The 72,089-nt window shown below is 43.0% G+C and overlaps 1 pseudogene; it reads right to left on the bottom strand.

Annotated features, from left to right (window-relative positions):
• Positions 1-774: 774 nt before the first annotated feature.
• On the bottom strand, positions 775-35,401 carry LOC123581388 (annotated as a pseudogene).
• Between the last annotated feature and the right edge of the window lie 36,688 nt (positions 35,402-72,089).

Below are 72,089 nucleotides of genomic sequence, written 5' to 3' on the forward strand. Positions count from 1 at the left end.
GAACAGGAGCTGTAAATGAGGTCTTGGCTGCCAAGCCTTCGGGGAAATATCTTCAATCCCCAAAGTTTGTGACTCCCAGATTCCAGGCAGTGTGATCCAAGCACAACAGTGAGAGCGGGTGGTTACGCAGTGTCCTCTGGTGCCAAGTTTTCGGAGCAGGAGTCGTGGAGGTCACACTTACTCAATCAGCCTTTAGACCTGAAGGAAAGGTGACCTCTTTAGTATGTGGTTTGTATTCCTTTATGCATGTCTTAGCTTGAAAAGCACTTGCAAGTGACCATGTATTCATAATCCTCGGCAATTAAACCTTGGTTTTGCTCCTGGGAAACATCACTATTTCCTCCCCAACTAGCTTTGACTTGGGGGAGGGGGCAGGGCAGAATGATGAAGCAAATTGTCTGGAATCCCCTTGCTTTGTGGCTTTGCTCACATGTCTTTGCCATGTCACTCTCCCTCCCTGTCCCTACTTCTGGCCATCCAGTACCTTGAAGCCCCCCTTCCTCCCAGTTGTCTGTCTGCTCCAGTTCCCGGAGCTCATCTTTGAAAACATAGCACTTTTTTGTTCAACTCACTAGGCCATGCATCGCTTCTGCCTAATGGCAGCTCTAGTCTTGTAATTTATTTTTTCAGGTATTTATTTTTTTTCTGCCTTATCTGTGTCTCCCTCACTCCCTGCAGATTACGAGCTCCATGAATTTGCTTGCTTGCTTGCTTTATTTATTTATTTATTTATTTATTTATTTGCTTATTTTTGATTTAATAAAGTTTTGTCTTTCAAAGTGTACAGTTGGGGGGACGTGTGTATGCATCTTCACCAGCAGCTGGTGCATCTCTGTCCTTGGTATTTCTGGTGTAAATGACATGAGCTCTGTGCTTTGAAACCCGTTTGGTAAGTCCTTTACTAAGGAGCTCCTGAAGGGCTGTCCTGGCCCAGGGAACCCTGAATCTCCAGTCTCTCCAAGACAACAGCTGGGGTTATAAGCTTATAGTTGGGAACTTCCTTAAGGAGTTGGTCATATGTCGTTTTGTCAGACAAGACCAGGTCATTGAGCTTGTCCCGAACTTTGCCTCTGGACCACTTCTTCCTTTTGGCCTTGCCCCCAGATTTGTTCACTGGGTCTTTGTCTTTCTTGGGCGACTTTCCAGCCTCTTTCTTCGTGTTGTCCCTGTAGCATAGTGAAGCTCGGAGAACAGCTGCCCTCACTGCAGGCTCACTAAGATGTCGGACAAAAAAGCCCCTTGAATTTGCTTTGCATTTCTCTGTAACCTGCGCAGGGCCTCATCCAGTGCCTTGGACAGAGAGGAATCAATAAATGCTCCTTGAGTCAGTAAGTGAATAGAAAAAAGACTCATGGAAATTTGGAGAAGGACACTCTGATGTCCTCTATCTCCACTCGAGAAATTAGCTGGTCCTGAGCCCTTTGGACCAATGCTTGCAGGGATTGCCTGCTAGCATCTTTGTTTCTTCCACAGACATTTATCATTAATGGTGTAGGCGCCAAAAAGAGACCTCCTTAATTCAAATCCTAGCTCCTTCCTCTAGGCTGTGTGACCTTGGACAAGTGACTCAAGCTCCCTGAGCTTCATTTTCCTGATTTGTAAAATGGGATAATGTTAGTGCTGGACTCTAAGGGTTGTTGTGCAGTTGAGATGAAGTAATGCATATTAAACCTTTGGCAGGGACCAAATGGTGAGTGCTCAGAAGAATAACATTTGGTGCCTGTCTGTAGGGAGCTCATTACCCAAGAGAGAAATAAATGCATGCTAATGCCACTGTGTATCTTGAGTTGAGTGCCCAGAAGCCAACCTGGAGACACGAATTTGAGTGCAAGTAGTTTGTTTGGAAGAGATGCCACGAAGCCCAGGGAAGGGCCTGGAGAGGGGAGATAGAGATAATCTACGGTACTTTAATGAACAGGTTGCCACTGCGGGCAACTGGGGCTCAGCTCTGCTGAGACCTCTGGGAGACAGACAACTCAGAGTTGCCCCTCCTCCTCCCAAGGGCAGGAAAGTTGGGGCGTTTTTCACCATCTCCTGTTACTCATTGCTTGAGGGTTGTTCCCAAAGGCCGACCTCTCCTGCACTTTCATCCTGCTCTCCACTAGCAGTCAAAACCCTCAGGCCAAGAATGAAAGGTGCCTACAGAAGACAGGCTGGAGACAGGGTCAGAGTCTCCACTGGACACAGTGTGGGGACTGTAGGTGGGGTATGGACCATGAACACACTTGCTGTGAGTTACTCCTGTCATCTGTGAGAGCTGGTGGAGGCACATAATAATTACCCTTAAAGTTGTCTAAGGAGAGGATTGAGCTTTGGGGCAAATGCCTCTGAAGAGAACCCTGTGGCCTCTACAAGGGATGTGCTGTGATGGATGGCTCTCAAATCCCAGCCGTGCCCTATCCTGGCTGCGCTGAAGGTCGGCTCCGGAAATGCAGGGATTGCTTGCTGCCCGAGGTCTTGGCGAGAAAGGCTCGGCCTAATTGTCTCACCAGGAGTCTGCGGCCCTGCTGTCTTAGCAGTAAGCAGCCAGGGCAGGAGAGAGCTAGCTCAGGGATTCAAAGAGGCTAGTGCTGCTTCAGTCCCCTCCTCCTACTTCTTAAACCTGAGAAGAAAAGGGAACAAATGTACAAAAAGCACAGTAAATTTGGGAAAGATTTGCAGTTTTGCCTTTCTATCTACGTTCTTCATTACAGTCTGTCTTCTCCCTGCCACAACTGTCTCCAGAACCTATGGTCAGAAAAAAATGGGCTTGGGGGCACCTGGGTGGCTCACTCAGGTAAGCTTCCGACTTCAGCTCAGGTCATGATCTCGCAGTTTGTGAGTTCCAGCCCTGCGTCGGGCTCTGTGCTGACAGCTGAGAGCCTGGAGCCTGCTTCGGATTGTATGCCTCCCTCTCTCTCTGCCCCTCCCCTGCTTGCACTCTGTCTCTCTCTCTCTCAAAAATAAATGAACATTAAAAGAAACAAAAAAGAGGAAAAAAAACCAGGCTTTTGAACAGAGCTGGAGAGAATTCAAGAAGTATTCCTTATTCCACAGGTATTTTGAGAGGGTCCCTTGGAGACTTGCTGCAAGTCTGGCTCATAGGCATAGCCAGACGAGGAGGTACAAGACAGGGTGACTTGGGGGTGCAGGACACCCCATACCCCCATATTTTAGCCCTCTTGGTCCATTTAAAGCTGTAATCATAATTCTATGCCTGCAATTTTGATTTTTTAAAATATTCATTGTTGTCTCTATCAGAGCATGAACTGGGGGGAGGGCATGAGTAGAGTTCCCCCCAGAACCTGAGAATGTGACCATATTTGGAACTCGGTCTCTGCAGATGTAATTGGTCAAGATGAGGTCATGCGGAATGAGGGTAGGCCTTAAATCCAGTATGACTGGTGTCCCGTAAGAAGAAGGCCATTTGGACACAGAGGCACAGATATGCAGGGAAGGGGGCCACGGGTGGGTAGAGGCAGAGATTGCAGGGTGCGGCTGCAAGCCAAGGAATACCGAAGATGACTGACAACTGTCTGACACGGGAGTAGGCAAGGAATGTATCTCTTCTAGCACCTTCGGAGGGAGCACAACACTGCTGTCACCTTGATTTCTGACTGGTGGCCTCCAGAACCGTGAGACAATCCCTTCCTGTTGTTTCGAGCCCCCCAGTCTGTGTCACTTGTTATGGCAGTGTTTAGTTCAAAGCATGTTGGTTGACTCAAGATGTTAAAGGGAGCTTCTTGAAGAGTATACATTACCAGAAGGTGTGGCCTTTCCAGCCTGGCTGCTATCACAGCTGTAGAAATTAGGGTATCAGATGCTGAGAGCAGGACCCAGGGGTTTGGGGTGCTGGGCAGTTGCCTCTTGGGAGGACTGGACAGTACTAGGGAAAGGAAACACTTAAGAGGGAGCTGAAAGGGAGCCAAGACTTCTTTCATCTGCTTCCCAGTTTGGGCTAGCGCTGGCCTGGTTTCAGGGCCCTCACATCTAATTATATGAGTTCAGAAAGGCTCAGACACTCTTTCTGGGTGTGGGGCAAATCCTCAAGAATCTAAGGTCCTGACCGTGGATTCCTCCAGCTGGACTCCAGAGGACAGGGTATCACCAGGGGTGGAGAAAAGGGGATGGTGGTTTGGAGTTGAAGTCAACTTTTGCAAATAGCCCATTGTTCTCTTTCATCCTTCTGTGAAAGAGGATCAGAAGTTCACTGCGTGGCTCTAAGGAAGTTCCTGGCAGCTCTGTTTATAATAGCAAGATTTTGGAAATGACCCAAGTGTCTGACAATGGATGATTGGTTACATAAAGCATGGTTTAGCCAGACGCTGGAATTCTATTCAGCCATTAAAAATGATGTCATGGATGACTGTTTATTGACATGATAAAAGGATATCATGTATGGAGAACATATATGCACATATGTAATATTTTATCCAAATGATATATGTATGACATATGTTTGCAGCATAGAAAAAGATCCACAGGAAATAAGACCAAGGTTTTAACAGGGGCTTTCGCTTGCTGGTAAGATTGTGGGTGATTTTCTCCCTGACAATAGACACGTATCTATTTGTAATATAAAACTAAAGTTGTTTTAGTTTTAAAAAATGTTTCTCCAGTGTTGCGTAGATTGACCGTGAGCTTACTCTCCCCTTCTCCTCTATCAGAATTTACTTTTCTGTGTTTTTTGTTTTTTTGGTTTTTTTTGGCACAGGTTTGGGTTCTCTCTCTCACTGAGTCAACAGAGGGCCATGACAGCAGCACAGAGAAAACCTCATTGCCAGGGCAGATGGACAGTCTTGCCGCAGACTCTGGCATCCCCTTGGGACTCGCCTCTTTGGTACTGAGATCAGCTGAGATCACCTGTGATGGTCCTTCCTCTTTGTTCCAGAGAGCGTGGACTTCCTGACCTCAACTCCTGCAGACCATTCAATGTTGCGTCAGCCTTTCATTCTCTCTGCTCAATCTTGTCTTGCTTGAAGTCCCAAATTTCACAGTATGTCTCTAAATATTGCTTTGAAAAAGGTTTAATGTTCTACTCTAGTTCAACTCAGCCAGCACTTATTTTACTGATGACTTTGTGCCAGGCTTGATCACTAAGACAAGGGTCTACCCTTGAGAAGGGACTGTGGCTGATGGCGGCTCCTATGAGGTGCCCGACACTTCGCTGAGGACTTTATATGCATTCTCTCAATTTAGTTGGTTAGCAACCCTTTGAGTAAGTACTAGTATTTTTGTGGCACAGATGAAAAATTAAGGTTTGGCAAGCGCTCAGTAATTGTTTAATAGCAAGACATGAATTTAAATCCAGTTCTATCTGACTCTACTACTACCACTACCATCACAACTCCTCCTCCTCCTCCTCCTCCTCCTCTAAATACCTTCAAGTCCAAAGCAGTTTCCATCAGACAGTGCCCAGCTAACCATATGTCATAGTTTACTTACCTATTCCTTATCTTGAACAAGCAGGTACTTTGAAGTATTTCCACGATTATAACAAGACACTGTTATTGTATATACATAGCTTGTGCTGACCTTTAAAAAAGCTCTTGCATATACATATACATACACATTATGTGTGTGTAAGAAAAAAAGACTGGAAGAAAATACACTAAACGTTTGACAATTACACATAGGGAGTGGGACAGGGCATGGCAAGCTGAGTGACTTTTTTTTTTTAGCCATTTTTTTTTCAACGTTTATTTATTTTTGGGACAGAGAGAGACAGAGCATGAACGGGGGAGGGGCAGAGAGAGAGGGAGACACAGAATGGGAAACAGGCTCCAGGCTCTGAGCCATCAGCCCAGAGCCCGACGCGGGGCTCGAACTCACGGACCGCGAGATCGTGACCTGGCTGAAGTCGGACGCTTAACCGACTGCGCCACCCAGGCGCCCAGCAAGCTGAGTGACTTTTAAAAACAGACTGATTTTTAGAGCACTCTTAGTTTAAGAGCAAAACTGCAGGGAAGGTGCAGGGATTCCCCATACAACCCCTGCCTCACCCCTCCGCAGCCTCTTCTGCTACCAGCATCCTCCCCCAGAGTGGTACATTTGTTACAGTCGATGAACCCACGTTGGAAGGGTATCGTGGTTGCTTCCAAGTTTTGGCAAGGACGTCTTGGTTTGCTTCCAAGTTTTGAATTAAGCTGCTATAAACATCCGTGTGCAGGTTTTTGTGTGGACATGTTTTCAACTCATTTGGGTAAATACCAAAGGGCACAATTGCTGGGTTGTATGGTAAGAGTATAGTATAGTTTTGTAGGAAGCGGCCAAATTGTCTTCCAAAGTGGCTGTGCCATTTGCATTCCCACCAGCAACAAATGAGTTCCCATTGCTCCAGATCCCTGCCAGCATTTAGTGCAGTTAGCATTTTGGATCTGACCATTTTAATAGGTGTATAGTAAGTGGTATCTCATTATTGTTTTAATTTGCAATCCCCTAATGACATATGTTGTTGAACATCTTTTTATATGCTTATTTTCTACCTGTATATTGTCTTTGGTGACATATCTGTTCAGGTCTTTTGCCCATTTTTAAATCAGGTCGTTCATTTCTTATTGTTGAGTTGTAAGAGTTCTTTGTGTATTTTGGACAACAGTCCTTTGTTAGATATGACTTTTGCAAAAATTGTCTCCTAGTATGTGGCTTGTATTTTCATTTCCTTGAGCATTTTCACTTTTTACTTTACCTACTTCATTTTGCTTGATTTTTTTTCCCCAAAGGGTGTGCAGTGTTTTTTATGATACACAATTTTTTAAACATTGCTTTCCAATGCATTCAGAAGCATACAGATAAGCTAGGATTGATCAGTAATACAACTGTTTTTAGAAGGATTCCTAGGGAAAATAAAACATTTCCCCTAACTGGGGAGCTAACGTTCTGTCCTGGCCCTGTGAGGAGAGAGTCAGAGCATGGGGAGTATCTCACACTGAAGGTAATGAGCTTTTTAATAGCTTGTGTGCGGTTATGACTGTGTCATGTATTTCAGGGTTTAATGACTATATTATGCATTTATATGTCGGATAGGGACTTGGATAAACAGGAGAGTATCTGCCTCCCTGAAAAGAAATCCTAACAAATTGGATTCCCTTTAGCTAAAGGAAGAATCTGGAACCAGCAGTATCAGCTAGAGAGAGCAGAGAAAGGTTTAGAAAGACAGTACCCTGGAGGCCAGAAAAAGACATTCAGCAGAGGATAGACTTTTCTAGCTTATGGGCTTCTGTGGCCCTTATGGGAGGAGGCTCTGTATTTATGGTCAAAGGCCATGGGTCCCAGACCAACCCTACTGTAAACTGACTGTGGGACTCAATCAAGCTACTAAGCTTTTTGAGCCACACTTGCCTTATTTTGGAAAGTCCAGATGATAACAATAGTAACTATCTTACTGGGTTGTTATGGGGATTAAATGGTGCTTCACTTTCAAAGTGCTTTGTAAAGAACAAGGTGCTTGTTCTAACATGTGGTCCAAGCATTCCTTGGGTATTTAGACAGACTGTGTTTGAATGTCTATTGTGTGCCAAGCCCTGGGCACGCAAGAGGCATTAATGCCTGGCGCTTACAATCAAGAACCTGTCAGGCAATATGAAAAGTCAGGTATGTGAAAGAACCATTCCAATACTATTGCACTGGAATTTACACCATGTAACTTGCTCCTCAAAAATACAGGGTCACCTGTGTTGTTCATTATGACGACAATGTTCTCTTCATCTTCCAGTGTAGATGGCAGAGGGTGGGACCATGGTTTCTTTTACCTCCACAGCAACTTATATATTATATATATATATATATATATAGAGAGAGAGAGAGAGAGCGCGTGCGCAAAAAATATCCATGTATGGAGGGCTCTCCCTGGACTAGGCTCTATTTTAAGAACTCTGAGGTATATATTTAGATATATCTTATGTATCTTTATTTTTTTATTTTTTTTTTAAAGTTTTTTTTTTTCAACGTTTATTTATTTTTGGGATAGAGAGAGACAGAGAATGAACGTGGGAGGGGCAGAGAGAGAGGGAGACACAGAATCGGAAACAGGCTCCAGGCTTTGAGCCATCAGCCCAGAGCCCGACGCGGGGCTCGAACTCACGGACCGCGAGATCGTGACCTGGCTGAAGTCGGACGCTTAACCGACTGCACCACCCAGGTGCCCCTATCTTATGTATCTTTAAAACAACCCTAAGAGGTAAGTGATATTATCATTTCAATTTTACAGTGAGGTAACAGAGGCACTAGCAGTTAAATAAGGTGGCTCAGCCGTTGAGTGGTAGACTCAGACTTTGAACCTTAATATATTGGATTTCACAGTCCATAGTCTTACCTACTTTGCTAGGAGCTCTGCAAAGCTCTACTTTGCTGACTGGTTTCCAAACTCATCTCAGAGCCTAGCATAGAGAACTTTGCATTGAGTTTAAAAGGAAACATGAAGTGAGGTGTGTGGTGTGTAAGGGAGCTCAGAGGACTGAGAGGGGGCCTTTGGGCTCTTGTCAGTCCCTGGGGGAATGTTCCTGTCATTGGGAGCCACATGCATATTCCTGGTCCTGTTCTGTGAGAACTGAGAATGTTTTCTGGCTCCCATTAAGCAGCAGCCAGTTAAAGATCTTGTGGGTTCCCTGCACAAGGACAGATCAGTCAGGAAGAAGACCCAGTGTGCTCAAAGCGTAGCACACACAGTAGAATCCAGGAGCCAGGTAGATCAGGGTGGGGGTCATCTGGGATGCTGCTTGCACAGGGACCAAGTGACAGAGAGGAGATGAAAGTAGAAGCTGGGAAGGAGCGATGCTGGGAGGAATGATGAGGCAAATTAGTGGACAAATGTAGCCATGCATCAAAAGTTTGGGTCTTCATGGTTCTTGCTCTTTTAAATGAATGTAGTTAGCTAAATCAGTTAGGGTACAGAAAACATCACCTACAGAGGGATTGTCAACAGCAGGGAGAGATGCTACCACCCTTGGGCCTGAAGCAGCAAGGGGTAATAGCAGATATTGGAACCCCCTGGGAGCTTTAGCCGTGGGGCATCCCCTGGAGGAGCTGTGGCCTTGGTAGAGGAACACAGCCCCTGCTGACCTGCAGTGTGGCAGGAAACGAACCAGGGGAATAACACTCCAACTTCTCTCTCTTACATTCTCTGATTTCCTGCTACTCACAGACATTTCACCCAACCAGATGCCAGAGAGCAAGAGGGCCAGTTCATGCTGTTTATAGTGATCAGCAATCTGAACACAGAGCAGAGAAAGATGGATCTGGAGGGACGACTGGAGACTATCCAGTGCATTCATCCATGGAAGTGCTTAGAAGATACTTTAAAAACAACCAAGAGGCTATCAATAGGGAAGTATCTAAATAAACTGTGATATGTTTACACTAGGGAACACCATGCAGCAGTTGCAAAAATAGAATAGATCAATAAATATTGACATGGATGGATCACTGAGACATATCGTTGAATGGTGAAGCAAATTGCAGAAAGATGCCTGAAGGAGGATAGCAAGTTTATTACACACACACACACACACACACACACACACACAGGTCTATGAAATACCCCGAGCCTATTGTCTAATGTGTGTTGTGTGTATATATATGTATATTCACGTAAAGTCTGGAATGCTAATAGTGGTTTGCACTGGGGGGAGGGTGGGAGGAGGTTCAAATTGAGGGAGACAGTCAAAGGGGACTTCGGTAGTGGTAGACACTGTTTGTTGCCTAATAGTAGCCATCTCCCATCCCCCACCTCCCAACTCTTCCGTGCTAACAATTCAGGTTATGTTCAGGTATCAAAGGGCAGCATTTGCTTAGGGAAGGTAGGTCCGGGCATCGAATCATGATCTAAACCAAGTATAGTCATGTCACTCCTCTTGCCTGTGATTGGCCTACAGGTAGGCATGTGACTTAGTCGTCTGGTGACTTATAGGAAATATTTGTTTGCTCTAATACCAGAGAGTGTAGTGGACAGAGTTCTGCCTCTCCCCTTCCTGTCTGTCTTGGGGTGATATTGTTTGAAAATGTGATGCTTGGAGCTGTGACAACCATCTTATGACCACGAGAGAAAAGCCAGGAGAACTGTGGAGACATCAGTCCAGCATCCTGACATCTTCTTGCTGTTCCAAGGCAGATTACTATTTTACTTCAAACTTCTGGTTACTTGAGATATTAAAATGTCTTTATTGCTTACACCTGTGTTAGGGCATTCTGTTACAATTCAATACATCCTAACTAATTCAGTAGCTTCATCTGAAATAGTTTCAGTATTTTCTCAGGAGAATTTATTCCTTTGCCACTTGTGTACTTAAACCTTCTTTTATAAAGCTACCTCAGACCTTTTCACTTCATCTCCAGAAGTGGCCTGGTTCACCTCCTGCTGCAGGCTACCTAAGGCTCTCTCTACCCTTCAGGATCCTTGTTTCCCTCTGCCTCAGCACTATGTGCTGAGCTGCTTTGATTGATGACTCAGGTGGACAAGGCTTTGGGAATATATCTCCCCATCCCTCCTGGGGCTGCTGTGTTTCCTCCCCACCTCAGGCTGGGGGATCGACTATCTGGGGCTGTCCTTTTCCAGGCATTCTCTGCAGGGCGGCTGCCCTTGCATACCAAAGAGGTCTGGGGAGACTGGAGAGATGCAGAGTTGGACAGGCCAGAGGTCCAGGCCTAAAGCAAACAGCACCAGCATCTGGGTGGGATTCCTGTGTCCTGCCCCTAGGCATGGCCTCTGAATATTGTAAAGAAGCTCTGAATATTGTAGGTTCATCCAAGGGAGTCATGCAGCTCCTGAGATTTGTGAGGATGCTTTTAAATCATTAGTACTCATTGCTTCTACTGGAGGTCCTGTACACTGGATTTTATCTCCACAGCAAGAAGGGCTTGTGAAAATATCTTAAAGAGGAGGCTCAGTGGGTGGGGCAGGTTTGCTTTCCGGAAGGCCACCCTGGAGGCCAAAGACTGTGGGGAGGCCCTTGTGACAGGCTGAAGGAGAGAAGCTGAGGTTTTAGTTGGGGCCCAGGATGGAGTACAGGGGAGGGGAACTGGTGTGAGTTCCCCCCTTCCCTTCACCATGGACCATGCTCTACAAATGGTGACAAGGAAAGTTTTCTGCATTCTTCAAAGCAAGGCCAGAGAGATCTTTGGGATGCTGTTTCCAAGGGTATTTCAGGGAGGTCTCTCTAATAAGGGTTTCCTTTGTGGCATTGCGCCATTAGTCCCATGTGAATCATTTCATTGCAGCAGGGCCGGGCGAGGAAGGTTGGCCGGGATGGGAGGCCGGGACTTCCTTTGTTCCTTTGCCCCTCTGAGCTCCTCCGCCCCTCTCCACCTGCCCTCTTCCTGTTTGCTCTACCTCTCCAAACCTACAGAGGGCTTCACTCAGGTTTGCGGGGGCAGGGAGGCTAGACCTGTGGTTAAAGACTTGGAGAGGCAGAGGGAGAGGATAAGGAAAAGCAAACTTCTGCCTTAGATGCCGGCTGCTTTCTTATGCATGCTTCCCTCTTTCTCACTGTTTTCTGGAAAGGCTGAAAATAAACACTTTTGTAATACAGACTTGTAATTCACACTTCCCTGACAAGTTACTCAAACTGCAGCCACAGCTGCTTAAAGAGAGGGGGTTTGACGCAAGCCTTGTTAAGGAGGCGCTTTCTAACTTAGAAGGTTCCAACCTTTCAACGCAGTTCATCTGGCTCCTTCTAAGCTAGTCAGGGGACCCAGGAGGGACTCTGGGAATCCGAGGCCAGAGCTCATCACCAGCGTCTTCACCACGCATTCAGACTTTTGAAATTGCTGAGTCCTCGGGGCTGTTACTCAATTCACTTTTGCAAGTCCTGGAGTCATTGACAGCCTCACCTGGAAGAGATCGTAGAAATCTGTTAACCCACGAACTTCATCCTACAAACCAGAAAAGTGACTTCCCTGCTTAAAACGACCAGATTGGTTAGCGGAGCAGCTGGGAACAAAACCCCGAACTCTGGACTCCCAGTCCCAGTGCTTCCCAGTAAGCCATACTTTATTCATTTCTTGGGTTTTAGTCCTTCCATTTAAGTTTTTATTATGGAAAATTTCAAACATACACAAAGTAGAGAGCAAGTAGACTAGCGCCCCCACCCAGCTGTGGTTTGGCTTTGGCAGCTTCAGTTATCCACGGTCAACTGCAGTGGGAAGCCGACGCTCCTCCCAATGAATCGTCAGAAGGTCAATAGTAGTAGCCTAAGCTACCTCACCTGCCTCACTATGCCAATTTTATTAATTAAACTTTATCATAGGTATGTATGACTAGGGCTCAGTACTATCCACGGTTTTTGGCATCCACTGGGGGATGTGAAACATCTTCCCTGTGGATAAGGGGGGATGACTGTACCTGAATACCCACATACCCACTGCTCAGTTTCAATAATTGTCCTTGTTCTGATGTGCTTGCTTTATCTATCCCCCACCTTCTTCCTTTGCAACCAGACTTCACACCACTTTATTAATACAGCAATACGTATCTTTAACAGAAAGCTTTAAAAAGTAATGTAAACACAGAACTGTCATCACACTCACAAAACTAACAATATTTCTTGGTGTCATAATACCTAACTCGTCCATAATTCTCTACAGTTGTGTCAAAAATATCCTTTTTGCAATTTATATCAGGATCCAAACAAATCCACATGTTGCATTTGTTGATTTTTTAAAAAGGGCTTTGAAACTGTAATAGTCCTTCTTCTCATACATCCCTTGTACCTTGTGTTTATTGAAAAAGCTGGGTCATCTGTCCTTTAGAATTTCCCACATTCTCAATTTGGCTGGTTGTGTCCTGCTGGTACCCTTTAACATATTACTTTATCCCATGTCCTGTAAATTGGTACTTAGATGTAGAGCAGTGGTTCTCAATGAGGGGGGAGATCCCCAACTCCGTTCACCTCAAGGACGTTTGGCAATAGGTGGAAAATGTTTTGGTTGTCACAGCAGGGTGGTGCTATTATCATCTAGAGGGGAGAGGCCAGGGATGTTGCTAAACATCCTATACACACGAGAAAGAAGCATGTGTTCCAAGATGTGCGTTTTGAGAAACCCAGGTGAGACACTTGATGAGATTTAAGTTCTTTTTTGTTCTTGTTTTTTTTGGCAAGGATATTTCATAGGTGGTACTGTGTATTTCCTTTTGGATCACAGGAGGAAGATACCATGTCTCATGCTAAGGTGATGTTAAGGTTGATCAGTGGGTTCAGGAGGCATCAGCCTGACACAAAGTTAGCCAAACGGAGACATTTGGTGAGTGAACAAGCACTATGGATAGATGAAAACCGGGAATATCTCTGGCAAACAGGGACATGTGTCATCCTATTCATTGACTTTTCAAGAGCTTTATTCATCTCCAATTGATTGGCTTTCACTCCCCACTTCCCACAATTTTTACAAAAGTTACATAGGCACATAAATTCAAGAGTCACATAATTCTCGTTGCTACAGCTATTCCCTCGTCCCTCCCAACTTTTCCTTCCCAAGAGGCAACTACTTTTAATATTTATCTTTGCATATCCTAATAATGGGCTTAAATTGTTACTTCTTGAGCAATTTAAGTTTTTGGCATTTTCTAGTGACTTCTCTCTAAAGAATACGATAATTTCTCTATTTTCTTTTCTCTTATTAAAATTTTTTCTTAATGTTTATTTATTATTGAGACACAGAGAGAGACAGAGCATGAGCAGGGGAGGGGCCGAGAGAGAGAGAGACACACACAGAATCTGAAGCAGGTTCCAGCCTCTGACATGGCGGCACAGAGCCCGAAGCAGGGCTCAAACTCACGAACCGCAAGGTCATGACCTGAGCCGAAGTCGGACGCTTAACCGACTGAGCCACCCAGGTGCCCCTAATTTCTCTATTTTCTGATAATGCTTCCTAGTGGCCTGTTCAAACACCTTGTCTAACCCTTCATGTTTGCAGAACAAATTCTAATTTTAGTTGTCTGCTTATGTGTGAAGGTGGGATGTTAAAATGCCAACCAGAAGCTCTGATGTCACAGGTGGGGCTTGTTACGAGCTTCACTATAGGTTATCTGGCTATGCTGTTTTTTAGGGAACGCCTAGTATCAGAATGTTTGTCTTTCTTGAGCCTGCCCAGAAAAGAGTTTTCCAGTCTTCCGCCTGGAAGAGATAAGCCTGGTTGCCAGTGTTCCAGGAGCCAAGTGGGGCTAGAGCGGGGAAAGTCTCAGCCTTTAGTATGTAGATTTTCCTGTTTGTTTGTTTTTAAAATTCCCTTGCCATCTTTTGTGCCTGCTGTCCTCTAGTCCCCAGACTGTTAACTTCCTCCAGAGAATAAACCTAAGTCTAATGACAAGGTTATGGAGAACCAGTTACCTAGCTGCATAGACTTGGGGAGGGAACCTAAGGATCAGATTGTTTTATTAAGATATGATTGTCATGAAATAAATAGCACTTATTTACAGTGTACAATTTTATAAGTATGTATACACCCATGAACTCATCATAGCCAAGATAATGGACATGTTAACTACCCCTACTCTTTCCTCTTCATCCCCAGACAACTACTGATTTGCTCTCTGTTACTATAGATCACTTTGCATTTTCTATTCAAATTTTGTATACATTCAATCCAACATGTGCTCTGTGTGTTGGGGGAGGGGGGAGATTCTGACTTTTTTCACTCAGTATAATTATTTTGAGATTCATCCATGTTGTTGAGTGTGTCAAAAGCCCATTTCTTTTTATTGCTAAGTATCTCACTGTATTGATAGGCCACAATTTGTTTATTCATTCATTTGTTGATGAGCATTTGGATTGTGTCCAGTTTGGGTTTATTACAAATAAGGCTGCTATGCATGTTCATATGCAAGTTGTTGGTGGGGACATAGTTTTTCATTTTTCTTGGGTGGGCCACATGGTAGGTATATATATAATTTTTAATGAAACTGCTATGCTATTTTCCAAAGTGGCTGCACCATTTTACATTCCCAACAGCAATGAATGAGAACATTCTAATTGTTTAACATCCTTGCTCACACATGATTTGGTCAGTCATTTAAATTTCAGACATTCTAGGGGTGCCTGGGTGGCTCAGTCTGTTGAGCGTCTGACTTCAGTTCAGGTCATGATCTCATGGCTTGTGAGTTCAAGCCCCACATTGGGCCCCATGCTGAAAGCTCAGAGCCTGGAGCCTGCTTTGGATTTTGTCTCCCTCTCTCTCTGCCCCTCCCCCACTCACACTGTCTCTCTCTCTCTCAAAAATAAACATTAGAAAATTAAAAAAAAAATAAATTTTAGACGTTCTAGTAAGTGTGTAGTGGTATGTTATTGTGGTTTAATTTACATTTTCTAATGGCTAATGATGTTGAGTATCTTTGAATGTGCTCATTTGCCATCTGTATATCCTCTTTGGCGAATTGTCTATTCAAGTCTCTTGCCCGTCTAAAATATTTGATTACCTTTTTTTCTTACTGAGTTTTAAGATTTCTTCACATATTTTAGATACAAATCCTTTTTGAAATGTGTGATTTGCATATATTTACTCCCAGTCTATTTAGCAATGTCTTTCAAAGAGCAGATGTTCTTAATTTTGATGAAGTCCAATTTATCAATTTTTTTTCTTTTATTATTTTGCTTTTGGTGTTATACCTAAGAAAGCTTTGCTTAACCCAAGGTAACAAAGACTTCTCCTGTTTTCTTCTAAAAGTTTTATATTTTGGGGTTTTATTTAGATTTAGGTCTGTGATACATTAAAATTTTTTTTAATGCTTATTTATTTTTGAGAGAGAGAGAGAGAGAGAGAGAGAGAGAGAGAGACAGAGTGTGAGCAGGGCAGGAGGAGGGGCAGAGAGAGAGGGAGACACAGAACTTGGAGCAGGCTCCAGACTCTATGCTGTCAGTACAGAGCCTGCCTTAGGGCTGGAACTCACAAATTGTGAGATCATGACCTGAGCTGGAGTCGGACGCTTAACTGACTGAGCCACCCAGGTGCCCCTGTGATACATTTTTAGTTAATTTTTTGTATATGGTATGAGGAGTGGGTCCAAGTTCTGTTTTTTGTAGGTGGATATCTAACTGTTCGAGGTCATTTGTGAAAAAGACTTTGATTTCCCCATCAAATTGCCTTTGTACTTTTGCAAGTTTTTGTTTGTTTTTTGTATACTCTTTCTATTTTATTGGTCTGCTTGTCTATCTTGAATTTAATACCACACAGTCTTGATTATTATAATTGTATACTAAGTTTTGAAGTTAGATAGTGTAAGTCCTCCACATTTCAAAGTAGAATTGGCTGTTCTAGGTCTTTTGCCTTTCCAAATGAATTATAGAATCAGCTTGTTAATTTAAAAAATATTTAAATGGAAAGGTGTAATGTATACATATATATGTATAACATAATGCATAATGTAAACATCCTGCTGAAATTTTGACAGGATTTTATTGTATCTATAGATCGTGGAAAAAATGTACATCTTAGCAATACTGATTATTCCAATGCAAGAAAACAGTATATCTCTATTCAAGTATTCTTTCAGTTTTCCCCATGATGTTTTTTTAGTTTTCATTGCACATATTTTGTCTTATTTATCCCTAAGAATTTCATATTTTTAGATGGCATTGTAGATTGGTATTATATTTTAAATTCTATTTCTCTCTTTTTAAAATTTATTTATTTATTTTGTGAGAGAGAAAGAGTGAGAACAAGTCGGGGAGAGGCAGAGAGAGACAGGGAGAGAGAGAATACTAAGCAGGATTCTGTGCTGAGAGTGCACAGCCCAATGCGGGACTCCATCTCGAAAACTGCGAGGTCTAAATGTCCATCAACTGATGAATGGATAAAGAAATTGTGGTTTATATACACCATGGAGTACTACATGGCAATGAGAAAGAACGAAATATGGCCCTTTGTAGCAACGTGGATGGAACTGGAGAGTGTGATGCTAAGTGAAATAAGCCATACAGAGAAAGACAGATATCATATGTTTTCACTCTTATGTGGATCCTGAGAAATTTAACAGAAACCCATGGAGGAGGGGAAGGAAAAAAAAAAAAAAAAAAAGAGGTTAGAGTGGGAGAGAGCCAAAGCATAAGAGACTGTTAAAAACTGAGAACAAACTGAGGGTTGATGGGGGGTGGGAGGGAGGGGAGGGTGGGTGATGGGTATTGAGGAGGGCACCTTTTGGGATGAGCACTGGGTGTTGTATGGAAACCAATTTGACAATAAATTTCATATATTGGAAAAAAAAAAAAAACTGCGAGGTCATGACCTGAGCTTAAATCAAGAGTGGGATATTAACTGACTGAACCACCCAAGTGCCCCGTCAAACTCATTAATTATTAATTCTAGTAGGTTTTCTTGTAGATTGCATAGGATTTTCTGCATAGGCAATCATGTCATCTGTAGAGATAGTTTTACTTCTTTCTTTCTAGTATGGATACCTTTGTTTCCTTTTCTTGCCTATTGCACTGGCTAGAACCTCCAGTTCAATGTTGAATATAAATGGTGAAAGCAATCATCCTTTCCTTGTTCTGATGTTAGGGGGAAGGTAATCAGTCTTTCACCACTACCAACTATGTTGGTTTTTCATAGTTTTTTTTTTTTTTTTATCAGGTTGCAGAAGTTCCCACCTATTCCTACTTTGAAATGAAATGAAAGTTACATTTTGTTAAATGCTTTCTTGTGTGTGTGTGCCTATTGAGATGGCTACATGGTTTTTCTTTTGTAATGTATTACTATCATGAGTTAAATGGATTGATTTACAAATGTTAAATCAATCTTGCAATCCTGGGATAAAGCCTACTTGCTCATAATATATTACTCTTTTTATATATTGTTGGAATCAATTTGCTAAAATTTCATTTTAAGAAATTTGCATTCGTGTTCATAAGGAATGCTGGTGCATAGTTTTCTTTCCTTACAATGCCTTTGGCTGGCTTCATGTGTTTCCTTTCCTCTTCGTCAATTTGCTGGAAGAGTGTGTAGAATTAGTGATGTTTTTTATATTTTTGGTATTATGATTTCCTTCTGTTTACTTTGGGTTTAATTTGCTCTTCTTTTTCTGTTTTTTTAAGTTGGAAGGAAGCTGAGGTTGTTGATTTGAGACTTCTTTTTATTTTCTCTAATTTAGGTGTTTGGTGCTATAGATTTCCCTCTAAGTTCTGCTTCAGTTGTATCACACAAATTCTGATGTATTGTATTTTCATTTCCCTTCAGTCCAAAATATTTTTTAATTTCTCTTTTGATTTCTTCTTTGACACATGGTTAAGAAGCATATTATTTAGTTTTCAAATATTTGGGATTTTTAAGCTATGTTTTCCTTATAGATTTCTATTTTAATTTCATTTTGGTCTCAGGACATACTTTGACTTAAGTCCTTTTAGACTTGTTTTATGGCCCAGAATATGGACTGTTTTGGTATATGACCTGTATGCATTAAAGAAGAATGCATGTTCTGCCAATCTTGGGTGGAAATAGAAACTATCTCAAAACAGTAAGCTGGGATAGTCATAGAGCACATCGTCTTTATTTCCTGTCTCTCAGTGATGGCTTTACTTTGTTGCCTAATAGCCAACATCTTGAGAACAATTGTTTCATCTATCCTGTCTGTTTTATGAATTGTGTCAGGTGTGAGGGTAAATCTGGTCTTTGCTATTCCATCTTAGCCTAAGTGGACGTCTCTGTGGGCTGCTTTTAATCTGGCTTTCAACCAATATTAGTCCTACCTTAACCTTCACTTTGGAAGTACCTGGTTCTGACAGTTTCTAAACCTTTGGGGGAGTTCTAAGATGTCACTGTGCCATTTCCTGGCTTGCCTTACTGCTGGCTCTGGAATCTCATAAATATCCTAGGAGATCTATTAAAGCAGAAAGCTGGGGCAACACAGGGGACACTGAAATTGGATAATCATGGCTGAGCTGGTCATTTTCTCATGAGGTTGCATTACCTGGAACAGAGCCTCAAACTCATACACCAACAAGGGCCCTGAAAGGAAGGGAAATGAAGGAAACAAATGTCATGCAAGACAAGGGGAGGTTGAGGCACTGGCATAACCCACCTTGTTTAGAGGTCTCTGCTCTGGTCTCTTGTAGCCATACAAGAAAGAAGGCCTAGCATCTTCAGCTCTTCCTCTAATTCAGAGAAGCTGGAAATTCAGAATTTTATGCAAAACTTCCTCTTTTGAAGATCTTGACAACTAATACAAATTTTTAAAAATGTTGCGAGCCAACTAAGGGCTAGATCTGCCTTGTCAGGCTGCTTGTTTGGTACCTTTGGATTTTCATGTCTGCTCTTCCTTTGCAGATTCCTGCTTCGTTATGCAGGCAACTTTCCCTGCGTCCTCATGTGCCTCTGCTCCCCAAACATCGGCTCACACATGATTCTGGTTTGCCATGCCATCTACTCTAACCCCATTCCACATGACCTTGACTTACTATCGAAATCTTCCCATTTCAGATTTCAGAAGGGAAAATTGTCCAGCTTTGGGCTTATTAACTGTGGTTGGAGGGGGTCGATTAGGATCGTATTTACTGACCTCTGGGACTGAGGGTAAGATAGGTTTCTATGGATAGTGAGAAAATGATTGACTTTCTGTGGAAACTAACTGAATCATACAATGGGAGAGCTGGAAATGACCTTAGAAAAGCTTGGTCAAACTCCATCATATTGCATATGAAGACACTGAAGCTTAGAGAAATGAAGTGACTTCTCCAAGTTCAAGGACTTTATTAGTCACCAGTGAAACTGAGTCTGGGATTTAATCACCTAGCCAATTTTTCTTTCTTCTGTGTTGCATGAGAGCAGGAAATATATCAGTGTTCTTAGTGTAATGCGTGATGCATAGTAGGTATTCAGTGAATATTTGTTATATAAAAAGATGTACTGAGTTGTTTTCTATAATGTTAGCATACTTAATTTATAAATTAGGATTAGATTTAGCTACGTATAACAGAAATGTAGGATATCAACAATGTCTCCATGCCCTGATTTCCATTTCGTCATCCTTAGTGCATAGCTTCCATCTTTAAATTTGTCTTACGGGGTTGCCTGGGTGCCTCAGTGGGTTGATTGTCCAACTTTGGCCCAGGTCATTATCTCGTGGTTCATGAGTTTGAGCCCCACATCAGGCTCGTTGCTGTCAACCTGTCAGTGCAGAGTCTGCTTTGGATCCTCTGTTCCCCTCTCTCTGCCCCTCCCCGCTTCTGCTTCCTCCCCCAAAATAAATAAATCTTAAAAAAATAATAATAAATTTGTCTTTATGATTGGAGCTCTAGCTATGTACTTGAAATCTGGATGGAAGAATGTAGAATGGGTCCATGGCAACAAAGTTTCCTGGGAGTGCCACATAACATCTGCTTAAATCTCATAGTTTGAAACAGAGACATGTGATCACACTAGGTTGCAAGGGAGGCTAGGAAAAGGAAGTTGGAAAGATTGTCTTCTTGACTAAATCTGGGTTTTGTTAAAGAAATGGGAGGAATGGGGGTGTCTGGGTGGCTCAGTCAGTTGAGCATCCGACTCCAGCTCAGGTCATGATCTCGCAGTTCGTGAGTTCGAGCCCCATGTTGGGCTCTGGTGCTGACAGCTCGGAGCCTGGAGCCTGCTTTGGATTCTGTGTCCCCCTTTCTCTCCGCCCCACCCCTGCTTGTGCTCTGTCTCTCTGTGTCTTTCAAAAATGAATAAACGTTAAAAAAAAATAAAAAAAAAAAAAAAGAAATGGGAGGAATGGGTATTTGGTTGAGAACTAGAAGTGTCTGCCAGAATTGGAAGGAGTTCATAACTGATTGAAATGTGTTTCCTGTAGTTTTTTTTTTTTTTTTCAACGTTTATTTATTTTTGGGACAGAGAGAGACAGAGCATGAACAGGGGAGGGGCAGAGAGAGAGGGAGACACAGAATCGGAAACAGGCTCCAGGCCCTGAGCCATCAGCCCAGAGCCTGACGCGGGGCTCGAACTCACGGACCGCGAGATCGTGACCTGGCTGAAGTCGGACGCTTAACCGACTGCGCCACCCAGGCGCCCCTGTGTTTCCTGTAGTTTTGATGTGCACAGTAACCAGGACAAAAGTATGATGGCCTTTAAAGATACTTACCCAAGGAAGGGTGCCTGGGTGGCTCAGTCGGTTAAGCATCTGACTTCGGCTCAGGTCATGATCTCACGGTTCGTGAGTTCGAGCTGACGTCAGGCTCTGTGCATACAGTTCAGAGCCTGGAGCCTGCTTCAGTTTCTGTGTCTCCCTCTCTCTCTGCCCTCCCCTGCTTGTTCTCTGTCTCTCTCTCAAAAATAAAAAAAAAATAAATTAAATTAACAAATTAATTTAACAAATTAAAAAAAAAAAGATATTTACCCGAGGAGATGCAAACAGACAAAATACTGGTTTGGTTGAGATAATATTCTGGTTTTACTGTTTTAGAAAACATTGGTTCAGTTATAGTTCATGTTAGTTTAATTGCATTTTATTGACTTTCATAGAAATATTTTTGAGTGAGTCCACAGTTTAGAAAAAAAAAAATAATGTTTGGTTTCAGTTCAGTACTGGGTTTCACAAATTAGTGTGATCCCTTCCAATTTTTGGTTCATAGTTTGGGTCACCTCCAGTTCCTGGCTATGATGTATCCACACTAGGAATTTTGCAATTATGGTGTAGAATAGCAGACATAGGCCAATGAACTTATTTCTACTTAGGCAGGAGTTTATTAATCCTGCTTTTCTTATGTAGGAACTAGTAATCCTAATGGTTTTGAATGATTCTAAATTTATCTCTGTGATTTGGCATGGCTAAAGGCCCCAGTTGTGGTAGATGTACCAAAGTGAATACATTAGCCTGTTTTATCCTTGGTCTGTAATATAAATGCACCCAATTTGCAACTTATCTTTTCTTACTCACAAGTTCTACGTTTCATGGTTTGATTTTTTTTTTTTTCTTTACCATGTTAGTTCTAGAATACTATTCTGGATTTTACTTTGTGCAGGGTCTCAGAAAATACTCTTAAAATTAGAGATTGCAAGTTCCATTTTTAAAATGGAGTATTAAGGAAATATGGTAAATTGCAGAAACAGAACATGTGTTGGGAGTGTTAGAAATCCTGCTAATGGAAATACAGCTGATCAGGGCCTTGATCAGCTCAACATTGTCACATAGTTTAGTATTTTAATGAGAAAGAGATCTGACTTCATATGAAATAGCCCTACTTTTACATATCAGCCCACTAATTTAAAAAATTAAAGTCAATGAATGGGCCACTGCTGAATGGGCCAGCCAAACAAGATCTGTCTTTCTATCTATCTATCTTTCTATCTATCTATCTATCTATCTATCTATATCTATATAGATCTAGAGCATTCTTGAGCAAATGGTTTTTAGGGTCTGATTTAAATGTTCTGCATTTTTCCATGTCCTTATTCTCTTCTATGCGTCACTTGGTGATTCTGTCTTTATTCTTTTGAATAAAAATGTTGATAAAATATTTGAAAGTGGCTTCCTACTTTCATTGGTATCATACCATTGCCTGAGATTCAAAATATATTCCCTAAGATACAAACTATGTTATAGTCTTCTCATTGTCTAGGAAAGAATAATTCAGTGAGAAGAGGATGTTAATGAGGCCAGGAATCCAGTTTTCTGGCTATGACTATATGCTTCTCAGAGCAATTGGCCATTCCTATGAAATTAATCTGGTAAATTTGCACATATGACCGTTGGTTGTAAAGTGCTTGGAAAAAGCAAGAGGATCCAAATGGTGCATTACAATCCATCCCGCAAAACCAATCAAGTAGCAGATCTGTGTGTTTTGTGTTACTTATTTATTTTCCAAAATGCATTCAGTGAAGGCCAACTGTGTGCTAGACCTGTGGTAGGGTGGCAAGTGGAAGGTAGAGTGGGTGCATGCGTTCTCTAGGTTTTACTTTTTTTTTTTTTTAAGGGAATTGAGAATTAAATGGAAGGAGGCCTTTGTCCTCTGGTCATATTCTGTGAGGGTGGAAGCCTGAAGCCACAGCAGACACAGTTTCTTCATCAGGAGAAAGCAGGTCTGAGAGAACAAAGCCAACATGCTGAGAGGTGCATTATTTCTCACCTGGACACTGAACAGCTCCTTGACTTGTCTCCCTGCTTCTACCCTTGCTCTCTGAATACAGGAACTGGGGTGACCTTTAAAATAAAAGTTAAATGCCACTCCTTTGCCCAAAACCCTGCTTTGGGTCCCCATCTCATACCGAGTAAAAAAACCAAGTAAATAAGGCTCCCACGTGACCCGGCCCTTTTGCTTCTCTGCCCTCATCTCCCACAAATATCCACTTCATTCACTCTAATCCAACTCTTCCTCGAAAACGACTGGCAAGACCTTTGCACTAGCTGTTCTCTGTCCCCAGGAAACCTTTTCTGAAAGACTAATGCTCTCCACTCCTCCAAACCATGCTCAAATCTTACCTTCTCATTGAAGATTTACTTTGTTAGTCAAATATGATGCCTAACTTGACCCTGAGTTCTGAATCTTATCCATACAGATATCATCAGGGTCTTGACAAGATTCTGTTTTTCATTAAGATATATCCTAAATGCCTCTATGGCATGACCTTGCTCTAGCAGTTTGATCAGTCTAGTAAAAAAGATAATAAGGCTAATTGGGACTTAGGATGAGCTGGATAAAATTCAAGACTCCTTCCTTCTGTGAGCATTAGCCAGGACAATTCTCTCTCTCTCTCTCTCTCTCTCTCTCTCTCTCTCTCTTTTTAAGTAATCTCTACACCCAACATGGGGCTGGAACTCATAATCCTGAGATCAAGAGTCGCACATTCACTCCACTGATTGAGCCAGCCAGGCACCCCAACCAGGACAATTCTTAATTTCACTCAAACTCATTGGCCATATTACCCCAAACCCTATAAATCTATGAGATAAAAATAAAAATAATAATAGTAATAGTCATTACGATATAATAGCAATAATGGTAATTGTTATAATAATAAAATAGTATATTTTCAATGGGCCAGGTACTGTTATAAATCCCTTTTATATAGTCACTCATTTTATCCTCACAATAACTTTTGATGTTGATGTTTTAATATTCCATTTATTAGTGAGGAAATTGAGGCACAGAGATAGTAAGTAAACAACCCAAATTCCCACAGCTAATGAGTCACAGAAAAAAAAAACACCACAATTTCAAGTCAGGCATTAGGATTCTGAGTCTATGGTGTTTTGGTTTTTAGATAATAAGGGACCCCACTGGTTTGAGCCAAACATAGAATTTATTCCCTCCAGTTCCTGGGTAGGCCTTGCTTCAGGCCCAGCTCTACTCAAGTACTCAAGCTATAAGGATTTGGTGCTTTTCTTTCTTGCTTTGGCTCATTCTTAGGCAGCCTCTTTCCACAAGGTGACCCCAGAACCACTAGGCCCACATCATTATCAGCTTCAAGTTCATAAAAGATAGAGAATGTAGGTCCAATGGTTCCAACATAAGTCTCAGGACTGAGTTTCAGTAATGAATTCCTGACGCAACAGTTCACTGTAGTACCAGGATAGAATATGCTGATTGGCCACATCTTGACATTGTGACAGTCAATTCACTTGTGGTGGATTTATGAAAACCACGTGGGCCAAGAGTGGTAAGGAGCTGTTCTGCTAAAGATTAATGGATGTTGTTAAGGCAGGGGGATGGGTAACGGGCAAGGAAATATATTGAGTGGCCACTGTAGATAGGTAGGTACTGGGCTTTGTTTGTTTGTTTATTATTTATTTTTTGTTTTGTTTATTTTTTTGTTTTTGTTTTTTCACACATGAGGAACATAGAGGAACGTGAGGAACACGTGAGGTTCATAGAGGCAACATTATTTGCCCAAGACCTTAGACCTAGAGAGTGTAGGTCACAACTTGGAAGTCCAAAGTGTGTGCCATGCTGCCATAAAAAGATAAACTAGAAGTGATCAGAAGGGCAGGTGGCAGGTTGGTACTTGGGGTCAGAAGCCTGGCTCTCTCTGTCTAGTCACACCATCACTTCTTCTTGCCTTTGAGTTCAGCCCCCTGTGGCTCTAATTCCATGGACTCTAGAACTGCTCTTGTAGAAGAAAGGACTTGGGGTGTGACTGGGATGGGTGGGGGAATGGAGCTTCCTTGAAATGGCAAACTCAGTGACCTGGAAGAGCCTTGCTTCTGCAGACTAATCTGACTAAATTTAGGCTGTTAATCAGTCTCTGGCAATTATTTTTCACTCCAGAAATTCCCCAGTTTTATTTACATTGATAACTTAGCCTTTTCACAGACCACAGACCTTACTTTTGGATATTTAGAAACCCACCAGACCCAAAAGCTTCTCAAAAAGCTACACTAGAAACTGAGGCATAGCCCAGGGCTGAGTGTCTACACCTTCAAAGACAAGGAGATGCTGGAGGCCAGAAGACTTCCTTCCTTCCCTCCTTTACCTCTTCCTTCCTTTCTTCCTGCCTTCCTGCCTTTCTGCCTTCCTACTTAAAAACTTCATTCTTAATTTGCTTGGCTTATAGTCATTAGCAGTTACTAAGCATCTATCAGAAGTCAAAAATTTTATGAAAAGTTTAAAGGAAGAGAGGATATGTTTTGGGAAAGATGGCTATAATTTACTTCCAAAAAGCTCAGCATAGACAGAGAATCTTGTTTGTGCTATTTGTTTTAAGTTCCAATTCCAAGGGTAGCAGTTCTTGCCAAGAACACGCAGTCCAGGGGAGGACTTAAGATGGTGGAGTAGGGGGACCCTGGACTTGCCTCCTCCCTCCAACACAGCTAGATCAACGTCAAATCATTTTGAACACCTAGGAAATCCATCTGAGGATTAAGAGAACAATCTGCATAATTTGAGAGACGACCTAGCAGGTACAAAGTGTGGAGAAGTGAATTGGGGGAGAGAAAAGCCAAGGTGCCATAGAGGGTAGGGAGCCCTTTTCAGGGAGAGGAGGAGAAAGGGGGAGAGACAGCACTGTGTTGGGTTCATGCAAGAAAAGCACTTCCCCAAAACCATTGACTGGGGAATCAGGAGGAATGGACTATCTCAAGTTTTTGTAAACAGCAAGCTCAAATTCTGAGGTTTTTGAAGTTAGTGCCATTTGCCAGAGTCGGTCAGGGCTAGTGGTGGTGCTCCTGGGGAGAAGAGGGGTGGAGGCCCAGACGGACAGTGGACAGTGTGGTGTGGGGATCCCCTGGGTCACGCTGAGAGAGATGTTCCCTTCCTGGAGTGCATTTGGAAGAGGGTATACTGCCTCTCCAAGGACAAAAGACCAAGCTGGTGCCTTTGAGCAGCGGTTCAACAGCAAAGGACAAAGACATGTGCAGAGGGTGGATAACTTGGTTGCAGCTTCTCACAGTGCTTCACCATAAACTCTGGGCACTGGGCAGCCATATGACTGATTTTCTGGGACAGAATGGCAGCAGGCTCAGTGTTGCAAGCCTTTTCTGCATAGTGGGGAGTGGGTCGGTGCATTGCCTAGTTTTTCAAGATTTGGAGTTTTGAATCCAGCTGCCCATCAGAGATAAAACACAGGAGAGCTGTGGTGCCTTGCTTGTCCAAAGCCCGGTCACAGACAGGTTGAGGGCAGGGATCTGACAGAAACCTGGGAGGTAGGAAGGGAGATTGTTCACTTGTCTGTGAAGGTTTCCTGACTAGCAGGTGGCCCGATCTTCCCACCCCAGGGAGGAGAGAGCTGGGTGAGGCCATCTTCCTGTGGCCCCCAAGAGAATGGTGGGACTTAATTGAACAACACAATGCCCCTAGTGGAGTCTGGAGCTGCTAACACCAAACCCCACCCCCTGCACCCTACAGAAGCATCTTTACTTGGGCAGGTCTGACTGTGAGCCAATGCAGGGGGCCTCTCTCCCAGAGGACCAACACAGGTACCCTGCATACACCAAATCTACTGATCATAGAGTGCTCCAAAGCATCAGCTTCAGTTCTGGTGGAAATAGGACCAGGATTTAAAAAAATTTTTTTTCTTTTCTTTCTTTCTTTCTTTCTTTCTTTCTTTCTTTCTTTCTTTCTTTCTTTCTCTTTCTCTTTCTTTCTTTCTTTCTTTCTTTCTTTCTTTCTTTCTTTCTTTTTGTGGAATCAGGTTTATAGTTTTTGTTCTTTTGTTTGTCTTGTTTTTTGTTTGTTTGTTCCTTTTCCTTTTCTCTTTTTGGGATCAGGATTTTTTTTTAATCATGCTTATTTTAACAAACAAATGAAAGCATACCTAGTTAAAGGTCCAAACTCTACCTACTGTAAGCAAGGAGGAGCTCTGCAGAGGACTGATATGGAGGAAAGAGCAGCCAAATCATAACAGCAGAGTGCACACAGTATACACCATGAGCACGTCCTGAAACAACATCAGGACAGTGTATGACTCCTTCTTAATATAGCATTACTCTTAGGAGCAGGAAACATAACAAGCTTTCATAACATGCAAAAGACAGAAACTTAGACAAAATGACAAGATGGAGGAATTTACCCCAAAAGAAAGATTGAGAAGAAACCACAACCAGGAATTTGCTCAAAACAGATATAAGCAATATATTTGAACAAGAATTTAGAGCAACAGTCATAACACTACTAGCTGGGAATGAAAAAAAGCATAGAAAACACCAGAGAAACCTTTGATGCAAAGATAAAAGACCTAAAAACTGGTCAGGCCAAAATAAAAAATGCTATAACTGAGATGCAAAACTGACTGATATAATCACAATGAGGATGGAAGAAGCAGAGGAACAAATAGGAGATATAGAAGATAAAATTATGGGGGCACCTGGGCGGCTCTGTTGGTTGAGCTTCCGACTTCAGCTCAGGTCATGATCTAATGGTTCATGGGTTTGAGCCCCGCGTTGGGCTCTGTGCTGACAGCTCAGAGCCTGGAGCCTGCCTCGGATTCTGTGTCTCCCTCTCTCTCTGCCCCTCCCCTACTCACGCTCTGCCTCTCTGTCTCTCAAAAATGAATAAATGTTTAAAAAAAAAAGAAGATAAAATTATGGAAACTAATGAAAAGAAGAGGGAAAGAAAACTATTAGATCACAAATATAGACTTAGGGAACTCAGTGGTTCTATAAAGTGCAATAATATCCATATCATTGGGGTCTCAGAAGAAGAAAAAGGGGCAGCTGGGAAAAAGGGGCAGCAGGTTTATTTGAACAAATTATAGCTAAGAACTTTCCTAATCTAGGAAAGGAAACAGGAATTCATGTCCAAGAGGCACAGAGAATTCCCTTCAAAATCAATGAAACTTGCAAAATACAAAGAGAATTCTGAAAGCAGCATAGGGACAAAAGATCCTTAACCTATAAGGGTAGACACATAAGGTTGGCAGCAGACCTGTCCACAGAGACTTGGTAGGTCAGAGGGAATGGCATGATATATTCAATGTGCTAAATGGGAAAAATATACAGCCAAGGATACCTTATCCAGCAAGGCTGTCATTCATAATAGAAGGAGAGATAAAGAGTTTCCAAGACAAAAACTAAAGGAGTTTGTGAACACTGAACAAACTCTGCAAGAATTATAAAAGGGGACCCTTTGAACAGGAAAGAGAGGCCAAAAGAAACAAAGACTGGAAAGGAACAGAGACAATCTACAGAGACAGCAACTTTACAGGTAATATAATGGCACTAAATTCATACCTATCAATAATTACTCAATGTAAATGGACTAAATGCTCCAATCAAAAGACATAGAGTATCATAATGGATTAAAAACAAACAAGACTTATTAATATGCTGTTAACAAGAAACTCAGATCCAAAGACACCTCCAGATTGATTAAAGAACCATTTAACATGCTAATGTACATCAAAAGAAAGCTGGAATAGCCATACTTATATCAGACAAACAAGACTTTAACCCCAAGAGTGTAATAAGACATGAAGAAGGGCACTATATCACAATAAAAGATCCTACCCGACAAGAAGATCTAACAATTGTAAATATTTATGCTTCCAACTTGAAACACCCAAATATATAGATCAATTCACCACAAACATAAAGAAACTCATTGATAATAAAACCATAATAGTAGGGACTTCAATACCCAACTTACAGCAATGGACAGATCATCTAAACAGAAAATCAACAAGGAAACAATGGCTTTGAATGACACACTGGACCAGATGGACTTACCAGGTATATTCAGAGCACTTCACTCTTAAAAACAGAATACACATTCTTTCTGAGTGCACATAGAATATTATCCAGAAGAGATCACATATTGGGTCACAAATCAGGCCTCAACCAGCACAAAAAGACTGAGATCATACCATGCATATTTTCAGACCACAGCATATAAAACTTGAAGTCAACCACAAGAAAAAATTTGGAAAGCCCCCAAATACATGGAGGCTAAAGAACACCCTACTAATGAATGAATGGGTCAACCAGGAAACTAAAGAAGGAATGAAAAAAATACATAGAAGCCAATAAAATGAAAACACAACAGTCTAAAACCATTGGGATGCAGAAAAGGCAGTCATAAGAGAGAAGTACATAGCAATACAGGGCCTCCTCAATAAGCAAGAAAAGTCTCAAATACACAACCTAAACTTACACCTAAAGGAGCTAGAAAAAGAGCAGCAAATAAAGCCCCAAACCAGCAGAAGAAGGGAAATAATGAAGATTAGAGCAGAAATAAATGATACAGAAAACAAAAAAACCCAGTAGAACAGATCAATGGCACTAGGAGCTGGTTCTTTGAAAGAATGAACACAATTCATAAACCCCTAGCCAGACTTCTCAAAAAGAAAAGAAAAAGGACCTACATAAATAAAATCATGAATGAAAGAGGAGAGATCACAACCAACACTGTAGAAATACAAATAATAATAAGAGAATATTATGAGCAGTCATATGCCTATAATTTGGGCAATCTGGAAGAAGTGGATAAATTCCTAGAAACATATAAAGTAAGAAAATTGAAATAGGAAGAAATAGAAAATTTGAACAGACCCATAACCAGCAAAGAAATTGAAACAGTAATCAAAGATCTCCCAACAAACAAAAGTCCAGGGCTGGATGCCTTGCCAGAGGAATTCTACCAAACACTTAAAGAAGAATTAATACCTATTCTTCTGGAACTGTTTCAAAAAATAGAAATGGAAGGAAAACTTCCAAATTCATTCTATCAGGCCAGCATTACCTTCATTCCCAAGCCAGACAAAAACGCCCACTAAAAAGGAGAATTACAGACCAATATCCCTCACGATCATGGATGCAAAAATTCTCAAGATACCAGCAAATAGAATCCAAGAATACATTAAAAGAATTAATTATTCACCATGAACAAGTGGGACTTATCCCTGGGCTTCAGGCATGGTTCAATTATCTCCAAATCAATCAACGTGATATACCACATTAATAACAGAAAGGATAAAAAACATAGGATACTCTCAATAGATGCAGAAAAAACATTTGACAAAACACATCATCCTTTCTTGATAAAAAGCCCTCAAGAAAGCAGGGAAAGAAGGAACATACCTCAACATCATAAAAGCCATATACAAAAGACCCACAGCTAATATCAGACATAACAGATAAAGGGTGAGTATCCAAAAGATATTATAGATCTTAAAAGAACTTATCAAACTCAGCACCCCCAAAATAAATAATCCAGTTAAGAAATGGGCAGAAGACATGAACAGACATTTATCCAAAGAAGACATCCAGGTGGCTAACAGACACATGAAAAAATTCTCAACATCATTCATCAACAGGGAAATACAAAGCAAAACCACAATGAGGTACCACCACATACCCGTCAGAATGGCTAAAATTAACAACTCAGGAAATGAGATGTTGGCAAAGATGTGGAGAAAGGGGAGCCCTCTTACACTGCTGGTGGGAATTTAAATTGGTGCAGCTACCTGGAAAACAGTATGAAGTTTCCTCAGAGAGTTAAAGATAGAACTACCCTACAACCCAGCAATTGCACTACTAGGTATTTATCCAAAGGATACAAAAATACTGGTTTGAAGGGGGCATATGTACCCCAATGTTTATAGCAGCACTATCTACAATAGCCAAATTATGGAAAGAGCCCAAATGTCCATGGACTGACGAATGGATAAAGAAGAGGTGGTTTATATATACAATGGAGTATTACTCGGCAATCAAAAAGAATGAAATTTTGCCATTTGCAATGATGTTGGTGGAACTAAAATGTACCATGCTAAGTGAAATAGTCAGAGAAAGACAAATACCATGTGTGGGATTTAAGAAATAAGACATGAACATAGTGGAAGGGAAGGAAAAATAAGATTAAAAAAGAAAGGGAGGTAAACCATAAGAGACTCTTAACTATAGAGAACAAACTAAGGGTTGCTGGAGGGGATGTGGGGTGGGGGGATGAGCCAAATGAGTGATGGGTACTAAGGAGGCACTTGTGATGAGCACTGGGTGTTGTATGTAGGTGATGAAACACTAAATTCCACTCCTGAAACAATACTACACTGTATGTTAACTAACTTGAATTTAGATAAAATCTTAGAAGAAGAAAGAAAGAAAGAAAGAAAGAAAGAAAGAAAGAAAGAAAGAAAGAAAGAAAGAAAGAAAGAAAGAAAGACGAACATAGTCCAGGACGCAGCCAGGTTTATAACAATCAGGAAGTTCAGGCGGCTACTAAAGCATTAATAGTGAATGTCAAAAAGGGGTTATATTGGTGAAAGTACTAGCTAGTAGCCTGCATAATAAAAGTGGGCCTCAGTTTGATGAATTGAGTATATTTGAGATGCGTGTGTAGATGGGCTAAAATGTTTCAGAGCCATTTGCATAAATAGGGGAGAAGAATCGATTACTGCATGCAGCCTGCATCCTTAGAGCAGGCAACAGGCACTTGATCCTTAAATGGTCTTATATCCAGCCGCTGTTTTAGGAAGATGTCTGGTTACCTAATGCCACCTGTGCAGGTAGCAGAATCTTGTTTCTGGAATGCTGTCTTGTCTTTCTCAGATGAATCTTTCATGTGAGGTGGTGGTCAAAGCACTTCAAAGGGTAGCAAGCTAACTTCACAGGGCTTATTGAACAGGGTTTATGAATGGCTTTGTGTTTACTTGTTATTAAGTTGTTTTTTAGTAAATGTGTGTATGTGTGGCAGAGTTTGGTTTGAGGTCTCCCATCAATGTAACGGGACGGGGAGGGTGTGGGGAAGCAGTGAATCCTCACCCACCTCTAACTTCTTCAGTGGCTACTGTTTCCACAAAAAAAAACAAGCAATGTTGTGTGTAACCAAATTGGCTTAGGTCAGTTTTCAATAATTCCCTCCCCTCAGAGAATTTGCATTTTAGCTGGAAAGATTAAGGACTGGAATAACAATTGGAAAAAACCACAACCAACCACAACCAAGGATACCTTATACTGTACACACAGCACAGGCAGGAACAGAATGACTTCGGAAAGGTCAGGAAAAGGAGAGCAGTTTTTTTTTTTTTTTTTTTTTTTTTTTTTTTTTGTCAGCTTTCTTGAAGTATAATTTATATAACACCAGGGTGCCTGGGTGGCTCAGTCGGCTGAGCTTTGGACTTTGGCTCAGGTTGTGATCTTGAGATTTTTGAGTTTGAGCCCTGCATCAGGCTCCTCGCTGTCGGCTGCCTGCTTCAGATCCCATGTCCCTCTCTCTTTCTGCCCCTCCCTGTGTTTGCACTCTCTCAAAACAATAAAACATTAAAAAAAGTATCATTTACATACCATAAAATTCGCCCATCTCAGATGCACAATTTAATGAGTTTTGATACACGTATACATACCTGCATAGCTACCATCAAAATCAAGGTATAGAACGTGTCCATCACTCCCTAAAGTTCCTTCTTTCCCATTTGTAGTCCATCCCTTTCCCTCACCTCTCGGCTCCTGACCACCACTGTCACCATAGTTCTTCCTGTTAAAAAGAATCCCTTATAATAGAGATGCAGTTTGTAGCCTTTTGAGACTGGCTTCTTTCATTTGGCATAATGCATTTGAGATTCATCCATGTTGCAGTGTGTGTCAGGAGTTCATTCCTTTTCATTGCTGAGTAGTGCTCCATGGTATGGACATACCACCATTTGTTTATCAGTTCACCAGATGGTGGCCATCTGGACTCGTTCCAGTTATGATTATCATGAGTGAAGCTGCTATCTATGCATATTCACATATATGTTTTTGTATGGACATATGCTTTCATTTCTCTTAGGGGTGCAATTGTTAGGCCGCATGGTGAGTGTATATTTAAGTTTATGAGAAATAGTCATACTGTTTTACATTTTTAAAATTTTTTAAAAACTTATTCTTTTAATGGAAGTGTAGTTGGCCTACAATATTATATGAGTTTTAGGTGTGTAACAGTGATTTGACATTTATACACACATTGTGAAATGCTCACCATGGTAAGTGTAGTTACCATCTGTCATCACACAACAGTTATTGCAATATTATTGACTATATTCCCAATGCAGTCCTTTTCATCCCTGTGACTTAGTTTATAACTGGGAGTTTGTACAGCATATTATTTTTTAAAGTATCTGTACTCCCACCAGCAAAGTATGACAGTTTGTTATTCCGCATCCTCACCAATATTTGGCTGTTTGATCTTAGTCATTTTAATGGGTGTGTAGTGATGTCTTCTTGTGGCTTTAATTTGAATCTCCCTAATGACTAATGATTATTAGCTTCTTTGCGTGTATTTATTTGTCATTTGTGCTCTACTCCCCAGTGTTCGACTTTAATTGGGAGATTCATATTTGTTGACACCCAGTTGACTGAAGTATTTTTGAATTTGAATCCGTCAACAATCCCTTATATAGTATTCAACTAATCTTGTGATTACTTATTATTCTGAATGACCTCAAACCTCTGTTTTTCAGACTGCTGTCCCTCATCCATCTCCCACCCTCTAACCCCCTTTATATACTATATACATGGTCTCCTCAGAAGCAGCCATGTTCTTCCATGGCCCTATGACTGTCTCAGAGGGGCACTTGATGGTTTGGGCCAATGATCTGTTTCCTGGGATTTTTAGACTAGAATGGAAATAGCCTAGTCTTTCTTCGGTGGTTGACGCTATAAGCTGTATAATTTGTGGCCTTTTTTTTTTTCTGCCTTGTGGGTTATAATGGACATCTATCATGTGTGGTTGCCCAAATCTTGTGAATATTTCCATATTTTGATGTGCCGTATTTTATGAATCTTGCCACCTCAAGGTAGGTTCCAAAAACCATGATCAAACAAACCAAATTGCACTTCCCAGCTTCCTCTGCAGAAAGGGCATACTTACAATGGTGGTGTAGATCATCCCGACCGGATGAACCTGTGTGGGACTTTAGGAATTATGGGAGTAAGTGGTTTGGCTAAGTGGGCTCCATCTTGATGGCACTGATGGATGGGGGAGCCAGAGTGGCTCTGGGGTTGGTAGCAGTTCCTATATCAGGTCAGGTCTTTTGCTGGGTTCTGGGAGTTGCTCTAGGAAGCTCAGTCTAAAGCCTGTTACTCCACACTCACAATGATTTTGTGAGGTCACCCTTACCTAGTACGTGGCACAGCTGGGCACTGACTCCACCTGAATGGATGCTGTGACCAGTCAGAATAGAAGTGGCTGTGAGCAGCCAGTAAGAAGATGTGGGTGCATGCCAACTGAATGTCTGAGGGCAACTAGGCACTTTCAAACATCCATCCCTTTCTCCTGAAAGCATATAGATTTTGTTGCTTATAACAATGTGGAGAAAACGTGGAGAAAAACAGTCTTTAATGACAGAGAAGCTTTAAGTCGGTTTACAGAAAGCAGCAGAGAAAAGGGGCAGAGTCCATTGGGAGCGGTTTCTAACTCCTAAGGCCCCATCACTCTTCTCCAGCTCGGCTAATTCGTGAGATTCCCCTGCATCCTTCCTAAATCCCCTCCTCTGATTTAAACTGATTGAACTGTTTCTGACTCTTGCTAAGTTGGACATCCTAAAATCAACAACGGAGTGGAGGGCTTTGGTGGCTTCTTGGTGTATGCAAACAACAGAAATGTCGTTAGAGCTTGTGAATTCCAAACAGGAATGGAGAATGCTGATGCCTCATGGCCTTCGTGGAAAGTAGTTTGTTCCTGTGTTACTCCAAAATGCTATTTTTGGACTGATTTGTCCCTTTCCTATTGTAGAGAGGGCACTCCAATGGCCTATTCCACCCCAATCCCATCTTCTCCCCCTTCTAGGCCTCTGTTCACCAGGGGACAGAACAACAGGAAATAGGTGTCAGGGCAGAGAGAAGAGATTTTGTGTGGCTATGACGGCAAACTTCATGACATGGTGGCTCAGAGGAACACGTGCCCTTGACTCGAAAGACTCCCCATGCATAGGAGACGCTCCCACCTTTCTTTCCTTAAAGAGACTGAAAATGAGTAAATTCACCAAGAACCATGAAGCAGTTGGGGCTCAGTAGCTGCTGTGAAGTGACGACTCATTTAATAAAGGAACATGCTGCAGGCAGGCTCTTTGCTACCTCTTAAGGGCGGACCCTGAAGCAAGGGTTTGAGTGCAAGTACGTCATTGCGGAGATGGTTCCTGGAAAGGACTGTAGGAGAGTGAGGGAGTGAGGTGGGAGGCGGAAGGCAGCCAGCAAGTGTGCTTTATCCAGCAAGTTACCCGAATGTGTAAAGGGAGCTAGACCTTCTTCAGGAACAGTGGAGGCCAGTGCAGAACATGTACCTTCTACAGAAGCTCCCCAAGAGGCAAGGCTGCTGGGGCATTTATACACCAACTCCTGTCAGTCACTGCTTGAGGGCGCCGCTGGTGGCAGCGGCCGGTGTTACTGATCCGGTAGAGCAAGCTGCGGCAGGAAGAGGAAGCCTCGAGGCACAGAGACGTCGGTTGGCCGCTGCAGCTGGGCGGCTGCCCCGAAACGACGGGGGCGGGCGGAGGGAAACGGGTGTGGCTTGCGGTGGTGCGCGAGCGCACTTGTTACACACCTTCGCCTGTCTGCACGCCTGGGGGAGGTGCCGACTCCTTAAGAGAGGTCTCCCGTGGCAGTGACGTGTTCGGAGCAGCTTCAGAGTGATTTGGGATTTGAGATCAGTGGCAGAAACGCCTGAATTCTTCGTACAATGATTGCTTAAAGCCCGTCTCTTCTGTTTGACTGTAAGTTTTATGAGGGCAGATCCCTGTGTTATCCTCACACTCTGGCATTGTACCAGGCACGTTGCTGGACCTCAGTACATTTTTATTGAATGGATGTTGCAAAACTGGAAACAATGTGAGGTATTGCTAGATGTGTAAAATTTAGGAAAATCTGAATGTGCACAACATAAAAAAACCTTCTAGTTTACAGCTCCAACATGTCATTGTTAGTTTAAGAACATATTACTGGGTGACAGGCAAGTTGATTTGCTCATAAAATTATGAATTGGTATGTTTAGAGGTCTAACGATCTTGCAAAACATTGGATGATTTTTTTTTTAACTCAAAAAAGTCTGAAGAGGGGGAAAGAAAAAGCCGATTTTTCAGCTGTTTGTTTTCTTTTCCCTCCTAACACTCTGAGGTTTCTATGTGCTATTAAAAAGGGGCCAAGAATCCCTGGCTTGGATTCCATCTTTCCTTGGGGCAGAAGTACCCCCCTTAGGCCTCCAGGGTCTTTCCAGTCTGCAGATTCTTCAAATATGGGCTGGCCAACCCAGAAATGATCTATTTTGTTGACCAACTCCAAGCACATGTGTTATTTGTGGAGGAATAGTTTTTGAAAGAAAGGCTGCACAGTTTGCATTTGAAAGAGAGATGGATATTTTCAGAAGCTACGATGGGAGGGGAGGGTGATATTTGTACTCACGGGGAGAGCCTTCAAGCTTGGTTTTTATGGGGAACCTCATCTATTCCTTCCTCCCTCCCTCCCTCCTTCCTTTCTCTCTCCCTTTCTTTCTTTTAAAAAATTGTTTTAAATGTTTATTTTTGAGAGAGAGGGAGAGAGGGAACATGAGCAGGGGAAGGGCAGAGAGAGAAGGGGAGACAGAAGATCCTAAGGGGGCTCTGCACTGACAGCAGAGATCCTAACGTGGGGCTTGAACTCACAAACTGCGAGATCTTGATCTGAGCCGAAGTTGGACGCTTAATGGACTGAGCCACCCAGGCACCTCTCTCTCTCTCTCTCTCTCTCTCTCTCTCTCTCTCTCTCTCTTTCCCTCCCTCCCTCTCTCCTTCTCTCCCTCTCTCCCTTCCTCTCTCTCTCCCTCTCCCTCTCTCTCTCTCTCTCTCTCTCTCTCTCTCTCTCTCTCTCTCTCTCTCTCTCTCTGCCGGAGCTCGTTTTCTCTATTCTTTGGTTAAACGTTTTTATTAGATAGATTTTGCAATGGGGAGGGACAATTTTTGTTGTTGTTGAAAGAACACCTGAGGCTAATGGAACCCAATAGGGCCCAGAGAGTAAAATTTGGGAATTCAGTTTCCTCAAACTCCGTAGACATTTTACTACTCTTGTTTCATGTACTTTGAAATGTGGCATGTTTATATATGAAGCCACAGAGAACTGAGCTAATTATTAAGTGAGGTGTTCTAGGCAAGAAAAATGAGCTGGAACTAATATTAAAGCACCTGACTATAAATGCCCCCTCTTCCTTAACAGAAGGCAACGATATGTTAATTAAACCCCTCCCTTCTATCCAGACGCTGCAACGCGCGCGCGCACACACACACACACACACACACACACACACACCCCTCTTGTCCATTGGGAACAATGGTTTGAATGATTATGTAGTCAATAGAGGTAAGGAGAAGTGTTTGAAATTTAAAAAATGTTTCATGTGGTGGATCAGAAGCTGACCAGTAAAATATTGCAACATTTATACCGACCAACCCTGTGGTTATGGTTGCAACCATACATAATTATATCTCATTTTCATTTCATTTATTTTTCAAGAGCTCAGAGATTGCCTTTTCAGCTAAAAACAGGACAGGACATTTCACCGATAATAGGGGGAGGATGGAGGAAGCATGGTAATGGAGCTGGCCTGTAATAGGCAGTCAGGTTATAGGCTTTAGGCCCCGACAGCTGAGCGTAGAGCTGACCCTCGTTCAGGAACAAATATGATCCGTAGATTCTGTCTATGAGAACCCAGTGCTGTGTACCCTCAGTTACTTACAGAGAAACACAATTAATTAAGCTCTGTAAACCTGAACACGTGCACAAAGATGAGAATCCAGCATGAAGACAGAAAGCTGTCTCCTTAGTCTGTCCGTGCAGGGCCCTTCCCAGTGGAACTCCAATCTCCTTTTCCTGCTCACTACTCTTCCCTTCACATGAAACCATGTCTCAAGCAAATGTGCTCCCCACACCCAAGTATTAGTTGAAGAAAGCCCCTAGTCTCGAACTTTAGAATGATACTGTACAGATGCCGAAGTTTGATTTATTAACATAATGTATGAACCCAGGTGACTTTTCTGCTCTCAATAAGTCAGCTTATTTCTAATTTAATTTTATACTGTAGGTTATACCAATTCTCATTAAGGAGTTGTGGGACTTTAAATGGAAAGCAATGGGGATGGGGAAAGGAGAAAGAATAGTAGCTGGGCAGAGACAATATCAATTGTCTCATTTTTACATAAAGGCTATGGTAAGACTAGTCTGTCCTGCAGCCGGGATGTATGTGTGGCCATGATGTGTGTGACTTCCAGGTCATGCCTTTAAAGGGAGGAAGCTTACTTTGAACTCCCACCACCCTCTGTCCCGCCACTAGTGACAGAGGTGTGGACCTGCCAGGAGACATTCTAGATAGTGCACGTAGGACTATGCCTATGACTGGAATAGCAACAAAGTAAAAAGCCCTCATCCCAAAGGGTGCCATGGGGTCAGCCCTAGATTGTGTATATTCAGACTGTTGCCTAAAAGAGAAATGACATTCTGTCTTGTTTAAACCATGATTGTTTTGGTTTTTTTCCTGAAGCAGCCAAACCTGCAGCTTAATTAATGTAGCACTGAAGCATTTCATTCAAGACACCTCCTAGCCAAGGTGGTAAACTACAGGAGCTTTGCTGTGATAATCTGGACGGATCAAGTCCCAAATGCATTTTTCAAAAGTTGCTTCAGATTCTCCTTCTGTGTGAGAATACTCTTATCAGTACCTGGGGGGCTAATCTGAACCCTGAATTTAGGAAGTTAAATGAGCTCTGTGGGAACCATAGGTGTTGGGTGAGAGTGGGATAAACAAGCTATAAGAAAGAGGGAGACAAGAGGGCACCTGGGCCCGTGGGACTTGACTGTAGCCAGAACAAATGACCACGTATCTGGGGAAAGAGTAGTTCTCAAAGCAGGATTATTCAGCCATAGAGGAAGACAAATGCCAGTGGTGTGGTCCTTGCTTTGCACAGGGGAGAGGAATTTCACTAAGCTCTCTTAGACTGTTTCTGGCCTCAGTAGAGCTGCAGGAGTGGGATGGAAAGGGGTTGTCGTTCTCCTTGGGAAAACACCTCTGAGTGTTCAACCTGCACCAGGCTGTTCCCAGTGGTTAAGTGAGGCCACTTAACTTTTAATTCATCGAATCACCTTTGCTCTGATGCCCTGTTCGCCAGGTCATCTTCTGCCGCAATTCAGTTTCACACCTGGAATTCCTACAGTGAAAATGCTGATCAAAGAGATTTTGCGTGTTTCTGGTCTTTGTGAGGTGGATGGCTCACGGCAAATAAAAAAGTCGCTGCAGGTTAAGGTTTGGCTTCCCAAGTAGCTAGCATGGAGAGTGAATAAGGCAGGTGGCACCAACACAGGAGACTGGGGTGCACATGGAGTTGAGTTTCTCTCTACAACTTAATATACTTGCATTCTGGTGTCTGCCTCAAGCTTGGGTGCTTTTCAGTGGAATGAGACCATCTTTCAGCCCTGCTAACCTCTCAGTGAGTCTCTGGGATCACTGAGTAGGTGAAAACTCCACTGGGTGGTCCTGCCCTTATCCGTTAGGAATCTTTTGGGTCAATGGTTGTTAGCTTTTTATTTTTTCTATTATTTTTTTTTTTATAAAATTTTTTTTAATGTTTATTTATTTTTGAGACAGAGAGAGACAGAGCATGAACAGGGGAGGGGCAGAGAGAGAGGGAGACACAGAATCTGAAACAGGCTCCAGGCTCTTAGCTGTCAGCACAGAGCCCGACGCGGGGCTCGAACTCACGGACCGCGAGATCGTGACCTGAGCCGAAGTCGGACGCTTAACCGACTGAGCCACCCAGGTGCCCCTAGCTTTTTATTTTTGATGAGCAAGACATTTGCTGGATGGGTCCACCCCATGCATGCTCCCCGTGTTATATTCGACTCCAGAACTTTTGCCCTTACCCTGTGCCTTTTTTCTCTCCCACTCAGAACAGCACATCGGAGTGTAAGAATGCTTTCCATACAAAGGAAATCTTGAATCCACTCTAGTTTGTAATGAGCGGCTTTGTCAGGTTCTCCTATTCCTTCTGCCATGCTTTGCCTAATTAAGTCGCAGCCTGGTTCGGGGAGGCTGTTGTTATAAACCACGAAGGACTTAATGCCACACTAGCCTGCTTTCTCCCTGCTGAGAACCAGGGATACTGCAGGATTTGATTAAGCATAACATTCTGGCTCTTCCTGAGAGTATGTGGAAGTGCCGGGTCTGCTGTCCACGTGGCTACACTTTACACTGAGATTAAAGTCTCAGCATTTGCCCTTGAACTTTTCACCTTAATTTGCAATTTTAATATCATTTGTGACTAATTTTTTAAAGCTTTCATTATCCGGCCTAAAGTAAATATAGTCCATTTTATTTTGGAGAATGAAGAGCTATGTGTGTTCAGCTTGAAATAAATTAGAATGATGAGTTGGGAGTTTGGTTTAATGAAACGAGCAGTAGTTTCAGAGACAGATTTTTAGTTGTATTCTCAATAATTGTCTTTCTGAGCCTTGAGTTCCTCATCTGTTAAAAAGGGATTTTTGCAGGCTTGTTGGACAGATTGAATGTTGTTTGTAATGCACCAGTTAGGGCCTGGGACAGATGACATCAACAGAGGATGCCTTTCCTCACCTCTCCGTCAGGGTAGGGTGCCCCAGGGCAGCACAGGGCTCAGCCACAGATATCTGGGCTTGTAGTAGATCCCCAGGGAGCATCTGTAGGTAACTCTCTAGGCCAGGCTTTGGGAATTGCTGGTGGCAGTGGCAAGAATGAGGCCGGGGGTGGGGCGCCTGGGTGGCGCAGTCGGTTAAGCGTCCGACTTCAGCCAGGTCACGATCTCGCGGTCCGTGAGTTCGAGCCCCGCGTCGGGCTCTGTGCTGACCGCTCAGAGCCTGGAGCCTGTTTCGGATTCTGTGTCTCCCTCTCTCTCTGCTCCTCCCCTGTTCATGCTCTGTCTCTCTCTGTCTCAAAAATAAATAAATGTTAAAAAAAAAAAATTTAAAAAAAAAAAAAAAAAAAAAAAAAAAAAAGAATGAGGCCGGGGGAGCAAAGTGCATGGGCGTTTGTGTGTGACTGCCCGATTTTAGGAATTTTGAGGGAAGACACAGAATTTAGTTCTGTTTTTAGCTTGTTCTTATGCAGCATCCTTGTGATATCTGAGACTTGGGTTCTGTGATGATAAATCAGCATAATCCTTGGTGCTTTTAAAGGAGATGGAGTGGGATCAATTGACAAGAAGTCATAGCTGGAAGGGGGAAAGGCAGGGGAATGATCATTGGTGCCAGTAGTGGGAGAGGCTCTAGGATGGTCCCCTTGTCCCTAAATGTCCTTAAATGCTTCTTCTCTCACATACTAATATGAAATGCTTGAAACACCACAGGATGTATTTTTTTCCCTCCCTCCTTCCTTCCCTCCTTTCCTTCCTTCCCTTCTTCTCTCTCTGCCTCTTCCTTCCTTCCTTCCTTCCTTCCTTCCTTCCTTCCTTCCTCTTTCTTTCTTTCTTTTTTTTTTTTTTTTTAATTTTTTTTTTCAACGTTTATTTATTTTTGGGACAGAGAGAGACAAAGCATGAACGGGGGAGGGGCAGAGAGAGAGGGAGACACAGAATCGGAAACAGGCTCCAGGCTCTGAGCCATCAGCCCAGAGCCCGACGCGGGGCTCGAACTCGCGGACCGCGAGATCGTGACCTGGCTGAAGTCGGACGCTTAACCGACTGCGCCACCCAGGCGCCCCTCTTTCTTTCTTTCTTTCTCCTTCCTTCCTTCCTTCCTTCCTTCCTTCCTTCCTTCCTTCCTTCCTTCCTTCTGTTTTCCCTTTAACTGCACATTCAAGTAGTTTACCTAGGTCAATTTGCTTGTGACCTTGTTTGAGTCACTTTGTCCCTCTGGGCCTCTTAAAATTCAGTATTATCTAATTAAGCTCCTCTAGTGACAACCAGCAACACTATTTTGAATGTAGAAGATTATCATCCTGGGTGTCAGCTCCCAGATGGGCATCTTTAGCATTCACAGGGTGCTCAGTGCCCATCTGTGTGGGTGAGGTAAGGGTTGCAGGGGATGCTGAAGACAAAAGTGAGTCACTTCTCAGGCTCTGGGCTCACTGTGAGGTGCCTTTACAAGAATGGTGCAAAGAAATATCCCCTCAGTTTGAGGAGTGTCTTGCTGATTTTAGACCCAAGCTGATGAAAGCAAAGCCACCAGCCCTGGGATTGTCCTGTGAGTCCTGCCAATCTGTAGGACCCAAGGGCATGAGAGAAGTCAGTGATAAAGACAATTTTTATGTCTTTTTCATTTTAGGTGGTGTGGGAATTGGGGTCAGGAGTTCTGATTTAAAGGCCCAGGCTTACTGCTGATTAGTTGGGTGAACTTGACATCTCTGTGCTTTTCTTTCTTCTCTGTTAAGCTGGGTGGATTGTATGTGACTTGTTTTAGTTGAGGAGAGACTGTATATGCTGGCTCCCCTGCCCATTTGCTCACTCACTGTTCAGATGCCTTCTGGGTGCTGCTTATTATGTGCTGGGCGTCATTCTCAGAAGTGAGGTTACAATGCTGAGCAAAATAGACAAGGCTCTCATGTCCCTGTAATCCAGTGGGGAAGACAGACAGAAAACTAACTAAATACATGAGAGAATTTTGGATTGTGATAAACGCCTTGAAGGCACTGTGCACATGATGGTGTGTGAAAGCAGTTTGCAATCCGTGAGTATTTGTGGCACTCCGGCCAATGGTTGCTTCTGATCACCATCCTGGCCATGATGCCTGCTTTGGAAATGTCTTCTTCACCCTTGGACCCATACACTGGAGCCACATGGGGATGCCTTGGGGATGGCATTTCTTCATTTCTGGGATAATTCATTTGTTTTTGTGGCCTCATCACTGCACTTCCCGATTTGTCTCGTGCTTCCTGTCAGGTGGTGCATCTCTCCAACACTCTTGGCTTGGGGAGGTGGAACCTGTATTCTGGGGTCTTCTTTGACATGGTGAGCTGCTGTCATAGCAAATGTCTCCCGGACTTAACCGTCAGTTTCAGTGGGGTTTTCCCTTGGCTTTTCAGACTGTAGTCAGTTCTTTTTTCTTTTCTATTTTTTTTTTTTTTTTTTTTTTTTTTTTTTTTTTTTTTTTTTTTTTTTTTTTTTTTTTTAAATTTTTTTTTTTTTCAACGTTTATTTATTTTTGGGACAGAGAGAGACAGAGCATGAACAGGGGAGGGGCAGAGAGAGAGGGAGACACAGAATCGGAAACAGGCTCCAGGCTCTGAGCCATCAGCCCAGAGCCCGACGCGGGGCTCGAACTCGCGGACCGCGAGATCGTGACCTGGCTGAAGCCGGACGCTTAACCGACTGCGCCACCCAGGCGCCCCTCTTTTTTCTTTTCTAATACCAGAGTTGATCTAACTTCCCTACTTCTAATCTTCAAGCTGGAGAAATTCCTGGCTTTTAAGGAAGTCTGACCTATACAGGTTTCAAGGCCTTATAAGAAAACGAGAGCAAAAGCAAACACAAAAGGGTAGCCCTTACCAGGGATAATGGAAAGTGCTACTCAGGGCCTGTGTGAGAAGCTCTTCTTTACTCTTGTCCTCACTGATCTTTCCAGACCTCCTGGGGGGTGTGCTGCAGGGGGCTCTGGTGGCCAGCTCCCCCTCCGCATGTGGTTGTATTAGTTTCCAAGTTCTACTACTCTTTGGGTCCTGACGCTGGATACAAAGGCCAGGTTTATAAGGTCAGGAGAATCAAAGACAGCCAGTGACTCACACACCTTCATGTGTCTCAGCCCTTGCCTGTTGGCCATTTCTGGACCAACTTGTAACCACTTTCCTGGAGCCATTGCAGGTAAAGGAAGGGAACTTAGCAAACAGGGAAGGGGTGGGCGGCCTGCCTGAACCTGAACCCAAGCTGGGGCCTGTGATGTGGTCAGGCCACCATGTGCCAGCTCGGCAGGCCCCTCCAACCCTGGGAAGACAGGCCAGGGCACACATCACCGGCGCCTGGGAGAGCTCCTGGGTCTCCTTCAGGGTGGGGCTGCTGGGGAGGGAAAAACAGTAGCGTGTTGGTGAAACTCCTGTAAATATGCACTTGGCTCAATGATTTCATGTGCACCTTTCCTACTGGCAAGGATGGACTGCTGTTCTGGTTTTTGAAGATCTTTAGAAGACAGTTATGTTCATTTTTGTAATCTTCCTGTTCTAAGCTTCAAACTGTAGGTCATGACCCATCCAAGTGGATCATGAAACCAATTTACTGGATTACAAATAACATAGAAAAAGGAGAAAAGAAAACAATATTACTGAATTCATGTTAATTTTTTAGGTGTAATATGGTATTGTGGTTGTGTAAGGGAATAGTTTTATTCTTTTTTTTTCAAAGTTTATATATTTTGAGAGAGAGAGAGAGAATATGCGCAAGCACAGGAGGGTCAGAGAGAGAGGGAGAGAGAGAGAATCCCAAGCAGGCTCTGCACCACCAGCAGAGAGCCTGACTTGGAGCTTGAACTCACCAACCATGAGATCATGACCCAAGCTGAAATCAAGAGTTGGGTGCTTAACCGCCTGAGCCACCCAGTCACCCTGGGAATGGCTTTATTCTTTTTCTTTTTAATTTTTTTTAATGTTTATTTATTTTTGAGACAGAGAGAGACAGAGCATGAACGGGGGGAGGGGCAGAGAGAGAGGGAGACACAGAATCTGAAGCAGGCTCCAGGCTCTGAGCCATCAGCCCAGAGCCCGACGCGGGGCTCGAACTCACGGACCGCGAGATCATGACCTGAGGCGAAGTCGGACGCTTAACCGACTGAGCCACCCAGGCGCCCCGAGAATGGCTTTATTCTTAAGTGATGTGTGTTCAACTGTTTAAGTAAGAAGTGTCATGATATCCGTAATTTACTTTAAAATAGTTCAACCAGGGGCGCCTGGGTGGCGCAGTCGGTTAAGCGTCCGACTTCAGCCAGGTCAGGATCTTGCGGTCCGTGAGTTCGAGCCCCGCGTCGGGCTCTGGGCTGATGGCTCGGAGCCTGGAGCCTGTTTCCGATTCTGTGTCTCCCTCTCTCTCTGCCCCTCCCCTGTTCATGCTCTGTCTCTCTCTGTCCCAAAAATAAATAAACGTTGAAAAAAAAAATAAAAAAAAATAAATAAAATAAAATAGTTCAACCAAAAATACATCTGAGCATATGTGCATGAGCATATATGTGCATGAGCAAGAGAAAGATAAAATAAAATGGTAAAATTTTAATTATTGGTAGGTCTAGGTCAATGGTTTTCAGTGGGGGATGGATTTGCCTCCCAGGGGACATTTGGCAATATCTGGAGACATTTTTGGTTGTCAAAACTGGGGTGGGGGTGCTACTTGCACTAGTGGTTAGAGGCCAGAGATACTGTTGAACACCCTGCAATACACAGAACAGCCCCCACAACAAAGAATCATCTGGTCTGAGATGTCAGTGGTGCAGAGACTGGGAAACTTTGTTTCGGGGGAAGAGTGTTTTTGTTTCATTCTTGCAACTTTTCTATAGGTTTGAAAAATTTCACAAATAAATAAATGAAACAAAATAGACTAATAAAGAATCAAGTCTCAGAGCGCCTCCTAGGTCGTGCATAGTAATATTGTTGGGTAAAACTCGTTTTCAGTCATAGGTGGGTCTGTTATGTGTTTTGGGTTACAATAAAAAGTATTTCTTATGGGGGTTGTGTTCAAAAGTTTGGAAAACACCACTTAACCCTATCCTTCTGGCTGCACTTGCTGTTGGGGAGATAGTGAAGCTTATCAAACTACCCACTTCCAACTTACCCACAACGATATTTTTCATCTTGTTATACGTCATTTTGTGTTTATAATGTGTCATGTGCATTTTATCTTGTTTAATTTTCACAAGACCCTTGGCGAAGTGGGTATTATTCCTGTCCTCATTTTACAGGCTAGCTGAGGCTCTGAGTTTAAACTGATGACCCACGGGCACACAGTTAGTAAATGGCAGACCAGAGACGTAGGTCTCTCAGATTCCAAATCCAAACTCTTCACCGTGATTCCATTCTGTCTCCAACCCTCTCGAACCTTCCAAACTCACTGGCGTTGGGTTTGGAAGTAAGGGGAGCCCTGTTCTCCTGGAGGATGGACCCTGTGTGTCAGCAAGCTGCTGTGTCCTTTCCTGTCTTCCAGCCCAGCTGCCCAGTCAGAGCACAGGAGTCTGAGCATTCTTCTCTGCCCTGGAGAAAGATGGTGCTCATCTTGAAGTGATGCATTATACGGATTCTGACAAGCAGGTGAAGGTGAGACAGGCAAATTGGCTGACTTCAATCACACATCAACAAATAACAAGAAAAGTATAGCCAGATTAGCGGGTGACATGAGAAACGGATATTGTAAATGGTCTTCTAGTAACATGTGAAAATGTAAAAATCAATCTAAACATTTTATTGCCTCAAAAGAACTCAGGAGGACCTGAGGTTGGTCATCTGCTCTATTGATAGTAGTTTCTGGGGACAGGAAGTGAAGTGAAAAGTGAAGTGAAGTGAAGTGAAGTAAAGTAAAAGAAAGTAAAAATCTTTCCCTGGTAAGATTTTCCTTGGAGAAGTACTGGCAGGTGAGCCCCAGGCTGATGCCTGGGATGCTGACTATTCACAGCTTAGGGGCCAAGGCTAACTGCTGCTTGTGGACCTGGTCACACACTGGGGCCTAACAATACACCTTCCTATCATTTTTTACGTTTTGAAAACCAAGCTCAATAAAGTCCCTAGAGAAGAGTTATCACCCATAGATCACTTTGAACAGAGAGCTCTGACCTTTGTTAGCTTATTTATTTAAAAATGTTTTGGGGCGCCTGGGTGGCGCAGTCGGTTAAGCGTCCGACTTCAGCCAGGTCACAATCTCGCGGTCCGTGAGTTCGAGCCCCGCGTTGGGCTCTGGGCTGATGGCTCGGAGCCTGGAGCCTGTTTCCGATTCTGTGTCTCCCTCTCTCTCTGCCCCTCCCCCCGTTCATGCTCTGTCTCTCTCTGTCCCAAAAATAAATAAACGTTAAAAATGTTTTATCTTCAGTGTTTAGGGCACTGAGAAATTTGGTCTCCATGGTGAGTGTTGTGCCTTCTCACTGTAGCTCTTGCTTGATTTGGTAGGGAGCTCACGGCAGGTGGATGTGCAGGCTGGATGGAGAAACTCTGCTGTTGTAATACTGGGAATGAGATACCATGTTTGCACTTGACTATAAGGATGGTCCAGAGATGGGCTGTGTGGACCAGCAGAGGAGGGAAAAATGGGGAGTTAGTCCTCTGCTTATGGAAGGAAGACCTGAGACCGGTCCTTCGCAAGCCTGGTCTTTGTCACTGTCACACTTGCTGCTCTGATCTTTGAGGCTTTTAGGCTCCGGTGTGCAGCCCCTGCTGTGGTCATTTGAGAGGAGGTGAAAGGGGTCTACTCTGGGCCAGATGCTCTGCCCTTGGCACCTGCTGGGGATACTCTAGCAGGTGATTCTATTGGTCCATGCAACCGTGGTCAACCCAGAATTTTAGGATTTAGCCCCAACAGATAGCTGGCATCCACTTCTACCTCTTTTGTGGCTATTTTGAGAAGTCAGTAATGATTAGCTTTATATTTTATTAATTTCACAATTTCCTATATTTGTTTCACTCTTAAGTCACCTGTAGCTGTAATACATAGAAACCCTCACACATAGATGCCATTTGCACAGAACTCTTGAGATGAAGGTTGATCAGCACATAGTTTTGTGCATGGATGTGGGAGAGTTTCATAGTGGGATCTCTCCTCTCACATTTTTTTATTGTGATAAAATAGATGTAGCATAAAATCTACCATTTTAACATTTATAAGTGTACAATTCACGGACATTAAGGACATTTATATTGTTGTGCATGCATCACTGCCATCCACCTGCGGAACATTTCTGATCTTCCCCAGTTGTTTTCCCCACTTAAAAAAAAAACAGCACCGAGTCATAAGATTCACCCTTTTCCAAGCGTACAATTCAGGGGGTTTGAGTTTACTCACAGGGTTGTGCAACCATCATCCACTATCTAATTGCATAACGTTTTTATCTTTCATCACTTTTTTAAAAAATAAGTTTTTAATCTCGGTTCCAATATAGTTAACATGCAGCGTTACATTAGTCTCAGGTGTACAATGTAGTGATTCCACACTTCCATTCACTTCTCCGTGCTCATCACGACCAGTGCCCTCTTATCTGTCGTCACTTTCTAATTCTGGTTTTCCACACAACATCATCCTCTCTGCCGTCAGGTGCCTTGATGTTGTCACATTTCTTAAGAGTGCTCTACTATCCTCTGTGGGATTTTCTCCTAAGCTACAGACACCTCTTCTGCAGGTTTTGATGCAAACATTTTCCTGATTGTGCCTGATGGTGTCAGATAACAACAACTATCACATGGTTACCCACCTACCTGGCTGCCAGCGATGGTGCGATGCATGCCCTTACAGGGTGGAGCGGGGGGGGGGGGGGTGTGGAATCATTTGTGCCATTCTGAACTCCATGCTTTGGACAAAACCACATTATTCTTCCTACAATATCCATGCTATCTATACCTGTTTACATATTGTCTCCCTCTCTGGACCAGGAACCCCCTACTTCTGAAATGAGTATTTTATTGGTATTTGGATCCGTTGTACGTAGGGTCGCTTAAAGAATAAAATAAGTGCTCAATAAATATTTATTAACCAAACAATGATAGTAACAGCCCACAAATTACAGCTGAGAGGGGGATATGCTTACAGCAACCTTCCTGAATGTTAATCTCCTTCCAGTGCTTATTTTTGGTGAAATTAAAGAGCACTTAATTAGGAGTCATCTAGCTCAAGATGTAACCAAAGAAAAACAATCGGGGAAGTTGGAAACACATGATATGCTGTGAAAACATGGGGGGAAATAAAAAAGAATTGGGTTGTTAATGACAATGGAAACAGAGGGCTTGTGGTTGTGATGAGGGGTAGGAATGACAGGGAAGGTTAGAGTTTTCTAGGTGACCAACCAAGACCCTGAGGCTCATTCCTGGCTTAGGTGTGACTTCTGGGGCTTGGCAGGTGTAGGGACAACCATGGCTAGGACGATGCAGATCCTTAGGACTTGGTCCATCCAACAACCTCTGCATCCTAGCTCAGATTCCTCCACCAGGAAGAGGATGTGCTGAAGTCTTGCCTGTCACAATGGGCAGTGACATTTCTCATGATAAACTGGCTTTCACATTTTATGCAGTAATCTGGAGATGGAGTAGCAGGATTGAGCTCAGCACTACCTGATGGTTTCTGTATCAGTGCTTGGCAGTCATAGCTCCAGCAGCCATCAGTAGTCATTACCATGGCAAGCTCCATCAAGGCCAGGCTGGAATCCAAGAGCCTCAGGGGTGGTGGCATGTTAGCTCCTTCCCCACTAATGTGTGCATCTGGAAATTGTCTTCTGGGTCTGTGCTGAGTGTCCCAGGGGCTTCGGGTGCCTATCCTTATCAGGGACAGCTTCCAATGTACAGCTAGTCTGCTGGCCAGCCCTATGCCTGAGTCTCTGCTTTTTGGATCACTTCTGGTTCTCTGGGACCTGCACCTAGAGTCTCTCTCAACAACTCTGGGGCCTCCCTGAGTTCTGACTTATGCATGCACCTGACCCAAAGAGCCTTGGTTTTCTAGACCAGGAGGCTTGTGTCCCTCTACTCCTACCAAATAGAACCCCGGGGTAGCAATGCTGGGCCTCATCTCCCAGAGTTTTCTCTGCCCCTTCAGATTTGGTCACTTGAAATGCTGGGCTCTCTTCTGAGTGAAAGAATAGGAAAGAATAGTCTTATGTGTCCTGGCTGATTTCCTCAGTTCTTGCCCCAATTTTAGCCTACTTTTTCTTTCTCAGTAGAAGCCACTGGCATGTTTTCTGGTCAGGACAATCTAGTTATGCCAGAAAGATGGATAAAATTCAGTTTCTAGATCTGTAAAACTGAGGACATAATCCTGGACCATGACGGACTGTATAGGTGGAGTTCCTCGTGAGGCCCATCTTGACATAGGCTTCTTTTCTTACCTAGCATAACTAAGCTTCTCAAGGAACAGTGGCCACATAACCTAGGCTTTTGGGGAAGCATGTAGCTTCTCCAGTTCCTCAGTGCTCAGTCATTACCTCTGCCTTGAACCTCCTGTAATCTTGCCGTCTGGGCCAGTCGCATTGGCACCCCCTGGGAAGTTGTTAGAGATGCAGAGTCTCAGGCCTTACCCTAAAACCAGCGAATCAAAATCCACATGTTAATGCAAAGCCCAAGTGATTCAAGTTCACAAAGGACTTTGAGGAACACTTGTCCAAAGCACCCGTGACTTTGGTACTAGTAGTTGCTGCTATAGAAATTGTTATGTACAAATGCTAAGGAGACTCGTGTCTGTCGAGCACCTACTATGTGCTAGCACCTTTTTTCACTATCAGACCACCGTATATGAGGTTGGATCTGTACTTTGCTTGTGGCTCACCCATTTATTCAACTCTAATTAGTGATCCATGTGTGCCGGGCACTGTGCCAAGTGCCGGATACAGAGGTGAACGAGACATGGGCCCTGATCACAATCACAACGAGGCTGCGTTAGCAGTGCAGTGCCCTGTACCTAACATGTGATCAGTGAGTGGTACCAAGTGGTAGGTTGGTGTGGGGCCCTTCTCCAGGTGGCCTGGATGCGAGTAGTGGGTAGGGTGGCGCTTGAGATGTGGAACCCAGGTGAAAGGTGAATAACTCAGTGTTGCAGATGTCAAAAAGGAAGCAGGACTATGTGGCAACCCAGAAGCACGGGCATTTGAACTGTAGCTGATGTTAACATGAAATAGGAACCAAATAAGTTGTATTCTTTGGCCAGTAAATTCAGTAAGTTGGCATTTTTGGTTTGTTTATTTGTTCACCTGAATCCAAGAGCCCGAAAACCATGGCCCATAGGCCAAGCTTGCCCCACTGCTTGTTTTGGTAAATAAAGTTTTATTGGAAAATAACCAAGCTCGTTCATTTACCTATTATTCATGGCTGCTTTTGCACTACAATGGCAGAGTTGAGTAGTTGCAACAGACCATCCACAAAGCTGAAAATATTCACTATCCAAATCTTTACAGAAAAAGTTTGCTGAACCCTGGCCTCCTCTTCTCCTTTAGCTAAAATAAAAATATTTTTAGTTACTTTTAAAAGTATACATATATTTAGACAAAAAAATGTTTACAATAATATAACAAAGTTATTTGTGATTCCTTATGGGGGAATTTGATTTGGAGGAATTTGGAATGTGGAATACTTAATTTTTCCTTAATATGCTTTAATACTCTGCATTTTTAATGGTCAGATGTTATTACTTTTATACTTAAAAAGAGTATTTTGTTATATTAGATTATTTTTATTTATTTTGTTACTTATTACATTTCATTGTTTTTAACTACAAAAGCTACACATATTTATTATAAGTATTTTAGAAAATACACAGAAGCAGCAAGTAAGTTAAAACCACCCATAGTTATACCAACCAGAAATTTGCTACTGTTTCTATTTTGGTACATATTTCTATATTCTCATAGCATTTCATTTAAATGTGTTACTATTTGGGGGCATATTCTTCTAGTCTTTTGGCTAAGTATAAGTACATGTACACATATACACTTCGTGTACTCATTATTTTTGTGAACTATTTTTAAAACTTTAATAATACATCGTGAACATTTTTCTGGGTTGTTAAATAGTTAATTATCCAAAATTTTAAATGGTTGCATAGTATTGTATCCTGTAGTGATGTATGATGATATATTTAACTGATTCCCTATTGTTGGAAATTTATATTGTTTCCAGATTTTTACTCATATAAACAAAGCTATGGTGAATTTTCTTGTTTTTTTCCTATCTTTTGAAAGTTTCTCCTTTATTTTATTTTATCTTTTTATTTTTATTTTTATTTTTTTTTATTATTTTATTTTATTTTTTTAATTTACATCCAACTTAGTTAGCATATAGTACAACGATAAGGGGGTAGATTCCTTAATGCCCTTTACCCATTTAGCCCCTTCCCCCTCCCACAACTCCTCCAGTAACCCTCTGTTTGTTCTCCATATTTAAGAGTCTCTTAATGTTTTGTCCCCCTCCCTGCTTTTATATTATTTTTGCTTCCCTTCCCTTGTGTTCATCTGTTCTGCATCTTAAAGTCCTCATAGGAGTGAAGTCATATGATATTTGTCTTTCTCTGACTAATTTTGCTCAGCATAATACCCTCTAGTTCCATCCACATAGTTGCAAATGGCAGGATTGCATTCTTTTTGATTGCTGAGTAATACTCCATTGTATATATATACCACCTCTTCTTTATCCATTCATCTAGGACATTTGGGCTCTTTACATGCTTTGGCTATTGTTGATAGTGATGCTATAACATTAGGGTGCATGTGGCTGTTCGAAACAGCATCCCTGTATCCCTTGGATAAATACCTAGTAGTGCAATTGCTGGGTCGTAGGGTAGTTCTATTTTTAATTTTTTGAGGAACCTCCATACTGTTTTTCCAGAGTGGCTGCACCAGCTTGCATTCCCACCACCAGGGCAAAAGAGATCCTCTTTCTCTGCATCCTTGCCAACATCTGTTGTTGCCTGAGTTGTTGATGTTAGCCATTCTGACAGGTGTGAGGTGGTATCTCAGTGTGGTTTTGATTTGTATTTCCCTGATGATGAGTGATGTGGAGCATTTTTTTCATGTGTTGGTTGGCTATCTGGATGTCTTCTTTGGAGAAGTGTCTATTCATGTCTTTTGCCCATTTGTTCACCTGGTTATTTGTTTTTTGGGTATTGAGTTTGATAAGTTCTTTATAGATTTTGGGTACTAACCCTTTATCTGATGTGTTTTTGCAAGTATCTTCTCCCATTGTGTTGGTTGCCTGTTAGTTTTGCTGATTGTTTCCTTCGCTGTGTAGAAGCTTTTTGTTTTGATGAGGTCCCAATAGTTTATTTTTGCTTTTGTTTCCCTTGCCTCTGGAGACATGTTGAGTAAGAAGTTGCTGCAGCCGAGGTCAAAGAGGTTTTTGCCTGCTTTCTCCTCGAGGATTTTGATGGTTTCCTGTCTTACATTTAGGTCTTTCATCCATTTTAAGTTTATTCTTATGTATGGGGTAAGAAAGTGGTCCAGGTTCATTTTTCTGCATGTTGCTGTCCAGTTTTCCCAGCACCATTTGCTGAAGAGACTGTGTTTATTCCACTGAATATTCATTCCTGCTTTGTCAAAGATTAGTTGGCCATACGTCCTTGTGGGTCCATTTCTGGGTTCTCTATTCTGTTCCATTGATCTGAGTGTCTGTTTTTGTGCCAGAACCATACTGTCCTGATTGTTACAGCTTTGTAATACAGCTTAAAATCTGGGATTGTGATGCCTCCAGCTTTGGTTTTCTTTTTCAAGATTGCTTTGGCTATTCAGGGTCTTTTCTGGTTCCATACAAATTTTAGGATTGTTTATTCTAGCTCTGTAAAGAATGCTGGTGTTATTTTTATAAGGATTGCATTGAATATGTAGATTGCGTTGGGAAGTATTGACATTTTAACAATATTTTCCTTCCTATCCAGGAGCATAGAATCTTTTCTTTTTGTGTGTGTGTCTTCTTCAATTTCTTTCATAAGCTTTCTATAGTTTTCAGTGTATAAATTTTTCACCTTTTTGGTTAGATTTACTCCCAGGTATTTTATGGTTTTTGGTGCAATTGTAAATGGGATCGATTCTTTGATTTCTCTTTCTGTTGCTTTATTGTGAGTGTATAGAAATGCAACTGATTTCTGTGCATTGATTTTATATCCCGCAACTTTGCTGAATTCATGAATCAGTCCTAGCAGTTTTTTGCTGGAATTTTTTGGGTTTTCCATATAGAATATCATGTCATCTGCAAAGAGTGAAAGTTTACCTCCTCCTGGCCAATTTGGATGCCTTTTATTTCCTTGTGTTGTCTGATTGCTGAGGCTAAGATTTCCAATATTATGTTGAATAACAGTGGTGAGAGTGGACATCCCTGTCTTGTTCCTGACCGTAAGGGGAAAGCCCTCAGTTTTTCCCCATTGAGGATGATATTAGCATTGGGTCTTTTGTATATGACTTTTATGATCTCAAGGTAGGATCCTTCTATGACTACTTTCTTGAGGATTTTTATCAAGAAAGGATACTGTATTTTGTCAAATGCTTTCTCTGCATTGAGAGGATCATACAGTTCTTGTCCTTTTTTTTTTTTTTTTTTTGATGTGATGAATCCCATTGATTGTTTTGCAGATATTGAACCAGCCCTGCATCCCAGGTATAAATCCCACTTGGTCGTTGTGAATAATTTTTTTAATGTATTGTTGGATCCAGTTGGCTAATATCTTGTTGAGAATTTTTGCATCTGCGTTTATCAGGGAAATTGGTCTGTAGTTCTCCTTTTTAGTGGGGTCTTTGTCTGGTTTTGGAATCAAGGTAATGTTGGCTTCACAGAAAGAGTTTGGAAATTTTCCTTCCACTCCTATTTTTTTTGAACAGCTTCAAGAGAATAGGTGTTAACTGTTCCTTAAATGTTTAGTTGTTTAGTAGAATTCCCCTGGAAAGCCATCTGGCCCTAGACTCTTTTTTTTTTTTTTTTTTGAGATTTTTGAAAAATAATTCGGTTTCCTTACTGGTTATGGGTCTGTCCAAATTTTCTATTTCTTCCCGTTTCAGTTTTGGTAGTGTATATGTTTGTGGGAACTTGTCCATTTCTTTCAGGTTGTCCATTTTATTGGCGTATAGTTGCTCATAAAATTCTCTTATTATTGTTTTTATTTCTGCTGTGTTGGTTGTGATCTCTCCTCTTTCATTCTTGATTTTATTTATTTGGGTCCTTTCCATTTTCTTTTTGATCAAACTGGCTAGTGGTTTATCAATTTTGTTAATTCTTTCAAAGAACCAGCTTCTGGTTTCATTGATATGTTCTACTGCTTTTTTTGGTTTCGATAGCATTAATTTCTGCTTTAATCTTTATTATTTCCTGTCTTCTGCTGTTTTGGGGTTTTATTTGATGTTCTTTTTTCAGCTCTTTAAGGTGTAAGGTTAGGTTGTATATCTGAGACCTTTCTTCCTTCCTTAGGAAGGCCTAGATTGCTACATACTTTCCTCTTATGACCGCCTTTGTTGTGTCCCAGAGATTTGGGGTTGTGGTGTTATCATTTTCATTGGCTTCCATATACTTTTTAATTTCCTCTTTAATTTCTTGGTTAGCCCATTTACTCTTTAGTAGGGTGTTCTGTAGTCTCCAAGTATTTGTTACCTTTCCAAATTTTTTCTTGTGGTTGATTTCAAGTTTCATAGCATTGTGGTCTGAAAATATATACAGTACGATCTCAATCTTTTTGTTCTTGTTGAGGGCTGATTTGTGTCCCAGTATGTGGTCTATTCTGAATAACATTCCATGTGCACTGGAGAAGAATGTATATTCCACTGCTTTAGGATGAAAAGTTCTGAATATATCTGTTAGGTCCATCTGGTCCAGTGTGTCATTCAAAGCCATTATTTCCTTGTTGATTTTCTGTTTAGATGATCTGTCCATTGTAAGTGGGTGTTGAAGTCTCCTACTATTATGGTATTATTATCAGTGAGTTTCTTTATGTTTGTGATGAATTGATTTACAGATTGGGCGCTCCACATTTGGAGCATAAATGTTTACAATTGTGAGGTCTTCTTGGTGGATAGACCCCTTAATTATGATATAATTCCCTTCTTCATCTCTTGTTACAGTCTTTATTTTATTTTATTTTTTAAAAAAAAATTTTTTTTTCAACGTTTATTTATTTTTGGGACAGAGAGAGACAGAGCATGAACGGGGGAGGGGCAGAGAGAGAGGGAGACACAGAATCGGAAACAGGCTCCAGGCTCTGAGCCATCAGCCCAGAGCCCGACGCGGGGCTCAAACTCACGGACCGCGAGATCGTGACCTGGCTGAAGTTGGACGCTTAACCGACTGCGCCACCCAGGCGCCACTACAGTCTTTATTTTATAGTCTAGGTTGTCTGATATAAATATGACTACTCTAGCTTTCTTTTGTTGACCATTAGCATAATAGATGGTTCTCTATCCCCTTACTTTCAATCTGAAGGTGTCTTTAGGTCTAAAGTGGGTCTCTTATAAACATCATTTAGATGGATCTTGTTTTCTTATCCATTCTGTTATCCTATATCTTTTGATTGGAACATTTAGTCCATTGATGTTTAGTGTGAGTACTGAAAGATATGAATTTATTGCCATTATGTTTCTTGTAGAGTTGGAGTTTCTGGTGGTGCTTTCTGGTCCATTCTAGTCTTTGTTGCTTTTGGTATGTATGTATGTATGTATGTATGTATGTATGTATGTATATGTGTATGTATGTATATTTTTATTACTTATTTCATCTTTTCTCCCTTCAGAGAGTCCCCCTTAAAATTTCTCACAGGGCTGGTTTAGTGGTCATGAACTCCTTTAATTTTTGTTTGTTTGGGAAACTTTTAATCTCTCCTATTTTGAATGACAGCGTTGCTGGATAAAGAATTCTTGGCTGCATATTTTTCCAATTCAGCACATTGAATGTATCCTCCCACTCCTTTCTGGCCTACCACGTTTCTGTGGATAGGTCTGTTGCAAACCTGAACTGTCTTCCCTTGTAGGTTAAGGACTGTTTTACCCTTTCTGCTTTTGTGATTCTTTCCTTGCCTGAGTATTTTGTAAATTTGACTATGATATGCCTTGTTGATGGATTGTTTTTGTTGAATCTTATGGGAGTCCTCTGTGCTTCCTGGATGTTGATGTCTGTGTATTTCCCCAGGTTAGGAAAGTTTTCTGCTATGATTTGCTCACATAACCCTTCTACCCTTTTTCTCTCTCTCTGATTCTAATGTTGTTCCTTTTTAATGAGTCACTGATTTCTCTAATTCTTGAAATGTTCTCTTTTGCCGTAGTCTCACTCTTTTTTCCTGCTTCATTATTCTCCCTAAGTTTGTCCTGTATATTAGTGATTCTCTGCTCTGCCTCATCCATCCTTGATGCTGTGGCATCCATTGGACAATGCAGCTATAACAATGCAGTTATAGCATTTTTTTTATTTCATCCTGAGTAACTTTTACTTCTTTTATGTCCACAGAAAGGGATTCTAATCTATTTTCGACTCCAGCTAGTATTCTTATTATTGTGATTCTACGTTTTGGTTCAGACATCTTGCTTGTATCTGTGTTAGTTAAGTCCCTGGCTGTCGTTTCTTCCTGCTCTTTCTTTTGGGGTGAATCCCTTCATTTTGTCATTTTGAGGGGAGAAAAGGAATTAGTGAGGTAAAAAATTTAAAAAAATTAAAATTAAAAAATATTAAAATTAAAAAATGAAAAACCACACACACACACACACACACACACACATGCAAAAATCAAATAAATGATGCAGATCCTAGGTGTGTTTGGTTCTGGGTGTTGAAAGGGGCTTGATAGATTAAAGAAAAAAGGAGAAAGAAAAAAAAGAAGGAAATCATTTGAAAATTTGAAAAAAATGAATACACTGAAATAGAAAAAAATGAAATAATGGAAGTAAAATAGAATTTGAAAAAATTTACACAAAAGTAAATAATATAGAGAAAAAATTAAGGAAAATATTTTTAATAAAAATTGAAAATGAAAATATATTTTTTCTCTTTATTCAAGAAAAAGAAAAGAAACGAAGAAGAGAAAACAAAAAAAGAGAAAAAAAGATAATTGAATAGATGGACCACTGAACAGACTGAAATACAATTGAAATTACTTTGTTTTCCCCTAGAAGTCAAACTATGAAGCGTTGTATAATCCATAAAGTAAGCAGGTGGAGAGACTTGTGTTCCTGAAGCGCAATGTTGGCCCAGTTGGGTGGGGCTTAGTGTAATGGCTCCATTCTCCACTAGATGGCGTTGCTTAGCTTACTGGGATGGATTGTTGTGTGCTTGTAGGTGTGTATGCACATGGGTGGGAGCCTTGAAAATGGCGTTACCCAGCTGCCCAGTCTCTAATATCAGAACTCTGTCCCCCCCCCCCTGAACAGCAATTGCGCACCCATCCTTTGTCTTCTGTTTCCATCGACTCCCTACTTTTACACTGTCCGTGACCAAGCTCCAGGCAGCACCTCCCTCCTAAGTTTTATCTCAGATGCAGCTGTGTTTCCCGACCGCTTACTTCGGAGGAACTGCGGCTTTGACTCGTTCTGCCCCTCTGTGGGAGGGTCTTAGCGAGCAATGGCTGGGTGCTGGCCGCACCCAGGAACGTTCGCGGGACCATGCTGCTGCTGACCCAGATATTGCGGCTGGGTGCCAGCCCGTCCCAGAAAAAGTTCACACGATTGTGTAGCAGCAGCATTTCAGGGATTATGGAAAATCACAACACACATCTGGCACTAGGCTTCACCCCCAACAACCTTGTTCCAGCACCAGAGAATGTGGTTGTTCTCCTGGGTCCACTGGGGCTTTTGCCTTTTGTGGGGGGGCTGCATAACCTCTACGGATGTCCTCCCAGCAGGGGAACCGCCTCCTACCTGTGTGGCCCGAAGACCCCTGGACTTCACTCTTCCCCTGGGGATTCATCCTTCTCACCAGAGCACCACCAGGTATTGAGCTGCAGAGTTTCAGACTCTGTGCTCCCCGTGTTTATAGCATCTTAATGGAATTTAAACCCTCTCCTTTCTCCTTTCTCCCTTTTTAGTTCAGTCCCTGCGGCTATTTCCACCTTTCCACTTTCTCTCCAGCTGCTTTTGCGGGGGGGTGCTTTTCCTGTAATCTCTCCCTTCTCCATCCTCTTTCTGGAAGCAAAAACAGCTCCCTGCCCTCTGCAGCTTCTCTTTCGCCCACTTCACTTCTCCATGCTGTGTACCTGCTGAGTTCTGTGGTTCAGGTTGTGCAGATTGTTGTGTTAATCCTCAAATCAGTTTTCTAGGTGTGCAGGATGGTTTAGTGTTGATCTGGCTGTATTTCATGGACCCCAGACACAAAAGTAACTTCCATGCTGTTCTGCCATCTTGGCTCCTCCCCCCTATGGTGAACTTTCTTGTAGATAAATCTTTGCAGATATCCATTATGACTTAAAAAAATTTTTTTTAATCTTTATTTTTGAGTTTGAGAGAGAGAGGGAGGAGGGGAGAGGCAGAGAGAGAGGGAGACACAGAATCCGAAGCAGGCTCCAGGCTCTGTGCTATCAGCACAGAGCCCGATGCAGGGCTCAAACTCTCAAACTGCGAGATTGTGACCCGAGCTGAAGTTGGACGCCCAACCAACAGAGCTACTACCCAGGCACCCCTATCCATTATGACTTTTAAAGGGTGAGTTTACAAAAGTTGAACCACTGGACTAAAGTGTAGGCAGTCACCATGATTCTGATTCCAATTCCTCTTTCTATGTGGGATTTCCCCCCCACCACCAAGCAATTTTCTGACACCAGCTGTGTATCCTACCATTCATCTCAATTCTGACACTGTCTACCTAGAGATAGCATCATCAGATCTTAACTGAGTTAAGACCTCTGTCCTATAACTGCCCTGCCCCCACCTCAGATGCCTGTAGCAAGTCCAGATTTTCGTCTGAGCTTCTGACCAACCAGCTATAAATCAGAGGTTCCCATGACCCCCTCTTTGGGCTTGAATAATTTGCTAGAGGGGTTCACAGAACCCAGAGAGACATTTTACTTTTGATATTGCTGGTTGATCATAAAAGGATATAAGTCAGGAACAGCCAGATGGAAGCGATGCATAGGGCATGATGAAGGAACTTCCGTGTTTTCCTACCACCCCCACTAACCCGGAAACTCTCTGAACCCTTCCTTTCGGATGTTTATGGGGGCTTCATTACATCTCTATGATTAATGAAATCATTGGCCATTAGTGACTGAACTCAATCTCCAGTCCCTCTCCTCCAACCATCTAATCCATGGGTCTTTCTCCCTGGCAACCAGCCCATATCCTTAGGTGACCTAGGGGCTTTCCAAAAGTCACATTGTGAACATAACCAACGATACCTTTACTCATCACTTAGGAAATTCCAAGGGCTTTCAACAGCTCCCTGTAAGGAAAGGACAAAGACCAAATATACGTCTCTTCCTATTGTATCTTTTAAGTTTTGTTTGTTTGTTTGGTTACTTGTTGATACGGTGCCAATTTAAAAACTCACCAGTGGTGTCTGAGAATGCCTGCTTCCCAGATACGTCATCTAGGTATTCTCAAAACCAACCACAGTACCTTTGCCACTTTCACTCTTGGTTTTGTGTTTTCTTAGCGGATGCCCCTCCTCCTCCTATTGACCACTGAAACCTCAACTCCTCACTCCAGTTTTGAGCAGTCATTTTCACCCCACATTTCAGGGCCATGTAAATCCTTAACTGGTAATATTTGGCACTCCTAGCACTCAGTATCAACATCAGCCACTCTGGACATCAGCCTCAGCATGTACTTACCCTGTTCTGTGGCTTCACCCAAACATGAGTGGTGAGTGGTAAGTCTGGTGGGGTCGTGTGGCCTGGCCTGTACTAAACCAGTCACTACAGGAAAGCACAAGCTTTACTGGAAGGGTGGGTGGCATCTCTCCTTCCCTCCATGGCCAACATTCTCTAAAGAGTAGTATCCATGTTCTGCCTCCACCCCCGATCCTAGGAGATTCTGCTGAATTGAAAAGTCAGACAGGAATATCTAACTGCCTGACCTAAGGACTTCCTTTCAGGTCTTATTCTCCCCCTTGCTGCAGCTTTTAATATTTGCTCCTTTTAAGAGGATGTCTTGTCCACACCCTGTGTTCAGTTCATCATCCTCAGTTTCCTTTGCTAGCTCTTCTTTCTTTGAACTCCATTTATTTAAAAAAAAAATTTTTTTTTCAACGTTTATTTATTTTTGGGACAGAGAGAGACAAAGCATGAACGGGGGAGGGGCAGAGAGAGGGAGAGACACAGAATCGGAAACAGGCTCCAGGCTCTGAGCCATCAGCCCAGAGCCCGACGCGGGGCTCGAACTCACGGACCGCGAGATCATGACCTGAGCTGATGTCGGATGCTTAACCGACTGCGCCACCCAGGCGCCCCTGAACTCCCTGTAAAGGTTAATGCTCCCACGGGGCGCCTGGGCCCCTGAACTCCCTGTAAAGGTTAATGCTCCCACAGGGCGCCTGGGTGGCGCAATCGGTTAAGCATCCGACGTCAGCTCAGGTCACGATCTCGCGGTCCGTGAGTTCGAGCCCCGCGTCGGGCTCTGGGCTGATGGCTCAGAGCCTGGAGCCTGTTTCCGATTCTGTGTCTCTCCCTCTCTCTGCCCCTCCCCCGTTCATGCTCTGTCTCTCTCTGTCCCAAAAATAAATAAACGTTAAAAAAAAAAAAAAAAAAAAAAAGGTTAATGCTCCCAAGGTCTCTGTGTTTTTTGTTCATTCTTTATGCTTCCAACCCTCTGACACTATCATCTGCAGACGATTTGCCTGCTGTCCTTTGGCTACCTCAAAACCAGCCTGTCTAAAACCCAATTCATTATCTCTGTCTCCTTATCCTTGAACCAGTTCTTCTTTGTGTTTCCTTCCTCTCTGGAAAGAGTCTTCATCCACCAACTGCTCTGAGTTAGAAACCTCAGAGGCATTTCATTTTTTTCTTTCTGCCTTGCCTGTCAACATCCAACATGTCATCAGACCCTGCTGGTTTTCTGTATGAATGTTTATCTGTGAGGACCTTCTAGAACTGAAATGCTACCTTCCTCCTTGTCGACTGAAATTTTTTGTCCTATTTCCTGCTTCCTGCTTCCCCCAAGTGGAGTCCTGTTGCTGTCACAGCCGTCTTCCTACAAAGCAAATGTGATTGAATCCTTTCTCCATGAAAAGAATTTCTAAGTGCCTTCTCACAGATGACAAAGACCTTCATAATCTGGCCACCACCTTCCTTTTCTGGCTCATATCCTGTATGTCTTCCTGCCCAGCAGTCAGCCTTCACTCCCATCATGTCACTCGGTGGGTCTCAGCACACCCCGTGCCCTTTGCCCACAAGGCCCTGACCCAGCCCCTTCTGAACCCCCTGAGACCTTGCCTCTCCTTTCCCCAGAATTACTCACTTCCTGCTTTCTGTCCCTTGATACCTTGGTCATATCACTGGTAAAGCAGTTATCATATTGTTATTCCAGTTAATCATATGCCTTCCCCTCCTCCCTGCCAGATGATGAGCTCATTATGGGTGGGGCTTGCCTTTTTCACCTCCCTCTCTTTGGGGCTTAGCACAGTGCCAGGCACAGAGGAGTCACTCTGTGAATGCTTGTTCCTCTATTGAGCTTGCTAAGCTTGTTCAGTAACTGATAGTTTAAAGCACAGATGCTAAACTGCTAGTTTTCTTAGTTTTATACGGCTATAGCCAGGATAGTATCATATCAGTGACCGGTTTCCATATTGATCTAAGTTGTTGTTGTTATTTACCAGACATACATCTTATCTATATCAGGAGATAGAGGCTCGTTCCTTGAAGTTAGTGTTTTTGGGAGTTCTGTTACAGATTCAGAAGGACTGGGCCTCCAGGAACTTACAGCTTGTTTTCTACTCCAAACAGGAAGTCAAAGGCAAATGAACACAAAGACCATCCCAGTTAGCAAACAAAGTGAATCCACATTTGTAATGACTCTCTTACCAAGTGCTTGGGGATTTTAGCGTGGTCCTGCTAGTTTAGAGAAAGGCAGTGGTTCCGGCTAGCTGTGCCTGGAGCAACCGATGGGCCTCAGGGGCTTTACCAGTCATACCTGGCAACCGATGCCCCCTGCTAGGAAGGGTACTGCACCTCTCCGAGCCTGCTGGGGGCCTGGCATAGAGCAGCTCTCCACATGCAGCTGCCGAGAGGTGTTACCCTTTTAGGCATCTAGAATGCAGCCTTAACATTTGGCCAGTCTAGATAGTATTGCTGCTTTACCCCAGTGCAAGACATGGCTTAATTTAATTACCCGGAGTAGGACAGGTGCGAGGTGATTAGTGGGGAGCAGGGAATGGTCTTGCACTTCAGTAACCAGGGAAGTGGGTTTTTGTGGTTCAGGGACGGTTTTCAGAGGTTCTCAGAAGCCCCTGAAACTGTATAGACAATTTTGTGAGGAAGTGCACTTTTCTGAAGAAAGAAGCATTGGCTTTTATCAGCTTCTCAGAACAGCTCATGACCTTGACCATGTTAAGAACCCCGGGCCTAGAGTCCTACAAACTGGAGACCTCAATGTATCTTGCTAGGGTATATCCTAAGGTATGATGGAGTCTGCCCTCACCTCAGTCCCCTGTCAGCCCTGTGCAGCGTTGGACATGTAGGTGGGGAAATGAGCGAGCCTTACGTAAGAGTGACAGGTGCAGTGATTGGCTTTGTGCCCCTGTTACAGGCTCTGTTCTACCAGACACTGTCAGTCCTCACCCTCGGATGGGAGCTGCATTGCCTCGATGAGGCTATGCCAGGCTCTGGAATGAGGCTTCTAGTGTGTGTGTGTGTGTGTGTGTGTGTGTGTATGTGTGGTCTGCCTGGATTCTGGGTGGCAGATGTTTGCACCAGCTGCTGGGGGTGGGAGGTTCTGTCTGTAACCCAGGAAATTTATGAAAGAGAAATACCCAGTGATCCTCATGTAAATGGAAGACAAGCCTTGGTCTTATTGAGCCAGGGCTCTACCCAACTCCCAGCAAAGCTAGCAGGTAGGTGTGCTGGCTCTCACAGCAGAGGCAGAGAGAACAAAGACAACCCATCTTAGAGGAACATCCTTCAGGCATGATGTCAGGCTTGTAGATGGCAGTGCTACAGAAGACAGCTTTTCCTCCCCTCATGTGCTGGGAGAAGGTTCTGTAGAGGGTGTCCCCTGTGGGCCTCACAGGAGCTTTCAGAATGCAGAAACATCCCAGCCCTGAGGTCTCCTCGCAGACTAAAGGAGAATATGGACTAGAAATCCAATGTGTTCAGGTGGCCAGACTCCCTATTTCATTTTATTTTATTCTGTATTTTAAAATATTTTTTAATGTTTATTCTTGAGAGAGAGAGTGCACGTGCACGATTGAGGGAGGGGCATAGAGAGAGGGAGACACAGAATCCGAAGCAGGCTCCAGGCTCTGAGCTGTCAGCATGGTGCTCGAATTCACAAACCGTGAGATCATGACCTGAGCTGAATTCGGATACTGAACTGACTGAGCCACCCAGGTGCCCCTCCCAGTTTATTTTAATATACTGGATTTAGTGGGGTGGGACATTGTCTGAGGGTATTCCTTGGGTAAATAAGGTTCCTGATGGAAATATGCTTATTGAGAAGTAGATAGATGCTTTTTTTGACAGGGTCTGACTGCTCCTTATACTCAGACACAGTTCTACTCTAAATTACCCAGCTTTCCTTGCAAGCAAATGGAAGTCCTTTGTGTTCCTTGTTGAAGGAGGAAAAGATTATGCCGTGAGATTCCAGCTCGAGCTGGTCTTCATGCATATTACATTCAAGTTTTTACAATGAGTGTTTGATTTGCTGTGGAGGAATATTTATTTCCAAATCCACCAAATGCTTCTCAAGGCAGCCTCCACACAGATTTTAATTGCTAAACCCACTTATTCTGACTCAGTGTCTGTTTGGTAAAATGTCTAGATACAAAAAGATACAAAAAGTGGGGAGACAAGTGAACTGGGCCCAGATGCTTCTCTATGACTAACAGAATGTCCATCCAAAGTTGGGAGACGAGCAGCCCACTGGCGTGTCATAGGTGGGAGGGTTTCTCATAATCTTATTTAAAGCTGGGCCCTATTGTACTCAAATTATAATTTGTGAATAAGCATTAAATTAGAGCATTGGGCTGAGCTGACTCACTGCAGATAACTGGGACAGGGTCTGAGGGATGTCTTTGTGTCACATTCATCTCAGGCAATCAGAGAACAGCAGAGGACATCTGATGGGGAGACCGTGTATGGCTTTCCTGAGTGTGGTTTCTGTAGCTAACCACGGTTACTGGGCCATAGGGTTTTCTCTCTACTCATTCTCTCTATACCTTTGGAAGAAGAATAGAGTTATGCTACAGTGATTCTCACTGGGTCATCCCGTGGATCTCAATGGAAGATGTTTGAAAATTAGAGTTTGGGGCTTTGGGTAATATACCCAAATCTCTAGGATCCTTAGGATGGCCCTTGCAGCAGAAGGTGGGGGAGGGCGAGGAGGGGAGACATACAGAAACTTGGAAGGTGGCTTCAGGGCTAGATTTGGATGTATCCTAAAATCCTCAGCACTTTAAGTCCTGGCTTTAGGGCCTTGGAAGAAGTAGATGATCTTCCCACGGTGGCCGAGCTCCGTATCTGGGGAGTGGGATGACTTACAGGCTATAACCCAGTGATTCCCAATGGGGGTGACATTGCCCTTGGGAAAATTTCACAATGGCTATAGAAACTTTCAATTATCATAGCTGGTATTATGATACCATATCACTACTGGCATCTAGTGTGTAGAGGCCAAGGATGCTGCTGAAGATCGTATGATATGCAGGACAGCCACAATAAGGAATTATCTGGCCCAAAAGGTCAGTAGTGTCACTCTTGAGAAACCCTGATGTAAATGGACCCCAAAGTACAGCAGTTGCCATGTGGACTCTCTCTTTCTCCTATGACTGCCTCTTGCATTTTATGAGCAATAATCAGCAAATATTTTGGGAGCATCATCTGTGTGCCAGACTAAGTGGGAGGCTAAAAGATGACTAAGGCCAGTTAGGGAGAGACAAGAGGGACACTGGGGCTCTCTTCCTCTCCTAGATTGAAAGCTCCTGGGGAGAGTGTTGCATTTCTTAGACTCTCACAGCATCAACTGTAGCGCCTAGTGGTAGCTTTTGTTCTTAACAAAAGGCCTGTATGCATTGGGAGTGGGGGTGGGTGAGCCCACCTCCCGTGTGGGCCTATGCTGATTCCATCCTGGTGAGTTCAGCTGTGCTGTGCTGTTCCCAAGGCCTCTTGGTTTCTCACCGTGTGGCCTCCCACTCTAGCGGGCAGAATTGTGTTAGTAACTGAGATGGACTCAGATGTGACCGAGAGTCCGGAGCTCATTCTCTTACTCAACAGTGATTATTCACAGCTGACTGCAGATTTCTTCAGAAAAGCCTCCACATCTGGCCTGAGGAAGCCCTGCTCAGTGAGGATGTCCTGGCAAGGGAGCTTTGGAGAAGGAGGAGAATCATCTGGGTGGCTCATAATTCTGTCATTCCAAGCTCCCTTGATTTCACGTTGAGCCACAGAGCTCAGTGGACTGTGAAGCTGTGTTTCACAAGGAGGAATTCAGGCTTGAGGAAGATGGAAAAGCCAGAGGGTGGAAAAACCAAAGCTTAGGATTCGAAGGCTGCCTGGACCTGGCCCAGCCCTAACCCCAGCCCATCTAGGGAGCGATCTCCTTTCCTACTCCAAGGGAACAGGAGTGCGAGGACAATTCTTCTGCTCATGGACTGAGAACATGACATATCTCTTTTACTGCCACACTTTATATTCTTCATGTTCTGTGCCAAGGAGTCCAGGGTGGGGTGGGGTGGGGTGGAACCAGGTCTTGGAAATTGCTCCTTCATAAACTTCATGTTTGTGTCCTTTCTTCCCCACCTCTGTCACCCAGGTGTGGCCCTTATCATCCTAGCACTCCCACATGACCAGAGCTGCCCACCTGGTCTGCCTTGGAGGCCCATTCCAGACCATTCACTACATTGTCACTAAGTAACTCCTTCTACTGGTCCATATAACTCCTTGGTTTAAAAATAGTTTGAACTTACAGTCTCCTTAACCTGGGATGCAAAATGCTTCACAGACTAGCATTAAGAAACATCTCATTACCATTCCCTCAAACAAAGTAATTTGATTACCACCCCCCCCAAAAGACATCTTTTGAATGCAAAATGAGAGTCACCTTGTCATTTACATGCTCTAATATTTTTTAAATAACTTAAAAATTAAGGTTTAGGTATCCATTAAATTACCCATCAATTTATAATAACTGCATAGAATTATTTATTATTTTATCATATACTTCAGGATAAAAGTGTTCAATAAACATATATACGTGCAATGGTATTATGCACTGCAATGAATAGAGAGCTTTTTTTTTTTTTTTTTCATTTTCCCCAGATCTCACTGTTTTAAAGGAAAGGAGTTCATTTCTTATTCCCTTTAAATAAGTTGCCCCCAAAGCCTAGTGTTCTACAGAGTGCTATGCACCACAAAGTTTGGAAGCTGTCACTTTGGTTTATGGGCACTAGATGTGTAACATTTCATCATTTCACATTCAGCCCGCTTGGATGCGGGGAAGTGCTGAGCAGAGAACAGCAAGTCCAAACAGGACCTGCTGGCTCCCTCTTGTGGAGAGCAGGGAGAAAATATACAGGAAGAAAAGTGATATATATTGATTGGCAAATACTATTTCATTGAAACAGCCCAAGAAATGTGATCTGCAAAATGTTGTATGAGACAGAGTTGCATTTTTGCTGAGTACTGCAAAAAAGTATTTGAAACCTTTGGGAGTTAGAGAATAAATCACATAAAGAGGATGTGCAGATAATTAAAATACCAGATTTTAGCCGATGGTTTCATCGTTTGCTCACTGCAAAACTTCCCACCAGGGAAGTTTACAAGGAACAAACTGGTTTGAGGATCTCTTTTCCTCTACTTTGATCTTGATCCAGCAGTGTGTGTGTGTCGGGGGGGGGGGATGGGGAAGAGTGAAGGTCTCTTCTCCTGACAGAGGGTCATATCTAGGTGCTCAGGCTCACCAGCTGCAGTCCTGCCAGGACTCAAGGGGTCCTGAGTCTGCCTGGGGGTCAGCAACGGACATTGCGTCTCTGGTTCCATTTCTGTCACCAGTTTCTCCAGACTGCTGTCAACCAGCCCTCAGGCCTCCTAGCCTCGGCCCCGGTCCCTCATCAGTCAGCACATGGGCCTTTCACCCCTTCGTCTTCTTCCAACTAGAAACAGAGATGCAGGGGACAGGGGCCATGGTTAAGGTTTACTCTCTCAGAAAGGGGTGGGCACATTGTGGGCAATGATTAGCATCTAGTACAACCTGTCATACATGAAATAAATGCATTAAGTGTTGGGCATTTCAGCTTCTATGATTGTACCATGTGCTCCTCAATGGTGATGGCAGAGGGACAGCAGCATTTGAACATATCTTCTAGCCTGCTTTCCTGGTCTTCTCTTACAGGTCACTTATGCTAGGAGGCCCTCTTGAAGTCCCCCAATGCTAGATGAGGTGATTATCCCATGCCCCCAGCACCCTGGTCATACCCTGATCATTGTGCTCATCACACTGTGTTTTACCAGTTTACTTGGCTGTCACCACCTATCAGGCTCCCTGCCTCGTGGGCCAACTGTGTCTTACTCCCCTTTGCAACCCCAGGGCCTGGTGCCTTGCCTGGCATCCTGTGAGGGGTGTCAGGGAAGTCTTGCTTCCCATATGATATAACTGTGTCTTAAGAATGAGTAAGGATTGGGGTGGTGCCTGAGTGGCTCAGTCGGTTGAGTGTCTGACTTCGGCTCAGGTCATGATTTCACGGTTCATGCCCCGCATTGGGGTCTGTGCTGACAGCTCAGAGCCTGGAGCCCACTTCAGATTCTGTGTCTCCTTCTGTCTGCCCCTCTGCCGCTTGCACTCTGTCTCTAGCATTGTCTCAAAAATAAATAAACATTACATTTAAAAAAAAAATAAATAAAAAAAAAGAATGAGTAAAGATCTTCCAGGGAGGATTCTAGAAAGAAATGACAACATGAGAATGGGGAGTGCCATCATTAGATGTGGGCAGGAAGGGGCCCTTGAACTGGGCACTGCATGTCTGGCCCTCTTTCAGCCCCTTTCCTCCCACAAGGTGTGGGAAGACTATGGGACGCAGGGATATGCTCATGCAAAGCCCACATCTCCCAGAATGCTCTGGGTTCTGCTAGCCCAGAATTCCCTGCTGAAGAGCCTGCTTCCAGAGCCTGTGTGGATCTCCTCCATGGGCCTCCTTCCAGGCGCAGGCCCTGCTATTGATGCCCAATGTCTAGATCCAAGAGGTGTCTGTTGGAGGGTGTATGGGTGGAGCTTGGATACTGGCACTGGAGTCCAGACACATGGCTGAGAAGCTCTGTGGTGCAGGCAAGTCCATCAGTGGGTAGTGAGGGGCAAACTGGGGGCTGGGGGCCAAGGCTGTCTTTTCCTAAACCCTAAGAAGTCCAGTGATTCCAAATATAAACCCAGTCTTCCATGTCATTATGAAAGTATTTGTAAAGGCAGGGGGAAAATATTTTAACCCACTAGAACAGCTGAAATAAAAAAGATGGACAATAACAAGCGCTGGTGAGAATGTAAAGAAGTTGGAGCCCTTGTGCACTGTTTGTGGGCTGTAAAAGGGTGCACACAGCTGCCATAGAAAGTTAAACACAGAGCTACACCATGTGACTTAGCAATTCCTCTCTGAGGAATATACCCAAGAATTGAAAATGTATGTCCACACAGAAACTTGTATATGGACATGCACAGTGCATTCTTTATAGTAACCAAAAGGTAGAAAACAACAGAAAAGTCTCTCAAATGACAAATGGATAAATAAAAGGTGCTATATCCATACCACGGAATATTATGCAGCTGTATAAGGAATAAAGTACTACACACGTTACCACACGATGAACCTTGAAAACCTTATGCTAAGTATAATGAACTCGTCACAAAAGGTCACATATCACATGGTTCCTTTCGTATGACATGTAAAGAATGGGAAAATCCATAGAGGCAGGAAGGTTAGCAGTTGCATGGGACTGCGGGAGGAGGGAATGGGCAGTGACTATCAACAGATATGTTTCTTTCTTTTTAAAAAACTTTTTATTTATTGTTAGAGTGTGAGCAGGGGAGGGGCAGAGAGAAGGGGACAGAGGATCCAAAGTAGGCTCTGCGCTGACAGTGGTGAGCCCAATGTGGGGTTTGAACTCGTGAACCTATGAACCCGTGAGATCATGACCTGAGCTGAAGTCGGACACTCAACCAACTGAGCCACCCAGGTGCCCCAACAGATATGTTTCTTTTTGGAGTGATGAAAATGTGCCAGAAGTAGACAGTGGTGATGGTTGCACGATTCTGAGAACATACTAAAAACCACTGACTTGTACACTTTAAAATGGTGGACTTGTATATGTGAATTATATCTCAATTTAAAAAAGAGAAAATATGCATGGGACAGTGTGTTAGCTTGATTAGAAATGCTAATATTTAGACACATGGTGCATGGGTCTCCATTGGTACTCTTAGGCCAGGGCCCTGCAAATGTTACCAGAAGACCTTAACATGGAGGTGTGATGCACAGCTGCAGATGCTTTGTCAATGTCAAGTTTTTCCATGAACCTGGAGCATAGACAGGGCCAGGAGCCCTGGAGCATAGACAGGGCCAGGTTGTGGAAACTTAAAAACCATGAGAGGAGCTCAGACTTTATCAGGGAGGTCTTGGTGCCTATCTATAGGCACTGAGAATCTTAAACCAGAATCTGCATTCCCCGATAAATCTCTCTTGCAGCTGCTGTGGAGGACAGATTTGAGGGTGACAGGACTGTAGTCAGAGAGGCATCAGCTATTGTACTAGTCCAGGACAGAGGTGGTATAGGCATGACCTAAGGCAGTGAGAGTAGAAATGTGGCAGAGGGAGAGGGCAGGTAAGAGAAATATTTAACTGATAAACTCAATGGGATTTGGATATGAATTGGGTGTGGGAATAAGAAGGCGGAGGAAGAGTCAAGGGTGACTTGGTATGGGGTATTGTGGTGCCACCAACAGGGCAGAGAAAGATGACCTACTGAGTTTGAGGTGTGACTGAGGAAATGACCAGCAGGCAGGTAGATAAGGAAAGGTCAAGGCTGGAGGCCAACATGTGAGGGTCCTCAGCATATTATAGCTCAAGACATGTAGGTAGATGAAACTTTGTGGTATTTGATTGAGAGGAAGGATGAGTGTTGGTGCCCTGGGAGCTACCAACCTCATCTAGACTGAGAACAAGCATGCCACAGAAACCACAGAGGGAGAATGGTCCAAGTAGGGTGATCAAAGAGGACCAGGATAGAAGGCCCTGGATTTAGCTGCAATGGTGATGAGTAACCTTTGCCAGCAATTTCAGTGGGTTGGTGGGGGAGGTACCAGCTGAGGAATGAGTGTGAGGCCAGGAAGTAGAGGCAGAGAGCAAAGGCAACTGAAGGAGGTTGACTCTGAAGACAGACAGATGGGGTCAATGAGGGCTTTTTCTAAAGGAGAGAGGTAATGGTTAAATCTATATCTATTTATTTGCTATTTTAAATTATTATGTATAAGTGGTAAAAAATCAAATGCAACAGCAAATGTATAAAATAAAAAGTAAAATTCCATGCCTTTCATCTCAGACCCCTAGGCTCTCTCTCTAAAACTAATAATTATGCTCAATTTCTTAAATATCTTCTAGGAAAAAATTTTGCACATATGGAATTCTCTCTCTTCAAAAATGAGAGAGGATTGGCAGAGTTTAAGTACTGTGGGAAAGGACCATATAGAGAAAAAGGTGAAGACAGACGGAGCACAGATGATGGAAAGCTAGTAGCTGGCAATCACTCCCAGGGGTAGGGGAATGGAATCCAAAGCAGGGGAAAGAAAAGTCTTGCTAGTCAGGCAAAAATGCACACCTCTGCTGAGAATAGAGGGAGGGGTAGAGAACAGGGTTAGTGGAAGGGAGGAAGCCAGAGTGGTGAAGAGTAAGAGGCCATGGTTTTCAATGTCAGAAGTGGGTGAGGCTGGGGCATGGGGGGATAGAATGGAGGTAAAAGTCCTGTGGGATTGAGGAACTTTGACCTTGGGGTATTGGATGGAACGAGGTGATTATGGTAGATGTTGAAATCTCTGAACATGGTGTCAGGTGCCAAAGTTCTCCGTGGAGGTGGGCATGGCCTAGAAGGAGGAATGCTGA

The sequence above is a fragment of the Leopardus geoffroyi genome, chromosome A3 (assembly GCF_018350155.1).
Source record: "Leopardus geoffroyi isolate Oge1 chromosome A3, O.geoffroyi_Oge1_pat1.0, whole genome shotgun sequence".
Classification (NCBI taxonomy): Eukaryota; Metazoa; Chordata; class Mammalia; order Carnivora; family Felidae; genus Leopardus; species Leopardus geoffroyi.